Source organism: Heterodontus francisci, unplaced genomic scaffold, assembly GCF_036365525.1.
Source record: "Heterodontus francisci isolate sHetFra1 unplaced genomic scaffold, sHetFra1.hap1 HAP1_SCAFFOLD_782, whole genome shotgun sequence".
NCBI classification, from domain to species: Eukaryota; Metazoa; Chordata; class Chondrichthyes; order Heterodontiformes; family Heterodontidae; genus Heterodontus; species Heterodontus francisci.
In genome coordinates, this window is record NW_027141398.1 from 337,895 (window position 1) to 409,983 (window position 72,089).

The 72,089-nt window shown below is 43.7% G+C and overlaps 2 protein-coding genes and 2 pseudogenes across 2 annotated transcripts; 1 reads left to right on the forward strand and 3 right to left on the reverse strand.

Moving 5' to 3' along the window:
• Positions 1–29,114: 29,114 nt before the first annotated feature.
• LOC137363315 (histone H2AX-like) lies at positions 29,115–29,501 on the forward strand (annotated as a pseudogene).
• Positions 29,502–30,223: 722 nt separating this feature from the next.
• On the reverse strand, positions 30,224–30,634 carry LOC137363316 (histone H3-like). The gene has a single exon (XM_068027191.1). It carries the CDS (start codon positions 30,632–30,634, stop codon positions 30,224–30,226), a length of 411 nt encoding a protein of 136 aa, XP_067883292.1.
• Positions 30,635–31,339: 705 nt separating this feature from the next.
• Positions 31,340–31,651, reverse strand: LOC137363311 (histone H4-like). Its single transcript, XM_068027188.1, has one exon. The coding sequence runs from the start codon at positions 31,649–31,651 to the stop codon at positions 31,340–31,342; it is 312 nt and encodes a 103-aa protein (XP_067883289.1).
• A 789-nt stretch (positions 31,652–32,440) lies between these two features.
• Positions 32,441–33,130, reverse strand: LOC137363308 (histone H1-like; annotated as a pseudogene).
• Positions 33,131–72,089: the final 38,959 nt, after the last annotated feature.

Consider the following 72,089-nt stretch of genomic DNA (forward strand, 5'->3'; position numbering starts at 1 on the left):
ATAACTGTGAGTTGATTGTATTTGAATATTGCTGATTGTCTGTGTGACTGAGAGAGGAAACTCTGGGCTCTTGCTATGTAATTTTGTTTAAAAATGTCCTCGCTTTGTATTTTAATCCAATTTTTTTCTCCTTCTTTCCCCTGAGGAATTTTCATTTTGAAAACTGCACCGTGAAGGTGAAAAGAGGGAAAGCTTGCGACGAGGAATCCTTGGATAGGAACTTCCTCCAGAGGGGACGGACTGAGGCCTTGTCCACAAGCTGCACCCAAAGGGCCCACGTGAGTTGTGTCTGTTTATTAGCCTGTGGTTTAATTTCCTCTCTGGGGCCCTGGGTTAACAATTTCATGTTGGATTGGGGCTCCTGGAGTTTTAAACAGATTGAAAGCCTGGGGTTAAAGGAGCAGCCCCAGGAGTGAGTCCCATTTGCCCCTTGCTCCTTCCAGCCCTGTCTGTGAGGTTTGCTGGTGTTTTGGGCAATGCGATGAAGCTAACAGTTAAATAAGATGCACAGTTCCCATTTTAATTAATTTTACTGTAGTTCTGAGCTTTCTCTCTTTCTCCACATTCTTTCCCTGTGTCTCTATCTCCCTCCATGCTTTCAGTTCTCTGTCTCGGTTTCACACTCTCCTTCTCCAATTAAACCTTAAATAAATAAAAAACATGCCACACACAGCAATGTGATTTGTCGTTATTTGAAATGGTCAGACAAAATCAGCAGCTTGTTCCCAGTTTAAAGAGGGAATTTTGCCCTTTCAGGGGACTGAAATCTAGCGATTATCACATTGCTGCTCCTGGGATGTTGCTGTGCATCTCGTGCCCTTAAGCATTTCCTGCACAGCAATGAGGACACTTTAAAATTCAGCTTCCTGAGGGTCAGATTGTGGATTTCTCTGTTTTCTCTCCATCTTCCTCTGCTTTTCTCTCCCCCGCACTTTCTCTATTTCAACCATTAATCAATAGGTGCCACAATGTGTGCACAGCAAGATCCCACAGGCAGCAATATGATAATATGCAGATAATGTGTTTTCAGTGATGTAAGTATCGTGATCGCAGAGGGTGGGACTTTCCTGCAGTGGCTAAGTGGTTAGTACCGCAGCCTCACAGCTCCAGCAACCCAGGTTGGGTTCTGGGCACTGCCTGTGCAGAGTTAGCAAGTTCTCCGTGTGGGTTTCCTCCGGGTGCTCTGGTTCCCTGCCACATGTCAAAGCCTTGCGGGTTGATAGGTAAATTGGCCATTATAAAAATTGCCCCTCGTGTAGGTAGGTGGTCGGAGAATGGAGGGAAGGTGGGGTTGTGAGAGGGGGAGAAATGGCATGAATGTAGGATTAGCATTAATGGGTGGCTGATGGTCAGCGTTGGGCCGAAGGTACAGTTTTAGTGCTGTATCTCTCTATGAATCGAATGTGATGTGTGGTTATTAAAAAACGGTGACAGAAACATTTCAGCGGACGTTTCAATCTGGATTTAATCCCAGATCGAGAGAAAAAGAAACAGATGTGGATGGGGTGCAGGGGGAAGGGAGCAGGAGAAAGACAGGGAGAGGGGTGTTTGAGATTTTCAAACTGCAGGAATGTCCCTTCCTCTGGGATCTCGAAACTTACGTCACTGAAAACAGATTATCTGCATATTAGCATATTGTTGCCTTTGGGATCTTGCTGTGCACAGATTGCCTACCGGTTTCCTGCATTGCAACAGTGAGGACCACTTTAAAAATTAGTTCATTGATTCTCAACTGCTCCTGAGGGCCAATAATTACAAGAGCTAAACTGAAGCTGTATAAAGGCTTGTGAAAAGTTTAAAGATGGAGTTCAGCATGTTCAGAGGACTGTGATAGGATATCTGGCTATGATCACATTGTGGGATCCTGCTGTGCATACATTCCCTGCATCAATTCTTAGATTTCAACACTGAGGCAGAAACAGATGGAGAGAAAAAGAGGGAGAGAGAGAAACAGTTGGAGGTGGCAGGTAAATCAGAGAGAGAGAGACAGGCGGAGTGTGGATGAGGGAGAGAAGGCAGAGAAAGATGGAGAAAGACAGAGAGAGAGAGAGAAATCCACACTCAAAATCTTGGTAAACTGAATTTTGAAGTGTCACCATTGCTGGGATCTTGCTGTGCACAGCTTGCCTGCAGAATTCCCTGCATTGTGACAGTGACTGCATTTTAGAAGTGAATTCATTGTGTGTAAAGCTCTCCTGAAGACCTGGAATTAAAGTCCTGAGCTTGAAGCTGGTATAATTCACGAATAATGCTGATGTTTTGGGCCTTGCCGTGAAGTTGATGGTGAAATGAAATGTGCAGCAGCCATTTGAAATGAGAGTGGTGTTCTGAGAGTGGATTTCTCTGTCTCTCTCTGAATGAGTGTAACAGGACGGAGAGAGACGCAGGGAATGAGGGAAACATGGAGGGAATGAAAGGGGTTGCCAGTTGTTATCACCCTGCTGCTTGTGGGATCTTGCTCTGCACAAATGGCTCGTTCCCAGTTTAAAGAGGGAGTTTCGCCCATTCTGGGGACTGAGGGGAAATCTGGCTATTGTCACATAGCTGCTTGTGGGATCTTGCTGTGCATCTAGTGCCCTGCAGCATTTCCTACATTCCAACAATGAGGACACCTTAAAATTCAGTTTCCTGAGGGTCTGAGTGTGGATTTCGATGTGTTTTCTCTCCATCTTCCTCTGCTTTTCTCTCTCCCTGCCCTGTCTCTATTTTAACCATTAATCAATAGGAGCCACAATGTGACGTGTGGTTATTTTAAACGGTGACAGAAACACTTCAGAGGACGTTTCAATCCAGATTAAATCCCAGATCGAGAGAAAAAGAAACAAATGTGGATGGGGTGCAGGGGGGAGGGAGCAGGAGAAAGACAGGAAGAGGGGTGTTTGTGATTTTCAAACAGCAGGAATGTTCCTCCCTCTGGGATCTCCAAACTTACATCACTAAAAACAGATTACCTGCATATTGTCATATTGCTGCCTCTGGGATCTTGCTGTGCACAGATTGCCTGCAGATTTCCTGCATTGAAACATTGAGAACCATATTAAAAATTAATTCATTGAGCGTCAACTGGTCCTGAGGGGAACATGAAGCTTTATAAAGGCTTGTTATACATTTAAAGATGGAGTTTAGAATTTTCTGAGGACTGTGATGGGATATCTGGCTATTATCACATTGTGGGATCCTGCTGTGCATACATTCCCTTCATCAATTCCTACATTACAACACCGAGGCAGAAACAGATGGAGAGAAAAAGAGGGAGAGTGAGAAACAGCTGAAGGTGGCAGGTTAAACGCAGAGAGAGAGCGAGAGAGAGAGGGAGAGTAATCCACAAACAAAACATTGGTGGACTGAATGTTGAAGTGTCACCATTGCTGGGATCTTGCTGTGTGCAGCTTGCCTGCAGAATTCCCTGCATTGTAACAGTGACTGCATTTTAGAAGTGAATTCATTGTGTGTAAAGCTCTCCTGAAGGCCTGGAATTAGGAGCCGGTATAATTCCCCAATAATGCGGGTGTTTTGGGCAGTGGTGCGAACTGGAGGGCGAAATGAAATTGTGGGATCTTGCTGTGCACAAATGGCATGCAGTGTTTCCAACATTGCAATAGTGACGAACACTTAAACAGTTCACTGAGTGTCAAATGTTCCCCATTCAAACAATTCATTTTACTGAAGTTCTGAGCTTCGATTTCTCTCTCTATCTCTCTCCAGCTTTCTTTCCCTCTGTCTCTCTACTTAAACCTTGAATAGTTAAAGCAACACACAGCTGGGTGATTTGTTGTTGGTTTAAATGGTGAGACAGAAATATTTCACAGCTATTTTCAGTCAACATTACATTTGAGATAGAGGGACAAAAGCAGATCTGGACAGGGAAAGAGAGAGAGAGAGAGAGAGATTGGGGGCCAAATGAAATAGGGACAGAGAGAGATACAGAGACAGGGAGAAAGATACAGAGAGAGACAGACACACACACATAGAGGTGGAGGTTGCTGTCTCAAACTCTTTATCCTTCGGTTTATAACTGTGATTTGTCTGTAATTGGGTGTTGCTGAGAGAGTGTCTGTGTAACCGAGGGCAATTCCTGGGCTCTTGCTGTGCTATTTTGTTTAACAATGCCTTTTAATCAATTTTCTTTCTTTCCCTCTTGCCTTCAGGAAACATCATTCTGAAAACTGCACGGTGAAGATGAAAAGAGGGAAAGTCTGTGAGGAGGAATCCTTGGACAGGAGCTTCCTCCAGAGGGGACGGACTGAGGCCTTGTCCACAGGCTGCACCCAAAGGGCCCACGTGAGTTGTGTCTGTTTATTAGCCTGAGGTTTAATTTCCTCTTTGGGGCCCTGGGTTAACCATTTCATGATGGATTAGGGCTCCTGGTGTTTTATACAGATTGAAAGCCTGGGGTGAAAGGAGCAGCCTCAGGAAGGGAGACCCATTTGCCACTTGCTCCTTCCAGCCCTGTCTGTGAGGTTTGCTGGTGTTTTGGGCAATGCGATGAAGCTGACAGTGAAATAAGATGCACAGTGCCCATTTTAATTCATTTTACTGTAGGTTTGAGCTTTCTCTCTGTCTCCACATTCTTTCCCTGTGTCTCTATCTCCCCCAATGCTTTCTCTTCTCTGTCTCTGTTTCACACTTGCCTTCTCCATTTAAACCTTTGATAAATAAAAAACATGCCACACACACAGCAATGTGATTTGTCGTTATTTGAAATGGTGAGAAAGAATCAACAGCTTGTTCCCAGTTTCAAGAGGGATTCGCTCTTTCTGGGGACTGAAATCTGGCTATCATCACATTGCTGCTCGTGGGATCTTGCTGTGCATCTAGTGCCCTGCAGCATTTTGTCCAATGACAACAGTTTAAAATTCAGCTTCCTGATGGTCTGAATGTGGATTTCTCTGTGTTTTTACAAGAATTTCATAATAATTACACGAGCTGAACGTGAAGCTGGATAAAGACTTGTTCTAAGTTTAAAGATGGACTTTCGCATTTTCTGAGGACTGTGATGGGATATCTGGCTATGATCACATTGTGGGATCCTGCTGTGCATACATTCTCTGCATCATTTCCTACATCCAACACTGAGGCAGAAACAGATGGAGAGAAAAAGAGGGAGAGTGAGTAACAGCTGGAGGTGGCAGCTTAAACAGAGAGAGAGAGAGGGAGAAACAGGCGGAGTGTGTGTGAGGGAGGGAATGCAGAGAAAGATGGAGAAAGACAGAGAGAGAGAGAGAGAAATCCACACTCAAAAGCTTGGTACATTGAATATTGAAGTGTCACCATTGCTGGGTTATTGCTGTGCACTAAAAACAGATTATCTGCATTTTTGCATTATCTGAAGGCTTGGGATTAAAGTCCTGTGCTTGAAGTTGGTATAATTCCCGAGTAATGATGGTGTTTTGGGCAGTGCTGTGAATTTGAGGGTGAAATGAAATTGTGGGATCTTGCTGTGCACAAATGGCATGCAGTGTTTCCAACATTGCAATAGTGATGAGCACTTTAACAATAAATTCACTGAGTGTCAAATGTTCCCGATTCATTTCAGTTCATTTGACTGAAGTTCTGAGTTTCGATTTCTCTCTCTGTCTCTCTCTTTAAACCTTTAATAGTTAAAAACACACACAGCTTTGTGATTTGTTGTTGTTTTAAATGGTGAGACAGAAATATTTCATAGCTATTTTCAGTCAACATTGCATATGAGATAGAGGGACAAAAACAGATACGGACAAAGAGAAAGAGAGACAGGGGACGAATGTGACAGGAACAGAGCGAGATTCAGAGACAGGGGAGAGAGAGATACAGATACAGACAGACACACACACACACACACACACAGAGGTGGAGGTTGCTGTCACAATCCTTTTATCCTCTGGTTTATTAACTGTGATTTGTTTGTATTTGGGTGTTGCTGAGAGAGTGTCTGTGTAACCGAGGGCAATTCCTGGGCTCTTGCTGTGCTATTTTGTTTAACAATGCATTTTCATCACTTTTCTCTCCCTCCCTCTTGCCTCAGGAAATTTCTTTCTGAAAACTGCATGGTGAAGATGAAAAGGGGGAAAGTCTGGGACGAGGAATCCTTGGACAGGAGCTTCCTCCAGAGGGGCCGGACTGAGGCCTTGTCCACAGTCTGCACCCAAAGGGCCCACGTGAGTTGTGTCTGTTTATTAGCATGACGTTTAATTTCCTCTCTGGGGCCCTGGGTTAACCATTTCATGTAGGATTGGGGCTGATGGTGTTTTATACAGATTGAAAGCCTGTGGTTAAAGGAGCAGCCCCAGGAAGGAGTCCCCTCCTGCGACTTGCTCCTTCCAGCCCTGTCTGTGAGGTTTGCTGGTGTTTTGGGCAATGCTCGGAAGCTGGCAGTGAAATAAGATGCACGGTGCCCATTTTAATTCATTTTACTGTAGTTCTGAGGTTAGCTTTCTCTCTGTCTCCACATTCTTTCCCTGTGTCTCTATCTCCCCCCATGCTTTCTCTTCTCTGTCTCTCTTTCATACTCTCCTTCTCCAATTAAAGCTTTAATAAATAAAAATAAAATGCCACACACGGCAATATGATTTGTCGTTATTTGAAATGGTGAGACAGAATCAGCCACTTGTTCCCAGTTTAAGGAGGGAGTTTCACCCTTTCTGGGGACTGAAATGTGGCGATTATCACATTGCAGCTTGTGGGATCTTTCTGTGCATCTAGTGCCCTGCAGCATTTCGTACATGACAACAATAAGGACACTTTAAAATTCAGCTTCCTGAGGGTCTGAGTGTGGATTTCTCTGTGTTTTGACGAGAATGTTACAACTGTTACAAGAGCTGAACGTGAAGCTGTTTCAAGACTGGTGAGAAGTTGAAAGATGGAGTTCAGCATTTTCAGAGGACTGTGATGGGATATCTGGCTATGATCACATTGTGGGATCCTGCTGTGCATACATTCCCTGCATCAATTCTTACATTCCAACACTGAGGCAGAAATAGATGGAGAGAAAAAGAGGGAGAGTGAGAAACAGCTGGAGGTGGCAGGTTAAACAGAGAGAGAGAGAGAGACAGGCGGAGTGTGGATGAGGGAGGGAAGGCAGAGAAAGATGGAGAAAGACAGAGAGAGAGAGAAATCCACACTCAAAATCTTGGTAAACTGAATTTTGAAGTGTCACCATTGCTGGGATCTTGCTGTGTACAGGTTGCCTGCAGAATTCCCTGCATTGTGACAGTGACTGCATTTTAGAAGTGAATTCATTGTGTGTAAAGCTCTCCTGAAGGCCTGGAATTTAAGTCCGCAGCTTGAAGCCGGTATAATTCCCGAATAATGCTGGTGTTTTGGGCAGTGCCGTGAATTACTCTCTCTCTCTCCATCTGTCTCTCTGAATGAGAGTAACAGGAGGGAGAGAGATGCAGGAGAGAGAGGGAAACATGGAGGGTATCAGAGGGGGAGAGAAGGGGTAGCCCACTGTTATCAGACTGCTGCTTGTGGGATCTTGCTGTGCACCAATGGTCTACAGCATTTCCAACGTTGCAACAGTAACGAGTGTCAAATACTTCTGTGAATCAGCAATGAAATGGGTGAAATGTGAAGGTTTGTAAAGGCTTGTTCTCATTCCCGAATATTGCTGGTGTTTGAGGCTGTGGGCTGAATTTGACAGTGAAATGAAACACCGGGGGACCATTTGAATTCAGATTTTCAGGGATGGGAATGTGGATTTCTCTCTCTATCCTTCTACAGGAGAGGGGATGGGGGTCTCCAGTGTTTGTGTGCTTTTACAATGAGGCAGAAACAGATGTAGAGAGACACACAGAGAAATAGAGAGAGGGAGAGAGACAGCAGGAAATAACAGGGTAAACACATCTGCACTTCCCAGTCTCTGGCTCTGTGTCAGGGGATGTGTTTGTCAGTCACTGAGAGATTGTTTTATGTCAGTGAGTTTGAGAGGGAGTCCTGGGCTCTCGCTGTGTTTTATTTCTGTGCAAAAATGCTTTGCTTTGTTTGAAACAATTTTATTTCTCTTATTCCCAAGGAGAATCTTTTCGGAAGCTGCAGCTGTGATGATGCAGAGGGAGAATATTTTGGCCACGTGGAATTCTCCGACAAGAACTTTAACCGGAGAGGGAAAGTAATAATAAAAATATATTTGTCATTGTCAAATTAATTTCTCGATACAGAAAAGAAGACTGTTTGATTTCGGGTCTGATAGAAAAACAAAGTGCTGGAAATCTGAAATAAAAACCGTGCTGGAAATACTGAGCATTTCCAGCATCTGCAGTATTTTGATTTTGTGTTTTCGGGTGTCTGTGGATTTTTTTTACAACAAGGGAGGGGGCTGGATGGTGCTCCAAAGAGAATAGTTTGGGAATCGCTGCTCCAGAACAGTCAATGTAATCCCATAGATTTCCCTCTCTCCATCTCTTGCTGCAAATTGTTCCCTGCACCTTCCTCCTTGTTCCTAACTCTGTTTCTTCACATCTTTAAATCCCTATCTCTGTATCTCTCAGCATCCTTTCCATATTTGCCTCTCTCTGGAGTCTCACAAGTTTCCATTGTCACTCTATTTCTGCAACTCTCTGCATCTTTATCTGTCCCTCTCTCAGTCCATTTCTTCTCTCACTCACTTCCAAATCCCTGAATCTTTCCATCTCTGCTCCTCCTTTCCTGCAAGATTATCTCTGAATTTCCCTCCCACCTGTCCCGGAACACCCCTCTCCTTTCTGTGAACACATCTTACTTTGTATCTCTGATTCTCCACTATTGCTGTTTCTGCATATTTAGATGTCCCCTTTGGGATTTAGATGGGGGTCTGTCCCCGGGGGGGTATTTAGTTGGGGGTCTGTCCCCGGGGGGGGGGGTATTTAGATGGGGGTCTGTCTGTCCCTGGTGTTAGTATTTAGATGGGGATCTGTTCCCGTCAAGTATTTGTAACAGGGGTATTATAAGGGTATAATTAGATGGGGGTCTGTCCCCGGGTGGGCTATCTAAATAGGGGTCTGTCCCCGGGGATGTATTTCGATGGGGGTCTGTCCCCGGGTGGCGTATCTGGATTGGGGTCTGTCCCTAGGGATGTATTTAGATCGGGGTCTTTCCCCGGGCATGTATTTAGATGGGGGTCTGTCCCCGGGGTTAATATTTAGATGGGGGTCTGTTCCCATCAGGTATTTGTAACAGGGGTATTATCAGGATATAATTAGATGGGGGTCTGTCCCCGGGGGGGTTAGCTAGATGGGGGGTCTGTCCCCGGGGATGTATTTAGATGGCGATCTGTCCCCGGGCATGTATTTAGATGGGGTCTGTCCCCGTGGATGTATTTAGATGGGGGTCTGTCCCCGGGGATGTATTTGTAACAGGGGATATTATCAAGGTATAATTCGATGGGGGTCTGTCCCCGAGGGGGTAGTTAGATGGGAGTCTGTCCCTGTGGGGTATCTAGATGGGAGTCTGTTATTGGCTGGGTATTTCGATGGGAGTCTGTTCCTGGGGGGGTATTTAGATGGGATCGGTCCCTCGGGGAAATCTAGATGTGAGTCTGTTCCTGGGGAGGTATCTAGATGGGCCTCGGTCCGGGGGGTATCTAGATGGGAGTCTGTTCCTGGGGGGGGTATCTAGATTGGACTCGGTCCTGGGGGTGTATCTAGATGGGACTCGGTCCTGGAGGGGTGTCTAGATGGGTTGTCTTGTAACAGGCGGAAGGGGATAATTAGATCGGGGTCTGTTCCTGGGGGGGGGGGTGGAGTCTGTTCCTGGGGGGGATATTTAGATGGGAGTCTGTTCCTGGGGGGATATTTAGATGGGAGTCTGTTCCTGTGTGGGGTTATCGAGATGGGACTCAGTCCTGGGGATGAATCTAGATGGGACTCGGTCCTGGGGAGGGTATCTAGATGGGTTGTCTTGTCACAGGGGGATGGGGATAATTAGATGGGGTTCTGTTCCTGGGTCTGTTGATAGTGAGGGTATTAGATGGGGGTCAGTTAACAGGAGATATCAGATGATAGATGAGGATTATTTAGATTGGGTGGGGGTGTGTACAAAAGGGGAATGTTTTCCGGGGAGGGGAGCATTGCAAGGGATAAAATTTACATTGTGGATATAAATTGCGGTTGGAGGAAATTTTGCAGGCGGGGTTGAAATTGAGGAGGGAGAAAATTGCAGGGGAGGGTTACTATATTTGTGGGGGGGAATAATTGCGGGGGGGAATAATTGCGGGGGGGAAATAATTGCGGGGGCGATAAATTACGGGGGGATAATTGCGGGCGGTGGATAATTGCGGAGGGGGGAATAATTGCTGTGGTAAATAATTGCGGAGGGGAATAATTGTGGGCGGTGGATAATTGCGGAGGGGGGAATAATTGCTGTGGTAAATAATTGCGGAGGGGAATAATTGCGGGGGTGGGGAATAATTGTTTCATGCAGAGATTGACAGATTTCTAAATACCACAGTGCGGCACAGTGGCTCAGTCGTTAGCAGCGCAGCCTCACAGCTCTAGGGACCCGGGTTCGATTCCGGGTACTGCCTGTGTGGAGTTTGCAAGTTCTCCCTGTGTCTGCGTGGGTTTTCTCCGGGTGCTCCGGTTTCCTCCCACAAGCCAAAAGACTTGCAGGTTGATAGGTCAATTGGCCATTATAAATTGTCACTAGTATAGGTAGGTGGTAGGGAAATATATGGACAAGTGGGGATGTTTGGTAGGAATATGGGATTAGTGTAGGATTAGTATAAATGGGTGGTTGATGTTCGGCACAGACTCGGTGGGCCGAAGGGCCTGTTTCAGTGCTGTATCTCTAATCTAATCTAATCTAGTGAAGGAATATGGGGATAGCGTGGGAAAAAGACATTGAAGTGGATGATCAGCCATGCTAGTATTGAATGGCGGAGCAGGCTCGATGGGCTGAATGGCCTACTCCTCTTCCTCTGTTTCAAAACAGCTGAAATAGTTTCTCCCGAGCTACCCCATCAGTTCCCCTTAATCTCTCAACAACTTTGATCAAATCACCTTGATCCTCCTAAATTCCAGGGAATAAATCCCTACTCTGTGTAATATCACCTCGTAATTTAACCCTTGGAGTCCAGTTATCATTCTGGTAAATCGACGCAGCACTCAAATGGATATGGACCCCCAAGTCTCTTTGGACCTCCAGTATTTCTAACTTTTCACCATTTATAAAGTACTCTGTTCTAGTCTTTTTTGCTGACATTAACATCTATCTCCCACAGTTTTGCCCATTCACATCAGATATTAATATCTCTTTGCAATGTTATGCTTCCAGCTCCACTGCTTACAAAGCTGCCTATTTTTGTGTCAGTAGAAAACTTGGGTATGTGGCGTTCTAGAAACTCTTAAATCGTTAATAAATACAGCAAAACTGAGACACACACGGGCTTTGAACTAGTAGACAGGAGTAAATCATTCCATCCTGGAGGTTTTTTAATTCCAGATTTTTGTTTTTTAAGAAAAAACAGAATTCAAATTCACAACAGCCCAGCGTGGGATTTGAACTCCTGCTTTTTCAATCATAACCTCAGGCCTTCAAATTAAAACTCATAATCAGAGATTGATTTTCCTACTACTGTTGTCTGACTCTCAGATTTTGTATATTGTTCCCTTCTCCTCTTCTTCCATGTGTCTGAAGTCTCTGAAGTTTGTCAGATATTGGTAAACTACTTCATGTGGTGTTCTGTAAATACCTTCAATTCTGTGTATCTGCAAGGGACACAATTCAAATTCTCACCTTATTGCAACAACCAAAACCTGCAGGTCCATTCAAACATCCCGACTTCCTGTCTCTGCAAAGATAGCTCACACCTCCACAATGCAGGAATGTCTGAATGGAAACAGCTTTTGACACATCTCACAACATGTTTGCGAACACTATTCAGGATGAGAAGCTGCATTCAATTGAATCCCAAGATCAGTTTCTCTGTCAAGTTTCAAACACTAACCTTTCATCAGTGAGGAGTCAGCCTCTGCAATAAATGTCCCAGTGCTGTGTGAACATAAAATGACCACCAAAAACAAACTGAAAATAGCTGACTGATGTTCTGAGAGAGGAAGGAGAGAGAGAGAGACAGACAGACAAAAAGAGAGACAAGGAGGGAGACACAGAACGAGAGAGTCTCCCAGACACAGAAAGTGATAGCTGGATATTTGTCAGAGGACATTGGAAGTGGAGGAAACTATTTGGCCCCTCAACCATGTTCTGTCATTCAAAGAGAACATGGCTGATCTGTGATCTAACTCCATGTCTCTGCCCCACATCACTTTATACCTTTTGTTTGCAAAAATCTATCAATCTCAGATTTAAAAATTACCAAGTGTCTCAGCGTCAATTGCCATTTGTGGAAGATAGTTCTAAACTGATACCACACCTGGTGTGTTGATGTTTTTCTTCATTTCACTCCTGAATTGTTATAGACTATTTTTAGATTTTTAGACCATGCCCACTTGTTCCTGACTCTGCAACCATTGGGAATTGTTACTCTCTGTCCACCCTATCGGTTTCCCTTATTAGACTGAACGTTTTGATCAAATCACCCCATAACCTTCTAAATTTCAGGGATACAGAGTAAAGCTCCATTTACACTGTCCCATTAAACATCCCAAGGCAAGCACAGTGTGGGGTTTGACACAGAGTAAATTTCCATCTGCACTGTCGCATCAAACACTCCCAGGGCAGGGGCTGCATGAGTGGATACAGAGTAAACCTCGCTCTACGATGTCTGAAACAGACAGGGAGAGAGGTAGAAAGATAGAAATAGAGACACACAGACTGACTGGATGACTGAGAGAGAAAGAAGGATATTTAACATCGGACATATTAAGAGGAGGAGGCAATTTAACCCCTCGACCCTGTTCCAGCATTCAGTGAGATCAGGGCTGATCTGTGATCTAACTAACACCATATATCCCACCTTTGCCTCTTATCTCTTAATACCTTATGTTAACAAGAATCTACCAATCACAGATTTAAAAATTAGCAATTAAGCCAGCATGAATTCCTGTTTGCAGAAGAGAGTTGCAAAATTGCAAAGAAATCCAAAGGAATGATTGGGCAGGCTGGGGCTGTTTTCTTTGGAACAGAGGAGGCTGAAGGGAGATTGAATTGAGGTGTATAAAATTTTGAGGGGCCTCGATAGAGTGGATAGGAAGGACCTATTTCCATGAGCAGAGAGGTCCATAAGCGGGGCATAGATTTCAAAATGTGCACAGCAATATCATAAGGGTGTGATGGCTCCCACAGTGGAATAGATTGATAGATGTTAAAAATTGAGGATATTCCTTCTGGAGCTCTCCTGATGTTTCTCTCTCCATATCTATCTCTTATATGTCTCTGCATACAGCAGTGAAGGATTATATCAAATTAATATATCTCACATTCTCCCTTCCAATCCATCCCATCAATCTCTCTCTATCCAACCTTGTCCCTCTCTACTGCACTCTCTCTGTCTGCATGTCTAACCCTTACTTCCTCTGTCTCTCTCCTAGTGTCAGAGATAGCAGGAGGGAGAGATAGAGAGAGGAAGACAGAGAGAGAATGTTTGAGGAAATGTACTCTGTTCCTAAGCTGTGCTGAACCTGCGCTGGGAGTGTTTGATGGGCTACATTAATCGGCTGTGTACAGTCCTGTATCAGGCTGTGAAGAAGCAGAGCATGTTCAGTACACAACGGGTCAAAGGGACCGAGACACTCCTGTCTGCTACTAGGAAGAGAGACTGACCTTAACATCAAGGCAGCGTTTGACTTAGTGTGGCATCGAGGAGCCCGAGTAAAACTGAAGACAGCAGGAATCCGCTGGTTGGAGTCATACCGAGCACAAAGGAAGATGGTTGTGGTTGTTGGAGGTCAATCATTTCAGTCCCAGGACATCACTGCAGGTGTTCATCAGGGTAGTGTCCGAGGCCCAACCATCTTCAGCTGCTTCCTCAATGACCTGCCCTCCATCGTAAGGTCAGAAGTGGGGATATTCACTGTTGATTGCACAGTCTTCTGTTCCATTCGCACCTGCTCAGATAATGAAATCCCAGCAGGAAATGCAGGAAATACTGAGCAGGTCAGGCAGCATCTGTTGAGAGTGGAACAGAGTTAGTGATTCAGCTCGATGGTTTCCAGATTTCCAGCATCCACAGTATTTTGCCTCAGATAATGAAGCAATCCATAGCCACATGCACCAAGACCCGGACAACATTCAGGTTTGGGTCGACCAGTGAAAAGTAACATTCACGTCACACAAATGCCAGGCAATGACCATCTGCAACAAGAGAGATTCCATTAACCTCCCCTTGGCATTCAAAGCATTATCCCATTGCTGAATCCCCCAGCATCAACATCCTAGGGAAACATTGACATCAAACTTAACTGAACGGAACACATCAATAGTTTCTTCACCCAGTGGCTGGTGGGTGTCTGGAACTCAGACACAGGTAGAGGCAGAAACCTTCATCACATTTAAAACAATCTCTCGGATATGTACTTGAGGAATAACTTATCCATATTTTAACTGAGTCAGGAATACATCTCCTCCTCTGCACCTGCCCACTCGAGCAATCTCAGAGAAGGTACAGCAAGGTTAGATACAGAGGACAGCTCCGTTTAAACTTTCCCTGGAGTGTTGGATTAACCCGAGTCACTCACTGTGCCGGACTCAGCGTCAAGACTCACCTGCCTCAGTCACTGAGAAGCTCCTGTCTCACTTGCCTTAATGTCAGTGGATGCCGGGTTTGGAAGCAGGGCAGGCACACGGGATTAGGCCGACTACTCATGTGGAGGATAAGCATCAGTAATCCCTCAGAGCATCAGAACAGACCAGCGAGACTCAGAAAAGGAAACTTGTGTTGAATTTGAGAGTCTTGCATTGTGGAATGTTTTAGTATTTGGTGAGAATGTTGAGCAAGTGAAATTTTGCCCCAGTGGGATGAATAGATACTTTTTGACTTTATTACAACATTAAGGTACCGTGTGTACTGTAAATATGGACTAAATAACAATGTAACTCATCAATTTTCAGCTGAATACTATGACTACAGTTATACTTGCCATCCTGTGAGAATGTACAGAAGACACGATGGGATGAAGTCAAAGTGGACACTGTTGAATTTGCGAGCATGATCTTTGTGGGAACACAAGGGTTAAATACGTTAAAATATTAAATGGTCAATTCACTTGTACAAGTAAGCTCTCGACAGAAAATGGGTCTGGAATGTCCTATGTGCTGCATTCCAACGACAAGATATGAACAGTAAATGAACAAAGGACTGGAATGACAAGAAAGCAGAAAATGGAGAATAAAATGGAGTCATTTAATGACAAGAAATTAGGTCCGGGTGATGCTTGGAATGTAGAAGCAATTGCAATGTGCTTGTGGGGTGGTCCTGGCAGTATAGGAAATGATATTGATCACACACAGTGATTGATCATGCAGGGAAAGACCCTAACACTGAGCCCAGTGACATGGTGCACGAGGGGAGAGCGAGGGTCAGTCCTGGATATAAGGGGGTCCCTTTCCTTTATCTGACACTGCAGTCCAGATAGCCGGGCCAGCTATTGGAAGAAGATCCCTCCTGAACGACTGAATATCGATGAGTGGGACCTTGAGACAGACTGGAGGGGGGGATGAGCGCGACAGAGTGGGGGAGGAGCGCGGCAGAGAGGGGGCAGGAGCGCGAGAGAAGGGGGGAGAAAAGCGACAGAACGGGGGAGATACGCGACAGAAGGGGGAAGAAACGCGACAGAAGGGGGAAGAGCACGACAGAAGGGGGAGAAACGCAACAGAAGGGGAGAAAGGCGACAGAAGGGGGTGAGGAGCGCGACAGAGGGGGGAGAAACGCGACAGAAGGGGGAGGAGCGCGACAGAAGGTGGGAGGAGCGCGACAGAGGGGGGGAGAAACGCGACAGAGGGGGTAGAAACGCAACAGAACGGGGGAGAAACGCGACAGAAGGTGGGAGGAGCGCGACAGAAGGGGGAGGAGCGCTACAGAAGGGGGGAGAAACGCGACAGATGGGGGAGGAGCGCGACAGAAGGTGGGAGGAGCGCGACAGAAGGGGGAGAAATACGACAGAAGACGGAGAGAAACGTAACAGAAGGGGGAAGGAGCGCGACAGAGGGGGGGAGAAACGCGACAGAAGGGGGGAGAAACGCGACAGAAGGGGGAAGGAGCGCGACAGAGGGGGGTGAAACGCGACAGAAGGGGGGAGAAACGCGACAGAACGGGGAGAAACGATACAGAAGGGGGGAGGAGCGCGACAGAAGGGGGGAGAAAGGCGACAGAAGGGGAGGAGCGCGACAGAGGGGGGAGAAAGGCGACAGAAGGGGGGGGAGAAACGCGACAGAAGGGGGGAGGAGTGCGACAGAGGTGGGGGGAGAAACGCGACAGAAAGGGGGAGAATCGCGACTGAAGGCAAGAGGAGTGCGACATGGGGGTAGGAGCGCGACAGAGGGGGGGGGTGGAGCGCGACAGAGGGGATAAGAGCACGACAGAAGGGGGGAGGAGCGAGACAGAGAGAAGAGGAGCACGACAGAGGGGGGCGGAGCGCGACAGAGGGGGGAGGAGCGCTACAGAGGGGGAGGGGCGCGAAAGAGGGGGAGGAGCACGAAAGAGTGGGGAGGAGTGCGACTGATTGGGTCTGTTGTTGTAGTATTTCCACAGGGAGAGTCACTGAGTTGGTCTGTTATTATAGTATCTCCACAGGGAGAGTCACTGAGTGGGTCTGTTATTATAGTATCTCCACAGGGAGAGTCACTGAGTGGGTCCGTCATTATAGTATCTCCACAGGGAGAGTCACTGAGTGGGTCTGTTATTATAGTATCTCCACAGGGAGAGTCACTGAGTGGGTCTGTTATTATAGTATCTCCACAGGGAGAGTCACTGAGTGGGTCTGTTATGATAGTATCTCCACAGGGAGAGTCACTGAGTGGGTCTGTTATTATAGTATCTCCACAGGGAGAGTCACTGAGTGGGTCTGTTATGATAGTATCTCCACAGGGAGAGTCACTGAGTGGGTCTGTTATTATAGTATCTCCACAGGGAGAGTCACTGAGTTGGTCTGTTATTAAAGTATCTCCACAGGGAGCGTCACTGAGTGGGTCTGTTATTATAGTATCTCCACGGGGAGAGTCACTCAGTGGGTCTGTTATTATAGTATCTCCATAGGGAGCGTAACTGTCGGTCTGTTATTATACCATCTCCACAGGGAGTGTCACTGAGTTGATCTGTTATTATAGTATCTCCACGGGGAGAGTCACTCAGTGGGTCTGTTATTATAGTATCTCCATAGGGAGCGTAACTGTCGGTCTGTTATTATACCATCTCCACAGGGAGTGTCACTGAGTTGATCTGTTATTATAGTATCTCCACGGGGAGAGTCACTCAGTGGGTCTGTTATTAAAGTATCTCCACAGGGAGCGTCACTGAGTTGGTCTGTTATTATAGTATCTCCACGGGGAGAGTCACTGAGTGGGTCTGTTATTATAGTATCTCCACAGGGAGAGTCACTGAGTGGGTCTATTGTTGTAGTGTCTCCACAGGGAGAGTCACTGAGTGGGTCTGTTATTGCAGAAACTCCACAGGGAGCGTCACTGAGTGCGTCTGTTATTATAGTATCTCCACAGGGAGAGTCACTGAGTGGGTCTGTTATTGCAGAAACTCCACAGGGAGAGTCACTGAGTGCGTCTGTTATTATAGTATCTCCACAGGGAGAGTCACTGAGTGCGTCTATTATTCTCGTATCTCCACGGGGAGAGTCACTGAGAGGGTCTGTTATTAATGTATCTCCACCGTGTGATCTCTCTTTCTCTTTCTCCCTATCCCTTTCTCTGCCTCTCGTTGTCTTTCTCTGTCTCTCCTTTTTCTCCCTCTCTCTGTCGCTGTTATTTTGTCTCAATACTTTACTCTGTTCTTCTCTCAGATCATCTCGTCCTCCGACTCTGTCTCCTTCTCTACCTCCCTATCTGTCGTTCTCTCGCTCTCTCGCTCTCTCTCTTTCCCTCTCTGTCTCTCTCTCGCTCCATGTCTCTATCTCTCTGTCTCCCTCTGTCTGTCTGTCTGTCTGTCTCTCTCTCTGCTTTTCCTTCTCTCACTTTGCCGCTGCCTCTCCCTCTCTCTCTTTCACATTTTCTGTCTCACCCACTCTCACATGCTCTCTCTCCCTCTGTCTCTCTCTATATCTCCCTCTTTCTCTTTCTCTGCCTCTGTCTGAGAATTGTTGCAGTGCTTAAGGACGCCATTCGGGCCATCTTGTCCGCACTGGTTTTCCGAGAGTGCAATTCTCTCAGTTCCATTAGCCCACCTTCTCTTCATAATCCTGCACATTCTTCCTTTTCAAATCACTGTCTAATTCCCTTTTGAATGCTTCAATTAAACTTGCCTCCACCATGTTCTCAGGCAGCGCATTCCAGACATTAACCACTCACTGCATGAAAAAGTTTTTCTCCATGTCACTTTTGCTTCTCTTACCAGATATTTTCTGTCTGTGTCATCTCGTTCTCGATCCTTTCACAAGTTGGAACAGCTTCTCCCTATTTACACTGTCCAGATCCCTCATGATTTTGAATACCTCTGTCAAATCACCTCTCAGCCTTCCCTTCTCCAAGGAAAACAGTCCTAACTTCTCCAATCTATCTTCATAACTGAAATTCCTCATCCCTGGAACCATTCTCGTGAATCTCTTCTGTGCTCAGTCCATGACTGTGCCTGTGCCTCACTCATAACATCTCTCCCTTTATCTCTCCTTGGACAGAAATGTTTTAAACCATTTCTTGGTTAATTTTGAACCTACAATTCTTGCCCTTGCTGGGAACGTCGCTGCAGTTTGAAAATATCAAACACTGATCAACACCCGCCCCCGAAACTTTCACACTAAACCCAAAATACAGGACTGGGCAGATAACGGGGATTGTTACTGAAGTTCTGTCAAAGTCCCCTCACACCCTGTCTCCCCTTTCCCCTGATTCTAAAGTTTGTCAATTATTGATAATATATTTTCAACGACAATAAATGTCACTGCAGTTTAAAAATATGAAACACTTTATACGTAGAGAGGGAGCTCCCTCCACTTTAGACGCAGAGAGGGAGCTCTCTCCACTTTATACATGGAGAGGGAGATCCATCCACTTTATACATAGAGAGGGCGCTCCCTCCACTTTATACATAGAGAGGGAACTCAGTCCACTTGATACATGGAGAGGGAGCTCCGTCCTGTTTATACGTTGAGGGCGAGCTCCCTCTAAGTTATACACCTGCCATGGTGGGATTGGAGCCTCTGTCCCATTTGGTTGGGCCTCTGCATTACTTGACCAGTGTTATTAGGGTATCCAGCCATGTATGATATAAAACGCATTTACTATCCTCAACTTGCAGCAATTGGAGTTCCTGGGAGGCAGCATCTCAGCTGTTAATGGTGTAAATCGATGTTAACTGTGCGGCTACACTCGGTATTATTTCTCACTGTGTGTGTTGCACATCCACCAGCTCTTTTCCAGCAATTTACTGATGGAATCTCCTCATTGTCTGCACTTTCATTCTTGCAGGAGCTGCATTATGTCTTGATTGGTATTGTTTTAAGTAACCCTGGCATTGTTACTGGATTATTCTGTGTATGGAATGCATTTGAAGGAGCCGTCTTGGTTAGGATCAGGAATCAGACCATCAGGAGCTTTTAACAGTTTCATGATGTGGATTTAACCAGTCCTGGAATATTTTTATGATTTTATTTTCAGTCATTGATAATGAGATAGCTCACGGTCTTATTGTTACAAGGGGACAGAACAATATCCTCCCTCGCCAATAACATGGCTCAGTCTAACTGGGATTTCAATGTATTTATTGGTTATCACTGTTATCAAATATTATTTCACTCTGTGTGTGTGTCTGACGCTGCTTCAGAAGTCTGGCTACTGAACTGAGTTTGCTGCTGACACTTTCACTTCTCCTTCTCTGCTTCACTGTGGACCTTCACTGTCACTGGACTACATTGTAAAATAGAAAGTATTGATGTGATGTTTTATTGGTTTTCACTCTATCAGTTGGTCTTTCCATTTATCTGTAGATTATCAGCTGCAGCGCTGATATTGGTTTTTCATTAATTAAACAATCCCACATTCTAACAGATTACTTTATAATTCCAGGAGAAGGAATTTCAATGATTGTGAGGTTTGTCTGGAAGAAGCTTTCGATCCTGTTTATTCCATGTATTGTAGATGAAGTGAAGAGTGTTGGTGAACAGGTGGAGACTTGGGTGTTCTGTAGATACATTAAATTATTCACAGAGGTTTCACCATTGAACAAACTGACTCTGAGAATAGAATCATTGAACCTGGGGCTGGTGAACAGAACACAGGTGCAGAACGTTCCGAATAAATCATATGCAAAAAGTAACATTTCGTACAAGTTTTCAGAGTGTGATTGCTCCAGAGAAAGAGGAAAGAAGAAAGGGAACAGAGAGAACGAAACCGACGGAAAGAGGTAAGCAGAAGTAAAGAGAATCAGAAAGAAGCAGCAGTGTGAATAATTCACTCTCATAAAGTGCTGGAATGTCCAGAACAATTAGTGAGAGAAACTTTGAGGTGAAGTTGTCTGTTGTCAGATTGTGTTCATTTTCCTGTTGGACTTGATCCTCTGTGTTGATTTCTCAACTGTTCTCCAACACCAATAACCTGAGGGATTATTGATTGAATGTATTAATTGAGTTGTATTCCTGGGATCTATAGATTAGATTTCCTCTAACACTCTGCTGCAGTTTCTCCCTGTGAATCTCAGCCTCTCCTCTCACTGCATTGAATCCTCAGTCTCCTCATCCATTGCTTCAGTTTATCCACTTTCCCAAACCATCTGCTCCAGTCTCCCCTCCTGCTCCAACATGTCCTTTCCCTGGAATTTAGAAGGTTATGGTTCGATTTGATGAATGTTTTGAAGATAATAAGGGAAACTGAACGGGTGGACAGAGAGTAACTATTCCCATTGGCTGAGGAGTCCGGAACATGGGGGCATATTCTAAACGTCTAACCGCAGTCTAAAAACCTTTCACGAGTGAAATGAAGAAATACTTCAACACACCAGGTGTGGTCTCAGTTTGGAACTTAGTATTTAAATCTGAGTTTGATAGATTTTTTTTAACCAAAGGTATTAAGGGGCAAAGATAGGGACATGGAGCTAGATCACACATCAGCCATGAGCTTATTGAATGGGAGAAGAGTGTTGTGGGGCCAAATGGCCTCCTCCTCCTCCTCTGTCAAATGACAAATATCCTGCTATCACTCTCTGTGTCTTGGTCTGTGTCTCTCTCTTTCTCTCTGTTTCTGTCTGTCTGTCTGTCCCTCTCTCTATTCTCTCAAACATCTGTGGAAGTCCACAAACATGAGTCAGCCATTTCAGGCTGGTTCTCGGTGGCCATTTTATGTCACCAGAACACTAGGACATTTATTCCAGAGACCGACTACTCACCAATGTAAGAGTAGTGCTCAAATTGTGACAGAGACAAATACATGGAGACACTTAGACACACTTTACTAGAAATCAAATAATCATTCCCTTGTGCCCAATAATTCTCCCTCCACTGTGATTAGGCTGGGTGGCCTGTAAATACTCAGTCTATTACTTTCTCCCTTGTTAATCAAGAGTACAACATATGCAGTCCTCCAGTCCTCTGGCAGCACGACTATAACCAGAGAGGATTGTAAAATGATGGTCAGAGCCTCTGACATTTCCTCTCTTGCACCTCTTAACAGTCTGAGCCTGGTGAATTATCAGCTTTCAAAGATGCTAAACCCCTGAATATTTCCTCTCTCCCTATTATCCAATTCAATGCTTCAAACCCCCCCCCCCTCAATGACTACAATGTCTGTGTCGTCCCCACTTTTGTGAAGACAATCATGATGTATTCATTAAGAACCATGCCCGCATCTTCCACCTCCATGATTAGGAAAAAGGAGGAGAGACGATATAAAGTAAAGGATAGAATTCTAAAGGAGGTGCAGGAACAGACACATCTGTGCACCAATCACTGAAGGTGGCAGGGCAGGTTCAGAAAGTGGTTAAACGGCATAAGGGGTCCTGAGATTATAAATAGAGGCATTGAATACAAAAACAAGGAAAATATGACCTTTGTAAAACGCTGGTTTGCCTTCAACTGGAGCATTGTCCAATTCCGGACACCGTACTTTAAGAAGAATGTGGGGTCATTAGAGAGGGTGCAGAAAAGATTCACAAGAATGGTTCCAGAGATGAGGGACTTCAGTTACGTGGAGACACTGGAGAATTTGGGGTTGTTCTCCGTGTTGCTCTCTGTCTTCCCCTCTCTATCTCTCCCTCCTGCTATCTCTGTCGCTAAGAGGGAGACAAAGGGAGAAAGGCTTAGATATGCAGGCAGAGAGAGGGCTGGCGAGGGGGACAAATTTGGAGAAAGAGAGAGATTGTTGGGGTGGATTGAAAGGGAGAATGTAAGATATATTCATTTGCTGTAATCCTTCACTGCTGTGTACGCAAACAGAGAAAGATAGGTATGTCGAGTGAAATATTGGTAGAGTGGGAGCAATGTGGATGACGTTGGGGCCCAGGCGGCCAGTTTTGATGTTCAGGAAGGAAACTCTCAATTGTAAACATCCAGCAAGGTATTCCACCATGGAAGCCATCTCACCCTCATGATATTGGTGGGGAAATCATGTAATCGATGCCCATGGTTATTGACCCCCTCTGTTAAGGGAAATGGGTCCTTCCTAGCCACTCGATCGAGGCCCGTCATTATTTTATGCACTTCAATTAAATCTTCCCTTTAACCTTCCATGTTACAAAGAAAATAATTCCAGCCTATCCAATCTTTACTCATAGTTGAAATTCTCCATTCCTGACAACATCCTCTGTAAATCTCCTCTGTTCGCTCTCTCGTGTGATCACATCCTTCCTGTAATGTGGTGGCCAGAACTGTACACAGTACTCTTGCTGTGGTCTATACAGTTTTAACATAACCTCCCTGCGCTTATATTCTCTACATCGGCCAATAAAGGAAAGTATTCTGTAAGCCTTCTTAACCACCTTATCGACCAGACGTTTACCCTCAGGAATCAGTGAACAGACACTATAAGGCCCCTCTGTTCACAGTCTGAGATATTGTTCAGTTAGAATGAAATAGCAAATTAAAAGATAATAATTTGATGTAATCCTTCACCGCAGTATGCACAGACATTCGAGCAAGAGGCATGGAGCGTGAAACATCGGGGTAGGGTGAAAAAACTAGATGGAGATCGTAACAAATTGGAAAGGAGCTTTCGGGACATAAAGAGAGGTAATCTCTGGTGAACTCTCTGGCTGGTAATCTCTCTCCATCTCAATCTCTCTCTTCCCATCTCTTCTGCTCTCTGGAACCCGATTTCTTCTCTCTGTTACTCACATTCCTAATCTATCTCTCCCTTTTCTATCTCTATCTCCCTCTGCACACGATCTCAATCTCTCCCTCTTGCTCTCAGGATGGGAAGAGTGAGAAAGAGAGGCAGTGAAAGGGTGTTGCAGGCACTGAGAGATGAGGAGAAAGAGACCGAGGAACAGTGACTCTGGCATTGGGAGATGGATCTTTACTCTGTATCTAACCACGTGCGTACCTGCCCTGTGAGTATTCAATGGGGACAGTCTCGGATGGGGGGAACTGTCTAAAAATCAAAAATTAGTCGAAATCCCTTTCAAAGATGAAATTTAGAAACACTTCGACATACAGAGGGTGGTAGAAGTTTCGAACTTTCTTCCACAAATGACCCCTCCCTATCTCTGCAATCTCCTCCAGCTCCGCAATGCACCAATATCTGTGATCCTCGAATTCTGGTCTCTTGACCATCCCCAATATGAATCGTCCCACCTTTGGTGGCCGTGCCTTCAAGCTGCCAAGAACTGAACTCAGGAATTCCTTTCCTAAACCTCTCTGTCTCACTAACTCTCTTTTTTCTTTGAAGACGCTCCCTCAAACCAACCTCTTTGACCAAGTTTTTGTTAGTCTAGTGTAATATCTCCTTAAGTGACTCGGTGTCAACTTTTTATTTGCCTTATTTATTTGTTGGATGTCTGCGTTACTGGCCAGGCCAGCATTTATTACGCATCCCTAATTGCCCTTGAGAAGGTGGTGTTGAGCCTCCTTCTTGAATAGCTGCAGTCCACGTGGGGTAGGTACACCCACAGTGCTGTTAGGAAGGGAGATCCAGGATTTTGACCCAGTAACAGTGAAGGAATGGCGATATAGTTTCAAGTTAGGATGGTGTGTGACTTTAGATGTTGTGTGCGTACAGTATTTTCAGTGGGCAGTCCATTTACATTTTTAATTATTTATTTTTATCACATGGCTAGATGTAAAGTTACTCCTGCAATCTGCCTGCCTCCCCGTATCTCCTCACTCTTTCTGCCCGTCTCTCCCTCCTTCTCTAAATCCACTGCTTTACTCTGTACCTCCCTGCTCTTATATACTTTAACAGCATTGTTGGGAATGTCACTGCAGTTTGAAAATATGAAACAGTGATCCAACATTCACCCCTAAAACAATCATACCAACCTCCAAAAATAGGACTGGGCAGATCATGAGGATTGTTAATCATTGTTACAACTTGTCTCTCCCTCTCATGTCTGTTGCTTCCCATCTTTCTCTCTCTCTCTCTCTCCCTCGCCCTCTCCCTCTCTCTCTGCCTCTTGCCATGACTCTGTCTCGAACACCATCTCTCTCTCCTTGGCCAGAAATGTTTTTTATCCATTTCTTGTTTAATTGTGAACCTGTAAATCTTGCCCTTGCTGGGAACGTCACTGCAGTTTGAAAATATCAAACACTGATCAGCACTCGCCCCCTAAACTCTCACACTAAACCCCCAATACAGGACTGTGCAGATAATGGGGATTGTTACTGAGGTTTTGTCAAGATCCCCTCACACACTGTATCCCCTTTCCCCTGCTTCTAGTGTTTGTCATTGTTTAATAATATTTTTTGCAATTATATTAAATGTCATTTCAGTTTGAAAATATCAATCACTCATCAAACACTTGCCCCCAAAACACATACACTAAACCCCTGATCATTCCTTTCAAAATTAGTTCCTGCACACTGCCAGTTTAACTTATTCATTCTATCTTTTTTCAACGTTATTAGATGTAAAGTTTTTCCAATAATCTCGCCCTCCCTCTCTCTATCTGTCTGTCTGTATCTCTCTCTCTGTCTCTGTTTCTCCCTCTGTTTGTCTCTCTCCCTCTCTCCCTCTCTCTCTCTCGCTTTCTCCCTCTGCATCTGTCTCTCTCCCTCTGTATCTGTCTCCCTCGCTTTCTCCCTGTCTCCCTCCCTCTGCATCTGACTGCCTCCCTTTCTGTCTCTCTCCCTCTGTCTCTGTTTATCCTTTTTTCTCCATCATTTAATACAGACACAGTACTCATAACTTACATATACTGAATGGGTCCAACATGCATACACAGTACGGATGCTGGCTGAGACAGAATTAATCTCACACTTGCACAATCCCCCAGAGGCAGATACATAAGGAATTAATTGCAAACACACATTCTGTGCTAGAGACTATCAAATTCAGAATGAACCTACATTGACACACAGGACCAGGGATTTAAAGATACAGAATGTGGCCCACAATCATGTCAAGTAAGAGAAGAGCTTAAGAACATAACAGATATGACCAAGTGTAGGCCATTTGGCCTCTCCACCCTACCCTGCCATTTAATATGATCATGGCAGATCTGATTGTGCTTAACTTCACTTTCCTGGCTGTCCCAATAACCCTTTACTGCTTTGTAGATCAAATGTCTATCTGTCTGTCTATCTATCTATCTATCTATCTATCTATCTATCTATCTATCTATCTATCTATCTATCTATCTATCTGTCTATCTGTCTGTCTGTCTGTCAGTCTGTTTGTCTGTCTATCCATCTATCTATCTGTCTGTCTGTCTGTCTATCTATCTATCTATCTATCTATCTATCTATCTATCTAACTATCTATCTGTCACAGCCAGATACGGGCAACTATATAATGCATCCCACATTCACTTACATGACGTGAAACAGATGGACACAGTACAAATCTGATTCACATAGAGTAGGAGTGCCTAAAAAACACTGAGTCCACAATGCCATTCAATAATATTTCTTAACAGGTACAGAATGAATGCCACACTCACAAACTCTACCAGTCACAGAAAAACACAGAATAAGCAACACATTCACAAACAATACCAGAGACACAGAGATATTGAATGAATCACATTCTCACTGTCAGTTGCGGAGACGGATGAAAAATGAATTAATCCACACTCACATTCAGTTTGAGAGACTGATGGATACAGAAGTATATTCACACTCAGAGGCAGTACCAGAAACTGACATACACCACATTAATCCCACCTCATACAGAGTACCAGAGGCTGACATGATGAACTGGAACCAGACATAGTCACATAACAGAAAATAAATGTTACAGAATAATGTACTCATTTACATACGTTAAACTCACATAGTGATGTTGGTATAGTGCTGAGAATATCTGCTTTCCAAGCAGTTGACATGAGTTCCGTACTGCAGGTCAGACCTCAATTCTGGTATCATGCAGCTTCATTTTATAACTTAAAAATGATCAATGTGATTTCCAAATTAAAACTTACAAAAGACTCTCATCATCCATGTGCATCTCCCACAATGCTGAACTTCAATTTTCTTTCAATGAAATTTATGTTAAAGAAGACATGTCCTTTAAACTAATAAATGAGTTCACAGTCAGAAACAAGAGTGTGCAGATCTTTGTTAAATAATAATAAAAAGGGAGATAGGTAAAGTTCAGTTCACAAACGGTGCTCTGGGTAAAGATTGAACCCACACTCAGATAACAGAGAATGAAATAATATAAGGTAAACTCACATTCACAGACCAGGAACTGACGGGGACAGAGTGCAAGCTAAACACAGACAAAATACAAAAAAAAAACAGTTTTAAAACTGAACAAGTCAATGCAATTTATAAAATGATTCTCATCATCCATGGACGTCTCCCGGAAATTTATCTTCTTTTTTTTGAATAACTATAGATTTGAAATAGCCTTTAAACTGATCAGTTTTCAGTCTGAAACTAATAGTAAACATAAAGTTATTTACAGCACAGAACGAGGCTATTTGGCCCATCGAGTCCATGACAGCTCTCCACAGTGCAATCCAGTCACACTCACTCTACCGCTCGATCCCTGTAGCTCTGCAAGTTTAATTCCTTCAAATGCTGTGTCAATAATCTCTTGAAGTAATTGATTGTCTCCAGTACAGCACCCTTGTGGGAAGTGAGTTCCAGATCATCACCACTCACTCAGTGTTCGCCCGAAATCTCCTGCCCAAAATCCTCAATTTCTGTCACTATGTCCTTGTACAATGAGCTAATGGGAACTGTTTATCCGTGTCTCACTTGTCATGATGTTTCACACTTGTTGCAAATCTCCCTTCGGTCAGCTCGTCCACTGATCTTGCCTGTCACCGATCCACTAATATCCCTGACTTTCTGACTCCCTCTGCTACTGTCTCTTCAACTGTTTCAATGTTGTTGATTCAATGGAGAACAAACCCGTCTCTACTGACTTCACACATTCTGATAAATCTCCTCTGTTCCTTCCAATGAGCAGAACTGGACGCAATACTCCACTACAACACCGTCACTGTGTTTATTTTACACATCCGTATGTCTTGTTTAGAAAGAACCAGCGCACTCGAATGGAACACGAAGACGATGCTCTTATTTTAAACATTCAGAAACAAGGAGTATGGAATTCAAACCCAAGCATGCAGAGTGCAACAGATTAGCAGTTCATCGTTTTAATCACTCGGCCACCTTGTCTTCTGTGAGTAAGCTGAAGTGCGGAGGAATGATCCGTGCAGAATGAAAAAGGTGACGGGCTGGTGCCAACAGAACTGAAACAGTTGAAGAGACAGCAACAGAGGGAGTGAGAAAGTCAGGGATATCGGTGGATAGGTGACAGGCAAGAGCAATGGATGAGCTGACTGCGGCGAAATATTGTGGCTTCGCCGAGCACTAAATTTGATTGCGTATCTAAAGTAAGCAATCAGATAAATACAGAATCTCTAGAATTGACTTCATTGTAAACCAGCCAATTACGAACATGGTTTTCACCCATCCTTCATTAACATAGATCTCTGGGGATGTGTATCAAATGCGAGTTCCGACCTTTAAGAGCCACCGACAACGTCTCTCAAAAAGCTACAACACTATCTCTATAATATCAATTTGTTTTGATATTTTTAGCAAGTATTTTCTAACTGCCTTTGTGATCTCTGTTTTAATCCCACAGATTCTGGTTAATACAGTTTCACTGCCCGTGCGATCTTCCTGTCTCTACTTAATAATGTCCCGATCATTAATTACTGACCATTTGTGAGCTTTGTTCACGGACGCGTTCATATTCGGCCCCTTTGCTGTATTTCGATAATAAAATCTGATTTAACGCACAGGCATCATTTCTCAGTCGCTCATCTCCCGAGATCAAGTTTGTCCTCAATAAGTAATCAGCACATTATCTAGAAACCCCGGTGGTGTGGGAACCCTCAGTCTCACTCTTTGACACCTGACACTAAGATTATACACTCCGCTGTTGTCTCTCACCAATAGGGATCAATCTATAATCAGTGATGTGGTATCATTAGGAACATTGAGCTGAAATGTTTACAGAATGCTGTGAAAGAGGCTTTCTGTCCGCTGGTTATAGAATGTTTCAAAAGGAATAGAGAGTAAACCCGAATAGATGGCAGACTGTGAAAGCGAATCTGGAAATTGTTACCACATGTGGAATAATACAATATAAAAAAGATTTTAAAATATTTGCGGTAAAACCAATTTACCTATAAATGTGATGATCTATATTGAAGCCGCTCTGTGTTTTACAAATATATTGGCGGGCTTTTCAAATTTGAGAAATCGTATGCAGTCTGACAATTTCGCGCCATTATTTTCCGCCCTCATCTCCTTGGCGTCTCCGGATTGGTGAATTCAGCAGCTCTCTGATTGGTCACATGAAGAGTACAATGACACCCAGTGCAGAGTGACCAATCACCGGTGCCCCCGACTCCATTCCTCCCGAAGGTATAAATGGGAATATTGTGGGCGGTTCTCAGCATTCTTCCTGAAAGTGTTTGTCAGATTGTGGTAATGTCTGGAAGAGGGAAGACCGGTGGTAAAGCTCGGTCCAAGGCCAAGTCTCGCTCCTCCCGAGCTGGACTGCAGTTCCCGGTTGGCCGTGTTCACAGGTTCCTTAAAAAGGGGAACTATGCTGAGCGTGTGGGTGCCGGAGCCCCGGTCCAGCTGGCCGCTGTGCTCGAGTATCTGACAGCTGAAATCCTCGAGCTGGCCGGCAACGCGGCCCGGGACAACTAGAAGACCCGCATCATCGCCAGACACCTCCAGCTGGCAGTGTGCAACGACGAGCTCAACAGGCTGCTAGGAGGGGTGACCATCGCTCAGGGCGGGGTGCTGCCTAATATCCAGGCTGTGCTGCTGCCCAATAAAACCAGCGCTCCGAGCACCAAGAACAAGTGAAGCGGCTTGACTTAAATCTGCGAACCCAAAGGCTCTTTTCAGAGCCACCCACTTTATCTGTGAAAGGGTTGCTTGCTGTCTGAGAGGCGGCAATTTTATAATGCTAGCGCTGCTTTGTATTGGCACAGAGAGAGGCCACTTGGCCCATCGTGTCGGCGGAAATGCGACCCACCTATACTAATCCCACCTTCCAGCATTCAGTCCGTCGCCCTGCAGATTACAGCACTTGAGATGCATATCCAGATTCCTTTTGTATGAGTTGAGGATCTCTGCCTCAACTACCCTTTCAGACAGTGAGTTCCAGACTCCCACCACCCTCTAGGTGAAAATAGAATCCTCGTTTTCCCTCTAATTTTTCTACCAATCACTTTAAGCATATGTCGCACAGTCACTGACCTCTCTGCGAAGACTCTTCACCTCCACTCTCTCCAGACCCGCCAAAATGTTGACATTTCAATCAGATCTCCCCTCAGCCTTCTCAGTACTGGATTCGGTAATTTAACTGCTCGCCTCTTGTGATAGTTGTCAGAGATTTTAGCAATTCTACCGTTGATACAAACGAAAGCTTTGACACAATGATCGGCCCTCTAATAACATGATCTGCTCTAGACCACATTTCTCTGACAACAGGTGATCGCAGCTCTTTGTTTTGCCGATTTGGTGGCTCTTTAAAGAGCCGTTCTGTTATTTGATGCCAAACTCAGTTTCGCGGCAGGATGAGTTTAGGCGCGCTCTCCGCCGATACGGCGGGCCAGCAGGATGTCTTTGGGCCTGATGGTGACTCGCTTGGCGTGGATGGCGCACAGGTTGGTGTCCTCAAAGAGCCCCACCAGGTAAGCCTCGCTGGCCTCCTGCAGGGCCATGATGGCCGAGCTCTGGAAGCGCAGGTCTGCCTTGAAGTCCTGCGCGATCTCCCGCACCAGGCGCTGGAAGGGCAGTTTGCGGATGAGCAGCTCAGTGGATTTCTGGTAGCGGCGGATCTCCCGCAGAGCCACAGTGCCGGGTCTGTAACGGTGAGGCTTCTTCACTCCGCCCGTGGCTGGAGCGCTCTTGCGGGCCGCTTTGGTAGCCAGCTTCTTGCGGAGAGCTTTCCTTCCGGTCGATTTGCGCGCTGTCTGCTTGATTCTGGCCATTCTGGTAGAAGATCTGGAACAAAGACCCTGTAAATGTTGAGGCTGCTCAGGGACAGTCTATTTAAGATAGTAGAGGGACTGCCCTAGTGTTGTGATTGGATGCAGCCGCATCCATCAGTCAAGTTTGAAACCAGCTCCGGGAAGTAAAATGGCGGCGGGAAATGCTGTGCACTGATTGGTTGATCTGTAACTGAAACTGAAATTTTATCAATTTCAAAAAGCCCGCCAATTTCCGATGAGCAAACAAGGCAAAGATTAAAAAACACATAATCTGGCGGGAACAATTATAAAATCTCACTCCTTGTAGCTTTATTTCTTTCGTACAAAGATTCCCCCTCTGTGTCTTGCAACACAGTTTGAACAGTGGTCTCTGGCAGGAATAAAGCGCCAGTCATTACTTACTATAACGGCAGTAAATTCCGCTTCGTGCAGGCAGTTCAGACCTTCACGTATAAATTAACAAATGCAACCGTTTAATTCATGACGTGTTCGATAAATAATGAAGAGAAAAAGACAGTGAAAGTTCTGTGATATGTAAATTTACTGAGAGAATGAAATGATGTACAAAAGCAGTTGTTAATAAAGATAAACAATATTCAGATAACTTGATCTTATTAATTCAAGTTGCCATGTCACTGCTCTCTCTGTGAGTCTTTGGGTGGCTCTTAGAAGAGCCTTTGTGTTTGGTAGAAAGGGTGGATTTGTTCAGCCGCCGAATCCACAGAGAGTGCGGCCCTGGCGTTTCAGAACGTATACCACATCCATGGCGGTGACCGTCTTGCGCTTGGCGTGTTCAGTGTAGGTGACCGCATCTCTGATCACATTCTCCAGGAAAACCTTCAGCACCCCGCGGGTCTCCTCATAGATCAAACCCGAGATGCGCTTCACTCCACCACGGCGAGCCAAGCGGCGGATTGCTGGCTTGGTGATGCCCTGGATGTTATCACGAAGCACTTTGCGGTGCCGCTTTGCTCCGCCTTTGCCCAGTCCTTTGCCTCCTTTACCTCTTCCAGACATGATGCTTCTTCACTCAAAGCACTGCTGAATGAGAAACGAGCTGTTTCTGCTGCCTTTTTTATACAGCCCGCCCAGACCTGACTGAGAAAGGGACAGAGAGTGAGATGCGGGGCGGAGAGGAAACTGAGTAACAGACAGAGCAGAGAAATGATTTTCATCCTCCAGCTCCGCCTCCCACTTGCTGGAACCGCCAATTCAAAAAAAAAATCTCAACAACAGAGCTTTGCACAAAACTTCCAGACTCGGCCTTTCTAGTCAAAGATAACAGAAATCCGGAGTTTTTAAATAAGGATTTATAACAATTAAAAGTTGATCATATATCCGCCTAAGTACAGTGCTTCCGATCACAAGTCAACCCGTTTCCACACACCTCCCCTCCCAGACGGATTGAGACGTTTACTAACAACTTATCCCAGCTGAATTAGAGAAACTCATGTATTGGGGTTTGAGTTGTGATTCGGGTTTCTCGCCAGTATTCATGTGTTAGACCCTCTCACTCTGAATTACTGAAACGAGCATGAACTGAGACTGTACCGAACAGATCCCCAGTTACAGTGAGGCCGGGACATCCCTCTGTTTTGTTACAGAGAGTGGGGGAAGGGCTGAGTGTCGTGTATGTCAACGAGTCACCAGGGATCCTGCATTTACTTCCCATCATTTCTATGTGAAATGTGCACACGGCGGCGGGACAGGGATCATGTGATAGGGGGATCAGCTCTTTCCTGAGAGATGTGGGTGGCTCTGAAAAGAGCCTTTGGGTTCAGATGTCTACAAGTTTCCCGTGCAGTTTCACTTCTTTCCAGGGGCTGCTTTCTGAGCCTTTGCTGCTTTCGGCTTGGTCTTGCCCCTTGATGATTGAACTTTCTTGAGCGCCTTTCCGCCCGTGGCACTCTTGGGTTTTTTGGCCTTCTTCGCAGGAGACTTTTTCGGAAGTGCTGCTTTCTTCCCTGGGGATTTCTTTGGCGTTGCCGCCTTCTTGCTGGTCACTTTCTTGCCTGCATCTTTCTTCGCTGCCGATTTCTTGGCTGCTCGTTTCTAGACTGGTAATTTCTTGCCTGCTGATTTCTTTGCTGTCACTTTCTTGCCAGCTGTTTGCTTTTCGAAAGGTTTTTTGGCTGCTCGTGACTTCACTTTCTTTCCCACATTTCCCTTGGTTCCCTGCTTAGGGATTTTGAAGGAGCCGGATGCGCCCGTACCGCTGCTGTGCACCAGGGAGCCTTTGTTCACATTCCTCCTGATACTTTGCTTGATTTGGGTTCTGAATTTCCCCACATCCACACCGCTCCTACACAGAGCCTTCCTTATGGCGGGCAGTGAGGTCCCCCTGCGATCGGTGCAATCCGCCACAATCTTGAGGATCTGCTCGCTCAACGTGGGACCAGCTGACTTGTTCCGGGGAGCCGCTTTCTTCTTCTTCGGAGTCTTGACTTGAGCGGCGGCGGCTGGAAGAGCCGTTTCGGCGGCTGCTGTATCGGTCATGTCCGGGACTCTGCACAAATTCTCTCTGTCAGTCAGAACTGGGTCAGAAATGAAGCCGGTGTTGGCGGCACTGAGCAACTTAAAGGCAGTGAGCGGACGGGGATGGAGACAACCTGCTGTCAACTCCCGGCTCCTGCTGCCTCTCTGTTTTTCTCTCTGGTCCTAAACTCTCCAATACCACTGAAATTCGGGTACTGCAGAGTCCCAGACTAGATCCTTCCTGTCTCTGACATGACAATGCTTGCTGTCCAACAGTTTGCACTTGAAGTAAAGACTCCATTTTTGACTGAAATTCGTTTTATTGCTGCACTGATGGCGCTCTCTCCCCCGAAAACTGACATGTTCTCCACTTTTTGACTGAAATCTTGAAATGAACAAAGAAACTACACTGAATTCCCACTTTGGGGATGAGAAGGGGAGCAATGTGCTTCTTTGACTGCAAAATCTTGTTACTTGACACAAGAGGGACTCGGAAATCCGGCGATGAGACCGGTCCCACAAATACAGTGACATTAGACTAACCCGCCAGCACCTTTAATACACTCTCTCTTACACAATATTCACATCTACACATTCTCATGTCGAACTGTTCGCTAAATGTAGAGTTCCCAGGACAGGTTTTGAGCTCTCTGCTGAGGTAAATAGACCCCTCAGCTCCACTCTATCCAGGCCCTTCAACATTTTATACATTTCAATCAGATCTCCCGTCAGCCTTCTCTGTTCCAAGGAGAACAACCACAGTCTATCCAATCTTTCCTCAGAGCTGCATTTTTAAGTCCCGGCAACATCCTGTTAAATGTCCTCTGTATCCTCTCTTTGCAGTTACTGTAATGAGGTGACCAGAACGGCACACAGAACTCAAGTTCTGGCGTAACCAATGATGAGAAAGTTCCAGCATACCCTTCCTCCTCTTATATTCTGTACCTCGGCTAATAAAGGAATGGATTCCATATGTCTTCTTAACCATATTTTCACCCTGCCCTGTTACCTTCAGGGATCCGTGGACATTTACTCCAAGGTCCCTCACCTCCTCTGCACCTCTCAGTATTTTCTCATTAATCGTGTATTCCTTTGCATTGTTTGACCTCCCCAAGTGCATCACGTCACACTTCTTCGGGTTGAATTCTATGCACCACTTTTCTGCCCTTCTGACCAGACCATAAACATCTTCCTCCAGTCCACAGCACTCCTCCTCTCTATCTACCACACGGCCAATATTGGTGTCGTCTGTAAACATCCTGATCGTGTCCCTCAACATTTATGTCCAACTTGTTCATATCGATCATCAAAAAAACAGGGGACCCATTACTGAGCCCTGGGGGAAACAACTGGAAACAGCCCTCCAGTCTCAAAAGCAACCGTCAACAATTACTCTTTGTTCCTGCCACTGAGGCAATTTTCCATCCACCTTGCTGCATTTCCCTGGATCACATGAAATTTAATTTTATAAAGAGTCTGTATTTTGGGACCCTGTCAAGAGCCTTGCTAAAATTCATGTGGAATCCATCAACAGTACCACCCTCAGCTAACATCCTTTTTAAAATTCAATTCAGTTGGTATGTGCCTTTCTAAGTGACAGTTTATCTTGTCTCTCAGAATAGATTTCAATAATTTACCCACTACTGAGGTTAGACTGAGTGGCCTGTAATTATTGAGCTGTCGACTGAAATGTAAGATTCGTTTTATCTCGAAAGATCCGCCTGGGGAAACAGACGTTACAATCTCATCTCTCACTGATATGGTGCCAGAGGAAGACACATTATTAATCTCAAAGTCCGGGAATATGTCAGAGAGTGAGGCATACAATGTCCCAAATGTAACTTTCTCTGCCCTGTTGAACTCTCTGTAATCTTTCAGCTCAAACCCTTCGCTATGACTCTCAGTGACAGACAGTTACAATCTGCTTAAATTGATCTCTGACTGTAACTGTCAGATATTAACTCCTGCCCTTTTCCTGCAAACACATCGACTCCCTCGGAGGATCAGTTTGAGAAATCGAGCTAATGAACAGCAAACATAGTGCAGAGAATGATCTCAAGTTGAGCTTGGTAAAGGTTTCATCTCCCAGCTGGAAACTTTATCTAATCTTGCCCACAGTCCCGGTTCCATTGCTCAAAATCAGATAAAACTGAACTGGAGAAAGTTCCGATTGATTTTTGTTTTTCAAACTATTGCCGAATGCAGCGCATGCGCGGTACAGCACCTCCCCCACCAGTGATTGTGAATGAGCGAATGTACGCATGCGTGCTCCCCTCCGCCAGCAAATCTGTTGAACGCCATTTACTCAGTGAGCGGAAAGAGTTTGTTTTTAACAGAGGGAATGGAGATATTACGGCCTCGGGGTAAGGCAGCAAACTGCAATCTGCTTCCAGCAGCACATTGCTTTAGGACCCTGTCCGCAGTCTGGATCAGAGATCGCCATTGACTCCGGGGCAAGTTCAGGGGGCGTCGCGGGCTGTTTGTGAGAGGCAATGTGGAGGATGAACTGATCCCGCAACATGGAGTGAGCGGAGGAATGCAGAGGCCTTTCTCGGCCTGTGTGTGAACTAGATAAGTGAGACAGAACGTGAATAAGCTGCTGTTGAAAATCTTTGCTGTTTCTCGCCTCAGTTCTGTAATACATGTTCGTGGTTTAACTCCTGTTTCACGCTGTTTACTGAGAGTGTTGCGACAGGTTTGCGGCTGCCTGCAATGAATTTGGCCTAACCATCAGCCTGAAGAAAACAAACATCATTGGCAGGATGTCAGAAATGCTCCATCCATCAATATTGGCGACCACGCTCTGGAAGTGGTTCAAGAGTTCACCGACCTAGGCTCAACTATCACCAGTAACCTGTCTCTAGATGCAGAAATCAACAAGCGCATGGGAAAGGCTTCCATTGCTATGTCCAGACTGGCCAAGAGAGTGTGGGAAAATGGCGCACTGACACGGAACACAAAAGTCCGAGTGTATCAGGCCTGTGTCCTCAGTACCTTGCTCTATGGCAGCGAGGCCTGGACAACGTATGTCAGTCAAGAGCGACGTCTCAATTCATTCCATCTTCGCTGCCTCCAGAGAATACTTGGCATCAGGTGGCAGGACCATATCTGCAACACAGAAGTCCTCGAGGCAGCCAACATCCCCAGCTTGTACACACTAATGAGTCAGCGGCGCATGAGATGGCTTGGCCATGTGAGCCACATGGAAGATGGCAGGATCCCCAAAGATACATTGTGCAGCGAGCTCACCACTGGTATCAGACCCACCGGCCGTCCATGTCTCCGCTATAAAGACGTCTGCAAACGCGACATGAAATCGTGTGACATTGATCACAAGTCGTGGGAGTCAGTTGCCAGCATTCGCCAGAGCTGGCGGGCAGCCATGAAGACGGGGCTAAAATGTGGTGAGTCGAAGAGACATAGTAGTTGGCAGGAAAAAAAGACCGAGGCGCAAGGGGCGAGCCAACTGTGCAACAGCCCCGAGAAACATATTTCTCTGCAGCACCTGTGGAAAAGCCTGTCACTCTAGAATTGGCCTTTATCGCCACTCCAGGCGCTGCTTCACAAACCACTGACCACCTCCAGGCGCGTATCCATTGTCTCTCGAGATAAGGAGGCCCAAAAGATACAGTGAATAGTGGAATCAAGATCTCGGGCGCACAGTTTCAGAATAAGGCATCTCCCATTTTAGACGGAGTGAAGGAGGAATTTCTTCTCTCAAAGCGTCATTATTCTTTGGAATTCTCTACCTCAGAGAGCAGCAGAGGCTGAGTTGTTAAATATATTCAAGGATGAGTTAAACTTTTGATCTCCATGGGAGTAATGTGTTCTGGGAGCAGGCAGGATAATGGAGCTGAATCCACGATCAGATCAGCCATAATCTTATTGAACGGTGGATCAGATTCGAGAGACTGAATGGCCTACTCCTGCTCCTACTTCTTAGGTTCTCATGTTATAATGTCAGATGGAAATAGAAACCTGATCTGCACAAACATCCCTCAGGTAGTCCCAATCTTGGAGAAGTGCAGATGTTGGCTTGTTTCTGGATGTCACTAAATTGTTGTAAATCGGTCAAAACACCTGGTCAGCAGATGCTGAGATCTGCAGTGAAATCAGACACTGACATTCTTTGTATTTCTGGTGAGTATTTGTGGTTAGTCATAATGATTATTAATTGAAATGTTACATTAATCTCTTTAATAAAAGCAAAATACAGCCGGTGCTGGAAATCTGAAATAAAAACAAGAAATGCTGGAACCACTCAGCGGTCTGGCAGCATCTGTGGAAAGGAAGCAGAGTTAACGTTCCGGGTCAGTAATAATGATTATTAATTGAAATGTTACATTAATCTCTTTTCTAGCTTCCACCTCAACTGATCTTCAGTTCCAAGAGATATTGTTCTTCCTTTCTGCAGGCAAATACTTCAAGGGAACAGAATGAATGTGATGATTCCCAGGCACAAGGAAATGTACATTCAGCTCCATACAACACAGAGTAGATATGTTATCACTCCCAGAGGCCATCAGTTAATTCCAGAGACACATGGAGCAGAAGTAGTCAAACTCTCACTGATCCCAAGTTCAGAGACACATTTTCAATCCAGCAATCAAACAAAGCAGAAGAGACAGACATTGTTTGCAATCCATTCCAATTCTGTACTTCTGAAAGTCAGGTACATCAATCGCAATTCAAAAGCACACCCACTATCAGATTGAAAGACACTATATCAATCTCACAAGAGAGACACACCCTGGAGACAGTAAAATAGAGACTGAATCTCACCCTCACATACCTGAAACTGTGTCCAGTTTTGGTCACCTCATGACAGTAAGGACATAATTGCACTAGAGAGGGTACTGAGGAGATTTCCGAGGATGCTGCCAGGACTGAAAAAATGCAGCTGTGAGGAAAGATTGGAAAGGCTGGGATTATTCTCTTTGGAACAGTGAAGGCTGAGGGAAGAGCTGATTGAAATGTACAGAATTTTGAGGGACCTGGACAGAGTGGAGGTGAAGGGTCTGAACAGAGAGGTCATTGACGAGGGCCATAGATTTAAAGTGATTGATAGAAAAATTAGTGGGGCGATGAGGGAAAGAAAATCACCCAGAGGTTGTTGGGGGTCTGGAACTCACTGCCTGAAAGGATAGTTGAGGCAGGAACCCTCAACTGGTTCAAAAGTACTCTGAGTATGCACCTCAAGTGCCATAAGCTACAGGGTTCAGGACCAAATGAAGGTTGGATTAAGTGACCTCTTTCTGTGCCTTAAACTTTCTATGATTCTATGAAACTGATGATTTAAAAAAACATACCCATATACAGTAAACAGACAGACAGAGTAAAATTCACATTTACAAATTATTAACGACTTAAAGTAAAGATTAAAACCTCCAGCCACAGAAGGGAGACTGACAGCTCCAGAGAAGAAAATAAAACCACTCACATGCAAGAGACTGTCAGATGTAGAATAACACCAGAGTCACCTAACTGAAACTGCAGTTACCACGCAAGACACATGGACACATGCCAGGGACTGAGTGGGATAAAGAAAAATCAATTCTCCAATAAGAGAAATTGAATGAGAGGAATAACACACATACTTGTGCAGTAGACATTGATAGCTGCAGAAAAAAAGAAAATGTGCACACACACCTATCAGGAACTGTAAGCTGCAGATTAAAACACAGAGACCAAAAATCGAAAGGTTCAGAGAAAAGCCCCATATCACACACTAGAGTTTGAAAGATACAGAATAAACCCACAGTGTTATATCTTAACTGAACAGGTACAGCTTAAAAGTGACACATACCAGAACCCAACTGGTGCAAAGTAAAACTCACTCAAGTAACAGAAACTGAAAGGTAAAGATCAAAAAACAGAATCACATACAGAAAATGGCAGGTATAGAATAAAACAACAGTCACATATTGGAAGTTGGTAGGTGGGGGGGGGCGGTGGCGGAGGATCGGGGGGGGGGAACACCTTCATGTTCCATAAACTGACAGTTACAGAGTAAAATAAACATTCATATACTATCAATGGACAGGTGCAGAATTAGCATCTCATTCACTTAACAGAAGCTAAAAGGTGCTGCAGAAAGCACATAATCAAATTCCAAAGATTGAAAGATACAGAATAAACCCACATTCACACACCAGAAACTGACAGGAACAGAACCCACATTCCATTCACAGAAACAGATAGGGACAGAACAAAGGCAACAATCACATCCCAGAAACTGACAGGAGCAGAACCCACATTCCATTCACAGAAACAGATAGGGACAGAACAAAGGCAACAATCACATCCCAGAAACTGACAGGAGCAGAACCCACATTCCATTCACAGAAACAGATAGGGACAGAACAAAGGCAACAATCACATACCAGAAACTGACAGGAGCAGAACCCATATTCCATTCACAGAAACGGATAGGGACACAACAAAGGCCACAATCACATACCAGAAACTGACAGGAACAGAACCCACATTCCTTTCACAGAACGGGTCAGAACAAAGGGCACAATCACATACCAGAAACTGACAGGGAAAGATAAAAACCTTCACACATTTCAGAAAGTAACAGGTGCAGAATAACTGCCTCCCTCACATATGAGAAACTGACAGTGACAGATTGATACCCATACTCGCATACTGGAAAATAACAGCTAAAGATTAAAATCTACATTTACATATCAGAAAATAGCAAATGCAGTATAAAAGCCACACTCAACTACCAGAGAATGACAGACACAGAGTGAAATCCACATTGAATGCCAAGAAATTTTCTGGTAGAGAGTGAAAATCTCTCATCCATAACTGACAGGTACAAAGAAAACCCAACACTTGCACTTCACACACTGACAGATACAGAATAAAACACACATAATTAAGATAACAGATATACCAAATACTGACAGATACAGACTAAAACTCAAAGTCACTTTCCATAAACTGACAGATACAGAATAAATTCAGCAGTCACAGACCAGAGAATGAAATGTACAAAGTAAACCTCACAGACACATGTCAGAAACTGACATGTACAGATTAAAAATCACACTCACATTCTCGAGAATGTAGAGATGTGGTGTACAATCCACACTCAAAAGCCAGACTGAAACACGTACTTGTATACCAGAACATGACATAGACAGGTTAAAAACCAGACCTGCACATTAGAAATTTAAATGCACAGGTTAAAACTTAAATTTACAAACCAGACAATCAAAGATAAAGAGTAAACAGCACTCATATACAAGTGAGTGTTAGATTAACAGTCAAACCCACATTCACATGCAATAAACTGAGGGGCACAAGTTCAAGACACACAAACAAACATCAGAAACTGAAAGATACAGAATAAAACGTTTCTCACATAAAACAAAGTGACAGGTACAGATAAACCCACACTCAAAATCAGAAACTGACAGAGATAAACTATAGACCAGGGATTAAGAGATATCGAGTGAAACTTACACCCGTATCCAAGGAACTGAATAATACAGCAAAAGAAGTGAAAAAAAAAACACTCACCCACTAGAAAATATAACTGCACTAACATATAGAAACTGACAGGCATGAAGCAAACCCACTCACCCACAATACGGAAAAACACAACAGAGACTGAGAGACATGAAAGAAAAGCGACACACAAATACCAGAAAGTGACAATTACAGTTCCATACTGCAAAGTACAAAGGAAACAAGGTAAAAAAACAACACTCACGATTCTGAGTTAGACTGATGTGGAGTAAAATCTAGATGCAAATACCAGAGTTTGACTGGTACAGATATAAATCTGAATCACATAAGAAAGTGAGAGGTGCAGAGTAAGCCCCACAAACAGGGATCAGTATGTAACTGGCACAAAGTAAAATTCAAACCAACTTTTCAGAAACAGACAGGTAATGAGAAGAAAAAGACACAAACACAAATACCAGAGTATGAGGGTTACAGAGTAAAACCCAAACTTGTTTTTCAGGAATTGCCATGTACAGATTAAAAAACCTCTCATTCACATTAAAAACTTACAGACACAAAGGACATCCCACACTCACACGTCAGAGACTGACAAATACTCAGAAAAAAACCTTAAAAACAGAGACTGACAGGAACAGGATTGAGCATACCATCAAGATAAACAAATGGCAGTTTCAGCATAAATCACAAATTCCCACTGCAGAGACTGACATGAACAGAGTTAAATGAACACCTATTGAGCAGAAATTAACAATCATCCTTTAAATGTACAGTCACAGAATAGAAACTGTCAGTTCAAAGCCGAAGTAGATTCACGGAACAAATTGAAATATAGAATGTGAGCCTCATACTCAAATACCAGAAGCTAATAGGTACACAGTAAAACTGATAATGACATACCAGACACACATAGACAGAGAAAAACAATATCACATCACAGAATCTGACAAGTACAGAATAAAATGTATAGTAGCATATCAGAGATTGATAGGAAAAGCACTACCATAAAGCAACAGGTGCAGAATAATGGCCACACTGACAAGTGTGATATTGATAGGTACAGGGAATACGTAACACTCACCAGAGACATGCAGAGACAGAATAAAACCCACATAGACATAAAGAAACTCAGAGGTACATAGCAAAATCCACATTCAGATGCCAGAAACAGACAGGGAAAGTAAAACATATACTCACAAATCATGCACAGACAAATACAGAGTAATAGCAGCATTCACATTACAGAGACTGACAGATGCAGGTTAAAATCCACAATCAATTACCACAAAGAAAAAGGTACAGAATAAAACAGATATTTGCATTGCAGTAAATGACAACACGCTGGGTAAAATCCACACTCACACATCAGAAATGAAAGGGTGAAGAGTGATCCCACATTCACTCGCCAGAATAAAGAAGGTACAGTGTAAATGAAAACAGAAAATGCTGGAAATACTCTGCAAGTCTGGCAGCACCTGTGGAGAGAGGGAGACTGTTCACATTTCAGATCAATGATGAAAGGCCATTGACGTGAAAGGTGAACTCTGTTTCTGTCTCCACAGATGTTGGCAGGCCTGCTGAGTGTTTACAGCATTTTCTGTTTTTAAATTCCAGCATTCACAGTATTTTCCTTTGTATTATGTGCAATGTAAAGAGCTTTCTGCTATTCCAGAAATTGACAAGGACAAAACAATACTCATTCTCATATAACAGATCGTGAGAGATTCAAACCAAAACCACTGTTCACTTCAGCAGAAACTGACAGGTACATGACAAAACCAACACATACATACCAGAAGCTGATAGATACATAATAAAACCCACACTCACATCAGAAGTTGGCAGGTAGATTGAAGCACGTGCTCATACATCGGATACTGACAGAAAAGAGTTAAAATCACACTCACATCAGAAGTAGACAGGTGCAGTGGAAAACCCACATCTGTTTATCAGTAATTGACAGATACAGAGAAAAACCCACAGTCACATTCCACATTCTGAGATAAAGAATAAATCCTTCACTCTCATACCATACAAAGAGGGACAGATAGTTGGACAGATCTAGATGTGTAAGAGTTCCTTCATTGTTCCATAAATATAAACAAACAGATCCTGTCTTTCAGAGAGACAGATGGAGAATGACTTCCACACTCATACTGTACCAGTGATGAACAGATACAGAACAAATGTTATTCATATACACACCTTTATGATTATTTGAAGTGTATGTTTATGGGATGTGAGCATCTGTAGAAAGGAGAGTAATTGTTGTCCATCTCTCATTGCCCTTTAGAAGATGGTGTCGAGTGGCCTTCTTGCTCCCTCCAGTCTTTGTAGTGTAGGTACACCCAAAGTGGTGTTAGGTAGGGAGTTGCAGAATTTGAACTGAATGATGATGCAGGAATGGTGTTATATTTTCAAGCCAGGATGACATATGAACTGGTGATGAACTTGCAGGTGGTAATGTTCTCATACATTTGCTGCCCATGTTCCACTTGGTAGCAGATGTCGGGGGTTTGGAAGGTGCTGTTTCATGGTGCTTCCTCAGGTTGATGCAGTATATCTTGTAGATGGTACACACTGTGCACTGGTGGTGGAGGGAGTAAATGATTAATCTGGTGAATGGTAAACCAATCAAGCCTGCTGCTTTGTCCTGGATGGTATCGAGTTTCTAGCGTGTTGTTTGGGGTGCACACATCCAGGCAACTGGGGAGTAATCCATCAGACTTATGACTTGTGGCTTGTAGGTGATGGAAAGTCTTTAAGGAGTTAGGACATGAGTTACTAACTACAGAATATCCGGCTTCTGACCAGCTTTTGAAGCCATAGTGGTAATATGGCAGGAAAAGAATAAATCCTGCAGTCATTTTCCGTAAAGTAACATGCACAGAATAATGGACATATGAAACAAGATAGTGACAGACCTAGGACACAAGTCACAATCACTGATCATAGGCTTGTGGATACAGAATAAAACCCACAATCACATACCAGTAACTGAGAGATACATAGTAAAATCCACATTCATATGTCAGGAACAGAAAGGGAAAGTTAAATACTTGCTGACAAATCTGACACAGACAGACACAGAGTAATAGCAACATTCACATTCCAGAGACTGACAGATATAGGGTAAAATCTCCGATCAATTCCAAGACACAAACAGGTACAGAATAAAATACATACTTGCTTTGTAGTAACTGACAGATACAGAATAAAATCCACATTCACATATCATAAACTGACAGGTGAAGAGTAAAAGACACAGTAACATGTCACAAACTGACAGATACAGGGTGATCTCACATTCACTTGCCAGAATATAAAAGGTAAAGAATAAAAATCTTTCTTCCAGACCAGAAACTGACTGCACAGAATAAAGGAGCGACTTACATTGCAGTAACTGACCAGAACAGAGGAAAATCCATATTCACATGTCAGAAACTGACAGGAACAGAAAGAACACACACACACACATCCCAGAAATTGGCACACAGAATAAAGTTCACATGCCCATCTCAGATAATAACTTTACAGATGAAAATCCAGAATCATACAGCAGAGAGTGAGATGTTCAACTAAACCCAGCTTCTGACACGTGAGGCTAACACACACAGAGCAAAAACAATGCTCATGTCACATACCAGAAACGGGCAGATGCAGATCACAACCCACACTCACATATCAGATACTGGCAGTTACAGTGCAAAATAACTCTTAATGATCAATGACTCGGATGCGATTCCGTCCACATTCATTCATCAGAAACTTACAGATACAGATAATAAACAGTACTGACATAAAACATATTGACAGGAACAGGTTAAAACCCACCCTCATATATAGATGTTTGATAGGTACAGAATATAGTCGAGGCCTCCAAACCAGAGACTGACATGTCGAGTGAAAACCAGACTCACCTGTCATCAATTAACATGTGCAGTGTAAAGCTACACAAACATATTACTGACTAACAAGTACAGAGGGAAAATCAAACAACCTTCCAGAGCAGAAACTGACAGGCACAGATTAAACTCCAAATTCACAGATCGGACACGAACAAAGAGAAAGGCCCAGACACCCATCAGCACAGCTTCAATAATTAATAAGTACATTATTTAGAAACCCCGTTGGTGCAGGAACCCTCAGTCTCAATCTTTAACACCACACACTGAAAATCTACACTCCGCTTTTGTCTCCCACGAATCGGGACCAATTTATAATGTGTGATGTGTTTTTTTTAACATTGATCTGAAATGTATCCGGTTACAGAATGCTGTGAATGAGGCTTTTTGCCTGCCGGTTACAGACTGTTTCAAAACAGGACAGAAAATGAATCTGAATAGATGCCGGATTGGAAAAGCGAATCTGGAACTTGTGAGAAAATGTTAAATAATACAATATGGGGGATATTTTTACATCCCTGTCGTAAGGCTATATGATCTAATAACTTGATATGCAGTGAAGCCGCTCCTTGTTTTAGAATTCTGTTGGCGGGCTTTTCAAATTTGAAAAAGAAACGGTTTGGAGTCTGCCAATCCGGCGCGGTTATTTTCCGCCTTATTAACGTGATGTCTCTGGATTGGTGAACTAAGCAACTATCTGATTGGTAACATGAACAACACAATGAGAAGCTGCACAGAGTGACCAATCACCAGTGTCCTCACTATCATTCATCCAGAAGGGATAAGTGGGCAGATTTGATCATTCTTCCTCAACTGTTTTGTAATGTAGTTTTTATAGATTTTTGTGAATAAAGTATATTTTTTGGGGGGGAAAATAATGTCTGGAAGAGGGAAGACCGGTGGCAAAGCTCGGGGCATGGCCAAGTCTCATTCCTCCTGGGTTGGATTGCAGTTCGCGGTGGGCCATGTTCACTGGCTCCTGAGAAATAGGGAACTCTGCTGAGCGTGTGGGTGTCGGAACCCCTGTCTATCTGGCTGCTCTGCTCGAGTCTCTGACAGCTGAAATCCTCGAGCTGGCCGGTAACGCGGCCCGGGACAACAACAAGAAGTCCCGCATCATCCCCAGACAACTCCAGCTGGCCCAAAGGCTCTTTTCAGAGACACCCACTTTATCTGTGAAAGGGCTGGTACCTATCTGAGAGACGGCAATTTTATAATGCAAGCGCTGCTTTGTGTTGGTATGATTCGGGATTTAGCCGCTTGCCACTGGAGATATTTGTCAGGCATTTTAACAATTCCAGCGTTTCTGCACAAATAAAGCTTTTGTTGAGTCCTAAAATGATCGCCCCTCTAATAAAATGATCTGTGCACATTGGTATCGCTGCTCCAGACCACATTTCTCTGATAACAGGTGATCGCAGCTCTTTGTTTTGCCGATTTGGTGGCTCTTAAAAGAGCCGTTGTGTTATTTGATGCCAAACTCAGTTCGGGGCAGGGTGAGTTTAGGCGCGCTCCCCGTGGATACGGCGGGCCAGCTGGATGTCTTTGGGCATGATGGTGACTCGCTTGGCGTGGATGGCGCACAGGTTGGTGTCCTCAAAGAGCCCCACCAGGTAAGCCTCGCTGGCCTCCTGCAGGGCCATGACGGCCGAGCTCTGGAAGCGCAGGTCTGTCTTGAAGTCCTGCGCGATCTCCCGCACCAGGCGCTGGAAGGGCAGTTTGCGGATGAGCAGCTCAGTGGATTTCTGGTAGCGGCGGATCTCCCGCAGAGCCACAGTGCCGGGTCTGTAACGGTGAGGCTTCTTCACTCCGCCCGTGGCTGGAGCGCTCTTGCGGGCCGCTTTGGTAGCCAGCTGATTGCGGGGAGCTTTCCCTCCGGTCGATTTGCGCGCTGTCTGCTTGGTTCTGGGCATTATGGGAGAAGATCTGGAACAAAGACACTGGAAATGTTGAGGCTGCTCAGGGACTGTCCATTTAAGACAGTAGAGGGACCGCCCTAGTGTTGTGATTGGATGCAGCCCCGTCCATCAGTCAAGTTTGAAACAAGCTCTGGGAAGGAAAAGGGAGGAGGGAAATGCCCCTCTCTGATTGGTTGAAATGTAACTGAAATGAAATCGAACTCAAAAAGCCCGCCAATTTCAGATAGCAAAACAAGGCAAAAATTTTTAAAAAACCATAATTTGGCGGGAAGAATTATGAAATCTGACTCCTTGCAGCTTCATTTATTTCGTCCGAGATCCCCCACTGTCTTACAGCTCGGTTTGACTCGGCCCTCACGAATACATTATCACTTGCAGCCGTTTCATTCATAACGCGCTGAATCAACATGGAACTGAAACAGACAGTAAAACAACGCGACAGAGTTGGGTATCTGTTGCAAGAATCACAAAAAGTTAGTATGCACGGACAACATGAGTTTAGGAAGACAAATGGAATGATGTCAGTTATTGCAAGGGGAATGGACTCTTAAAGTAAGGAAGATTTGCTACAGTTGTCCAGGGTATTGGTGAGACTGCATCTGTAATGCTGTGTAGTTTTGGTCTCCTTACTGATGAAAGCACAGAAATTGCATTAGAAGCAGTTCAGAGAACGTTCACTCGACTGATCGCTGGGATGAAGGGGTTATCTTTTGGGAAATGGTTGGACAGGTTGGCCTGTATCCATTGGAGTTAAGGAGAATGAGAAGTGATCTTGTTGAAATCCATAAGATCTTGAGAGCACTTGGCAGGGTGGATACTGAGAGGAAGTTTCCCCTTATGAGAGAGACGAGAACCAGGAACACAAGGATCCTTGCTAAATGTGAAAGACACAGGAAGCATCTGAAAAGTGTATAGATTGAACCAATTAGGATACTCGGAACAATTCAGAACTTAATATGGTAAAAGAAAGGGTGATATGGGATGTCATCGATACACTTAGCAAAGGGTGAACAGAACATTGTTGGCACACTTAGAAGGAGAAGATAGACTATAGTCAACACAGCAAGAGAAGAAGAAGGAGAGAAGTCCATGTCCCAGCAAGCTCAGAAGCAAGAACCAGTACTGAGTGTTACTGTATACTTATTGCTGTTGTTAAGGATTAACTTTGTAGATCTTAGTTAAGCCCAATAAACTCTCTGACTTGAACACAGAACTTGACTCTGTACCTCGTAGGTCCATCTTGGTCAAGAATCTCAAGGTGAGACAGGTTGGGTATTCTCTGTCTCACCTCTGTTCAGGTAACATCTACCTGAAACTTACAGCTCTTTACTATTTACATACATTGCTATGTATTTTGTCCTCCTCAAACTTCCAAATTATGGTCCCTTGAAAGCAATGTTGTTAATAAAGGTTTCTGTGTCAGCCGACTGCATACTTCTTCACATTAAAAAGACATCAGTTCACTGCTACACTCTGTCACCTATCCTTTAGCCAACTACCATCTCAGCATACCAGTATCAATTTTTAACATGAACTTCTATTTTCTGTGTAACTCTGTTATGTACTACTTGATCGAATGCCTTTCAAAAAGCAGATATCCAATATCTACAGTACTACCTTCAGCAAAGTCAACCCCAAGAATTCAATCAGGTTAGTCGCACATGATTTGTCTTTGGCAAATCGGTACTGCTTGTCCCTTATTAACTCATCATTCTACAAGTTGAAGTTCATTTGATCCTTGACACTTGTTTGCAATTGTTTTCGACCACTGATGATAAAATTAATTGGTCTGTAGTCACCAGCATTTTCCTTCCCGTTTCTAGAACAGGTCTGTAACATTTGCACTGTTTCAGGCAACTGGATCTACTTCAATATCCAAACATTATCGTCAGGAATTCTGTTATCTGCATCAGTAATCTGAGATGCTTTCTATCTGGACTCATTAACGTGAAGTGATCCCAATCTATTGAGAACCTCCTTTCTGTCTATTTTCATTCTATCCAATATCTCTGTATCCCTTCTCTACCGGGCCATTAACTTCATCCTTGCTTTTGTGAACAGACATATAACGCTCTCATTACCTTTTCCAACACAAGGAGATTTCCTTTCTTTATCCTTAAATGGTCCGCAATTTCTTGCACCATCATTTTGTATTTTTGTATATTTATCAATGATTTTTGTTTCTCTCTGTTGTTACTCATTAATATTTTCTTATAATCTCTAGCAAACATTTTTCTTTTTTTACCTGCACTTTCACTATTCTGCTTGGAAGGAATTATGGTGATGTCGAGGATATGGGATATTTGTACTGCCATTATTATTGAAGTGATTGGCGCTGCAAACAATCTTTGAGTCATATTCATCAAAAGCAAATTATTGGTAACGTGTGTGACGCTGAGACTGGAAGGTTGTCTGAAAAAGGCAGGGGAGCGGGTGCAGGGGCGGCTCCTCATTTGGCCAAAACATTCTGGTCGAAATGTAAGAGTGAGTCCGAGTATTTCCAGGATGAAGAATAAATATCTGTTTAATATCATGCGGAATGAAACTCTTGGTCACGGAAATGACACCTGAAAGGCCTTGTGCTGTCAATCTGCCGTGTGTATGGGAGGGAAGGATGGAGTGGAAGAGCCTCTGTATTTCTCCAGTACTGAATTGCAGTGGGTTGGATGTTTTATCAGTCTCTAACTCTGCCTGTTGGGTGAGTAGGCGACAGAAACGATACCAGTTCCCATCCCTGTGTGACTGTCACTCCTTCTGTTGTGTGTGTGCAGGAGTAAACCCTGAGTCCCTCGATCCAGCTCTGGCTGCTATATCTGGAAAGATGCTGAATCTTTCAGTAGTTGATCTGCTCAAACCGAGTTCAAGGCCTGAGTAATGAACAGAATTTCACATTAATTGTGTGAATAATACTATGATTGAACAGCAGGTTATGATCGACTGGACCAAAGGCTGGAAAAATTCCTGTCCATAAATCTTTCAACAGGGAGTTCCAGGATCTCCTGACTCCGAGCGTTTCAGGGATACAGGAGTAGAAATCGGCAGCTGAGCCCTGAAAATTCACAGCAAAGACTGTGTACATGAGGATATTTAACAACCGGGAGCTGAAACTCTGGGACGGGCTCTATTTTCACTGTGTTTGTGTGTCCGGTATAATCGCGGCAGCTCCGTGACTCACTTGTTTCGAATGAAACGATGAAGATCCGCCATTCGGTATTACACACATTGATCGCGGGTTTTACTCCGGTTAGACAAACCTTTGCTGACTGAAATGAATTCTACAAGGTCCCAGCAAACACACCGACTTCCTCCTTCCTCCCATGTTTCTGTCGGATTGTTTTGAGAGGAGGGCCTCAATAATAACAAACAGCCTGCAGGGGGAGACGGCAATTTGAACATCTAAATGGGATCAGCTCCCGGCTTTCTAGGGTATAGATTCCCTCCACCCCTCCCCACCCTCCCTCCACCCTAACCCCATGTTCAGTTTCACTGTTCACACATTAATGAGGGTGAAATGGGGTAAGTTCCCATTTATTTTCGTTGCAGAGAGCTGCGCACGCGCTGTATAGCCCCGCCCACTGGGGGCGTCATCATGAGGAGAAGAGCGCATGCGCTCCCCTTCCCCCAACACTGTCTCTGAGCGTCATTCAGTGAGTGAGCGGAAGATTGTTTCAATCAGCTGCGAATGGAGACATCCAGGTCCCGGGGTAAGTGAACAAACAACATCTGCTTCCAGCAGCAACACCAGGTTTGGGAGCGAGTCTGCAGATGTGTTCAGAGATTAACATTGAATAGCGGGGAAGTTCAACGGGAGTCGGGGACTGTGTTGAATGAACACGAGAGGCCTGGATACCCGAGTCCAACCCGAGCGGGACACGAGCACATGTGTCCGCCTCGGCTCGGGCCCAGCTTGCGGCTCCGGCTTTCGGGCTCGGGTCCAGTTCGGGTTCGGGTCGGACACACTCGGTCAGTCTCTGCTGGTCTGTCTTGAAATAAAAAAAAACTGACCGGAGCTGGGAGTCCGGGTCGGAATTGAGTCTGCGCAGTGAGCCAGTGCCGTTACTGTCATCACGCATGCGCTGCAGATTTTTGCCGGTTGGGGGTCAAGAAGTGTTGGGTCGGGTCCGCTGTTGTTCGGTCGGGTTGTTGGTGTGTGTGTGGACTCAAGTCCGAGCAGTGAACAGTTTAATTTTTTTATATAAATACTGTATATTTTATAATCAATTTATGATAATTATTCATTCAGGACCTTCCTGTTCTCTGCATTTCAGCTGCTCACTGGATAAACTTGCAGCAAGTATTTCAACCCGTAAAGCAGGAGTTTACATAATGTATAATGATATTTACTGAGCCTTCGGGCAATCGCTGTGTTTAGTTTAAGCAATACAAATACTGGTAAAGTGTGGAAACAACTCCATGGGTTTCTGTTCAACTCATGACCAAACAATCACTGACATTGTGCTTCAATCATCATCTTTTAAACAATCTTTCAACCAGCTGAAACAGATTGTTTATCTGACAGTGCCACAAAAACTTACAAAGATGTCAAAAGATAGATGGACACTCTGAAAGCTTTGGAGGTTTGAGATTCATCCATGACATCAAATAATCTAGGCTAAGAATATTTTTCTTTAAAAAAAGTGATAGGTAACTTCATGCAAAATTGTATTAAATGTCAATGCTGGAAATTGTTCAACATGCTTTGTCAATGTTAACATATATGTTTTGTTTTGCTTTGTCGGCTATTCGAGGTGCTGGCTATTATGTGTTTGCTGATCAACCAGAAGTCTTCAATCAAACAGTAATGTAGATCTGCAGTACTGTAGACTAATGATCAGACAGCACTGGGAATATGCAGTACTGTAGACTAATGATCAGACAGCACCGGGAATCTGCAGTACTGTAGACTAATGATCAGACAGCACCGGGAATCTGCAGTACTGTCGACTAATGATCTGACAGCACTTGGAATCTGCAGTACTGTAGACTAATGATCAGACAGCACCGGGAATCTGCAGTACTGTAGACTAATGATCAGACAGCAACGGGAATCTGCAGTACTGTCGACTAATGATCAGACAGCACCGGGAATCTGCAGTACTGTAGACTAATGATCAGACAGCACCGGGAATCTGCAGTACTGTAGCCTAATGATCAGACAGCACCGGGAATCAGCAGTACTGTAGACTAATGATCAGACAGCACCGGGAATGTGCAATGCTGTAGACTAATGATCAGACAGCAACGGGAATCTGCAGTACTGTGGACTAATGATCAGACAGCACCGGGAATCTGCAGTACTGTAGACTAATGATCAGACAGCACCGGGAATCTGCAGTCCTGTCGAATAATGATCAGACAGCACCGGGAATCTGCAGTACTGTAGACGAATGATCAGACAGCACAGGGAATCTGCAGGATTGTAGACTAATGATCAGACAGCACCGGGAATCTGCAGTACTGTAGACCAATGATCAGACAGCACCGGGAATCTGCAGTACTGTAGACTAATGATCAGACAGCACCGGGATTCTGCAGTGCTGTAGACTAATGATCAGACAATACCGGGATTATGCAGTACTGTACATTAACAATCAAACAGCACAGGGAAAGCCTGCTATCTGATCTGTCATTTTTCCAACCAATCAATCTTTCCTTTCATTGAACGTAACTTGCAGGTACAGCATGCAATTAACAAGGTAAATGTTATGTTGGCCTTCATTGCAAGAGGATGAGTATAGGAGTAAAGATGTCTTGCTGCAATGAAATAGAGCCTTGTTGAGACTGTACCTGGAGTATTGTGTGCAGTTTTGGGCTCTTGCCTAGAAAAAGATATACTTGTCATAGAGGGAGATAATGAAGGTTCACCAAACTAATTCCTGGGATGAAGGGATTGCCTTATGAGGAAAAATTAAACAGACTGGGCCTTTATTCTCTGGAGTTTAGAAGAATGAGAGGTGATCTCATTCAAACATACAAAATTCTTACAGGGCTCAACAGTGCAGATGCAGGAAGGATGTTTCCCCGGACTGGGGATCTCGAACCAGGGGACACAGTCTCAGAATAAGGAGCAGGCCATTTAGGACTGAGATGAGGAGGAATTTATTCACTCAGAGGCTGGTGAATCTTTGGAATTCTCTACCCCAGAGGGCTGTGGATGCTCAGTCATTGAGTATGTTCAGGATGGAGAGCGATACATTTCTATATACTAAAAACATCAAAGGGTTACAGGGATAGTGCAGGAAAATGGTGTTGAAGTAGACCAACCATGATCTCATTGAATGGTGGAGAGGCCTCAAAGTGCTGAATGAGCTACTCCTGCTCCTAGTTCTTCTGTTAATGTGTTGTAGTCAGGTTAAGGGGGAACAAAACTGTGCTGCTGTACTGCAGTGCTGTCCAACACTGATACTTTGTATCACCGGGTTCCCACTGTGGAAATGACAATGATGAAACTGTAAAGTTCGAACCCTCACCTGTTCTTGTCTTACAAGGAATACTTCTCCTTTGTGCAGGAACCGGAATAGATGTGATGTTTCCCAGGACCAAGGAACATTGCAGCCCAGATCCTTCTAACACACAGTAGGTACGTGATCATTTCCATAGTGTAAAGGTACAGACAGCTCACCAGTTCCACTGTCAGGGACACCAGAAGGAGTCAGTCTCAAACTGATCCCAAGATCCAGACACACATTTTCAATCCCAACAAGGTAAATAGAGCAGGAGAGACAGACATTGTATCCAGTTCAAACCAATTCAGTAATTCTGACAGGTAGAGACATGAATCCCAGGTCAACTCTCAGATATAAATAGAGTCATATACAGCAGAGGAGGCTATTCGGCTAATTGACTCCATGTTTACTCTCCACAAAGCAATACAGTCGGTCCCACTCCCTGTCTCGATCCCCGTGGCCCTGCAAGTCTATTTCTCTCGGGTGACCATCCACCATCCTACTGAAGTCAGTGATTGTCTCCACTTCCACCTCCCTTGTGGGCAGTGAGTTCCAGGTCATTACCACCCTCTGTGTAAAACAGTGTTTCCTCATATTCTCCCTGAATCTCTGGTCAAAAACATTCAATCTGTGTCAACTAGTCCTTGTACCAATTGTTAATGGGAACAGTTTTTCCCTTTCCAGCGTGCCTGTTAAAATCCTGTACACTTCAGTTAAATCTCCCCTCAATCTCCTTTGTTCTGAGGAGAAGAAGCCCAGCTTTTCCAACCTAACCTTGTAACTAAAATCCACCATCCGTGAAACCATTCTGGTAAATCTCCTCTGCACCCTCTCAAGGACCCTCCCATCCATGCTGAGGTATGGTGACCAGAACTGGACCAGAGCTTTGTAAAGGTTCAGCATAACTTCGCTGCCTTTGTCCTCAATGCTTCTGTTTATAAAGCCCAAGATCCCATATGCTTTACTAACCACTCTCTCAATACCTCCTGCCACCTGCAATGATCTATGCACTTGCACCCTCAGGCCACTCTATTCCTGCAAAATCTTTAGAACTGTGCCAATAGTTACATATTGCCTCTCCCTATTCCTTCTGCCAAAATGCATCATCTCACACTTGTCAGTATTAAATTCCATCTGCCACCTCTCTGCCCATTCTCCTAGCCTGTCTATGTGCTGTTGCAGGCGGTTCATATCATCCTCACTGTTTGCCTCACCTCCATGTTTGGTGTTGCCATCAAATTTTGAAATAGACTCTGTGCACGCTGAGTTATAAATTAAATATTAGACAGATCTGACACACTGGACTCGATTGAAAGGTGTTGAATTCATACCAGTTAGATGCTCCAGGAAACAAATTAAAATGTCTCCCACTTAACCTACGTTATGAGTTTAAACAATATTCATCCCAATAGTGTAACCTTACACCCAGCTTAGATGCAAGTCCAAAATTCTGTGCAGTATCAGATTGAGTGATGCTGTAAAATAGTGAAATCCCGAGGGACAACTTTGATCACAGTTCAGCATTCATCCACATTATGCAGCTGCAAGATGCAGTATGAATTGTTTTCGGCCCAGAGCTACACATTACATCCCATTTCAAACTGAAAGATACAGTGTCAATTCCATCACTGCAGATTGAGCTCCAGGATGCAAGCCAGTCTGAAAACCTCATGCACTATCATTAGTGCTGTAAAGGTTGGGGTAAAATTATGTATCACTGATGTGTTTACAGTGAGACTGAGTCAATGGTAGTTATAACACTCTCATATTCGTTAAATAACATCTACAGAATCAAACCCAGTGTTGTCATCATTTAAATTAAATGTGACGTAAATACCTACTGAGGTATTAATGTTAAATATATTATTTGAGAGACCAGAGGTGAGATGCAAATGAAATACATCTGACAAATGACCAGCAGATGCACAAACATACAAGAGACTGACAGATACAGACTAAATCTCACACTCTCCTCCAGTACCACAAACAGAGTGAATCACATGCTTACACACTGTAGCAGGGAATGTCAGACCCCTCAAACAGTACCACAGACCGATAGGTACAGACAGAATGCCACACACACACACTACTGACATAGACAAACTGAACCACACATTCACATACAGTGCCAGAGACTGAAAAATACAGAATTAATCCCACTTATACACATTACCAGAGTCTGACAGAGAATGAATTTCTCTCTCTCTCTCACAGAAAACACACACACATTCAGATGCAGTAACGGAGACTTACAGACAAAAAATATAGTGCACACTGACAATAAACTATATAGACTGACAAATACTGAATGAATCCCATATTCACAAACAATACCAGACACTGAGAAATACAGAATTAAACTCGAACTGATAGACTGCAACAGAGAATGACACAAACAGCATTAATCACTCACTCGTACTTTAGCACAAACTGACATAGACAGAAAGAATCTAACACACACAAACAGTACCAGTGACTGAGAGATACAGAATGAACCCCACATTCACAGACAGTAGCAGAGACAGATAGGGAAAGTATCCAACACTCTCATAGAGTAATGGACACGGAGAATGAATCCAAAACACACACACACTTTCCCATGGACAGACAGATACAGGTAGAATTCGACACGCACAGTAGCAGAGACTGATATAAATATAAAATCCATCCCATGCTCACATACTGCAACAGAGACTGACAGTAACAATATTAATCCCAAACATGAAAAAATAGCAGAGACTGACAGATGCAGGTAAAATACAAAAACACTCACAGTACCAGACAGTGTGTGATACAGAATTAATCTCTCATTCATATTGAATCAGAGTGTCAGAGGCAGAATGAATCTCACACGAACAAACTGCACCAGGGACTGAGAGATCCAGAATCAATTTCTCTCACACAAAGATACAATAGCAGAAAAAGTCAGAGACAGAATGAATCCGGATTCCCATAGAGTGGCATATACAGACTGAAACGCTCACTAACATACTATAGCAGAGCAGAGTGAATACAGAATAAATTCCACACACACGGACAACAGAGAGGGAGACAGAAAGATCCAGAACTAATTTAACACTTACACAGTAACAGATTATGACAGCTAGAGACTTCGACCCAAACAACATACTGTACGAGAGAGTGACAGCGAGAGAATTAATCCCACACTCACCCAAAGTAACAGACACTGACAGATACAGAATTATTCCCACAATCACACACAGTAACAGACGCTGACCGATACAGAATTAATCCCACACTCACACACAGTAACAGACACTGACAGATACTGAACTAATCCCACACTCACACACAGTAACAGACACTGACAGATACAGAATTAATCACATCATCACACACAGTAACAGATACTGACCGATACAGAATTAATCCCACACTCAAACACAGTAACAGATACTGACAGATACAGAATTAATCACATCATCACACACAGTAACAGATACTGACCGATACAGAATTAATCCCACACTCAAACACAGTAACAGATACTGACAGATACAGAATTAATCACATCATCGCACACAGTAACAGACACTGACAGATACTGAACTAATCCCACACTCACACACAGCAACAGACACTGACAGATACTGAATTAATGCCACACTCACACACAGTAACAGATACTGGCAGATACAGAATTTATCCCACACTCATACACAGGAACAGGCACTGACAGATACTGAACTAATCCCACACTCACACACAGTAACAGACACTGACAGATACTGAATTAATCCCACACTCACACACAATAACAGACACTGACAGATACTGAATTAATCCCACACTCACACACAGTAACAGATACTGGCAGATACAGAATTTATCCCACACTCATACACAGGAACAGGCACTGACAGATACTGAACTAATCCCACACTCACACACAGTAACAGACACTGACAGATACTGAATTAATCCCACACTCACACACAGTAACAGACAATGACAGATACTGAATTAATCCCACACTCACACACAGTAACAGACACTGACAGATACAGAATTAATCCCACACTCACACACAGTAACAGATACTGACCAATAAAGAATTAATCCCACATTCAAACACAGTAACAGACACTGATTGAAACAGAATTAATCCCAAACTCACACACAGTAAGACACTGACAAATACTGAATTAATACCACACTCACACACAGTAACAGACACTGACAGATAAAGAATTAATCCCACACTCACACACAGTAACATACACTGACAGATACAGAATTAATCCCACACTCACACACAGTAACAGACACTGACAGATACTGAACTAATCCCACACTCACACACAGTAACAGACACTGACAGATACAGAATTAATCACATCATCACACACAGTAACAGATACTGACCGATACAGAATTAATCCCACACTCAAACACAGTAACAGATACTGACAGATACAGAATTAATCACATCATCGCACACAGTAACAGACACTGACAGATACTGAACTAATCCCACACTCACACACAGCAACAGACACTGACAGATACTGAATTAATGCCACACTCACACACAGTAACAGATACTGGCAGATACAGAATTTATCCCACACTCATACACAGGAACAGGCACTGACAGATACTGAACTAATCCCACACTCACACACAGTAACAGACACTGACAGATACTGAATTAATCCCACACTCACACACAGTAACAGACAATGACAGATACTGAATTAATCCCACACTCACACACGGTAACAGACACTGACAGATACAGAATTAATCCCACACTCACACACAGTAACAGATACTGACCAATAAAGAATTAATCCCACATTCAAACACAGTAACAGACACTGATTGAAACAGAATTAATCCCAAACTCACACACAGTAAGACACTGACAAATACTGAATTAATACCACACTCACACACAGTAACAGACACTGACAGATAAAGAATTAATCCCACACTCACACACAGTAACATACACTGACAGATACAGAATTAATCCCACACTCACACACAGTAACAGACACTGACAGATACCGAATTAATCCCACACTCTCACACAGTAACAGACACTGAAAGTAACAGAATTAATCCCGCACAATATATTTGCTTGACATTTAATTTAAATGATGGCAACACAGTGTTTGATGCTGTTGGTTTTATTTAACTATTATGAGAGTCTTTTTAACTACTTTTGTCTCAGTCTCCCTATAATCACAAGAGAGAGACATACTATTAGTCCAAGCTTTACAGCACTAATGATAGTGCATGAGGTTTTTTGACTGGCTTGTATTCTGGAACTCAATGTACAGTGATGGAATTGACACAGTATCTTTCAGTTTGAAATGGGATGTAATGTGTAGCTCTGGGCTGAAAACAATTGATACTGCATCTTGCAGCTGTATAATGTGGATGAATGCTGAACTGTGATCAAAGTTGTCCCTCGGGGTTTCTTTATTTTACAGCATCACTCAATCTGATACTGCACAGAATTTTGAATTTGCATCGAAGCTTGGTGTGAGGTTACACTATTGGGATGAATATTGTTTAAACTCATACTGTAGGTTAAGTGGGTGACATTTTAATTTGTGTCCTGGAGCATCTACCTGGTATGAATCCAACACCTTTCAATCGAGTACAGTGTGTCAGATCTTTCTAATATTTAATTTGTAGCTCAGCCTGCACAGAGTCTATTTCAAAATTTGATGGCAACACCAAACATGAAGGTGAGGCAAACAGTGAGGATGATATTTACCGCCTGCAACAGGACATAGATAGGCTAGTAGAATGGGCAGAGAGGTGGCAGATGGAATTTAATACTGACAAGTGTGAGGTGATGTTTTTGGCAGAAGGAATAGGGAGAGGCAATATATAATTATTGGCACAGTTCTAAAGAATTTGCAGCAACAGAGGGTCCTGAGGGTGCAAGTGCAGAGATCATTGTCGCTGGCAGGACATATTGAGAGAGAGGTTAGTAAAGCATATGGGATCTTGGGCTTTATAAACAGAGACATTGAGTACAGAAACAGTGAGGTTATGCTGAACCTTTATAAAGTTCTGGTTAGACCCCCAACTGGATTACGGTGTCCAGTTCTGGTCACAATCCCTCAGCATGGATGGGAGGGTCCTTGAGAGTGTGCAGAGGAGATTTACCAGAATGGTTTCAGGGATGGAGGATTTTAGTTACAAGGTAAGGTTGGAAAAGCTGGGCTTGTTCTCCTCAGAACAAAGGAGATTGAGGGGAGATTTAACTCAAGTGTACAAGATATTAACAGGCAAGCTGGGAAGGGAAAAACTGTTCCCATTAACAAATGGTACAAGGACTAGGTTACACAGATTGACTGTTTTTGACCAGAGATTCAGGGGGAATATGAGGAAACACAGTTTTACACAGGGGGTGGTAATGACCTGGAACTCACTGTCCACAAGGGATGTGGAAGTGGAGACAATCACTGACTTCAGTAGGATGTTGAATGGTCACCCGAGAGAAATAGAATTGCAGGGCTATGGGGATCCAGCCATGGAGTGGGACTGACTGTATTCCTTCGTGGAGGGTAAACATGGAGTCAATTGGCCGAATAGCCTCCTCTGGGCTGTAAATGACTGTCTGATTCTGTTTAAATCTGATAGTTGACCTGGGATTCATGTCTCTACCTCTTAGCAGCACTGAATTGGGTTGAACTGGATACAATGTCTGTCTCACCTGCCCTGTTTACCTTGTTGGGATTGAAAATGTGTGTCTGGATCTTGGGATCAGTGTGAGACTGATTCCTTCTGGTGTCCCTGGCAGTGGAACTGGTGAGCTGTCTGTGCCTTTACACTATGGGAATGATCACATACCTACTGTACGTTAGAAGGAGCTGGGCTGCACTGTTCCTTGGTCCTGGGAAACATCACATCGATTCCGGTTCCTGCACAAAGGAGAAGTATTCCTTGTAAGACAAGAACAGGTGAGGGTTAGAACTTTACAGTTTCATCATTGTCATTTACACAGTGGGAACCCGGTGACACAAAGTGTCAGTGTTGGACAGCACTGTAGTACAGCAGCACAGTTTTGTTCCCCCTTACCCTGACCACAGCACAATAACATAAGAACTCGGAACAGGAATAAGCCATTCAGCCCTTTGAGCCCTCTCCACCATTCAATGAGATCATGATTGGTCTGCTTCAACACCTGTAACCCTTGACATTTTTTAATATATAGAAATGTACCGATCCCCATCTTCAACATACTCAATGTCTGAGCATCCACAACCCTCTGAGGTAGAGAATTCCAAAGATTCACCAGCCTCTGAGTGAAGGAATTCCTCCTCATCTCAGTCCTAAATGGCCTGCTCCTTATTCTGAGACTGTGTCCCCTGGTTCTAGATCCCCAGTCAGGGGAAACATCCTTCCTGCATCTACCCTGTCGAGTCCTGTAAGAATTTTGTATGTTTGAATGAGATCACCTCTCATTCTTCTAAACTCCAGAGAATAACGGCCCAGTCTGCTATATCTTTCCTGATAAGGTAATCCCTTCATCCCAGGAATTAGTTTGGTGAACCTTCCTTGCACTACCTCTATGACAAGTATATCTTTTTATAAGTAAGAGACCAAAACTGCACACAATACTCCAGGTACAGTCTCAACAAGTCTCTATTTCATTGCAGCAAGACATATTTACTCCTATACTCATCCTCTTGCAATGAAGGCCAACATCCCATTTACCTTGTTAATTGCTTGCTGTACCTGCAAGTTATCTTCAGTGAAAGGAAAGATTGATTGGTTGGAAAAATGACAGATCAGATAGCAGGCTTTCTCAGTGCTGTCTGATCATTAGTCTGCAGTACTGCAGATTCCCGGTGCTGTCTGATCATTTGTCTACAGTACTGCAGATTCCCGGTGCTGTCTGATCATTAGTCTACAGCACTGCAGATGCCCAGTGCTGTCTGATCATTAGTCTACAGTACTGCAGATTCCCAGTGCTGTCTGATAATTAGTCTACAGTACTGCAGATTCCCTGTGCGGTCTGATCATTAGTCTACAGTACTGCAGATTCCCGGTGCTGTATGATCATTAGTTTACAGTACTGCAGATCTACAGTACTGATTGATTGAAGACATCTGGTTGATCAGCATACACATAATGGCCTGCACATTGAATAGCCTGCAAAGGAAAACAAAACATATATGTTAATGTTGACAAAGTATGTTGAACAATTTCTAGCATTGACATTTAAAACATTTTTACATAAAGTTTCCTGTCACTTTTTTAAAGAAAATTTTCTTAACACAGATTATTTGATGTCACAGGTGAATCTCAACCCTCCAAAGCTTTCAGATTGTCCATCTATGCTTTAGATCTTTGTAAGTTTTTGTAGCACTGCCAGATAAACAATCCGCAAGTGATGCTTGTTAATTGTTTTCCACACTGGACTGTCTTGTTCCTCTATAAGATTACAGTTCAGTCTCAGAAGAGATAAAACATCCCAGAAACCCTGATTTGAAGTATTAAAATGCAAAACAAATAATCTAAAAGTTATCAAATACAGTTATGTATTTATTGAAAATCTGACTTCAAACTCCTTGAGTACATAAAATTAAAGATCTCGACTCTCAGAGTGGAAGTAAGTTTTTGTAGATAACTTTCAAATACAGACATAGTTTCTCTTTTCTGTCAGAAATATCAGCCTGTCTCTTCTGAGACTTTAAAACAATGTCTTGACTCCCTCATGATTTTTAAGCAGTCTTCTCATGAGATTTTCCATTTTCTCTCCACAAAGAAAGACTTGCTCTTCTGGAGCACCTTTCACAATCACAGGACGTCCCAAACCACTTTCCACCCAATGAACGTCTTTGTGAATTGTAGTCACTGTTGGAAAGTAGGAAACACAACATCCATTGCCCACAGCAAGTTCCCACAAACAGCACTGTGATAATAACCAAATAAAACAGAAACAAATCGTGTCAAACCGCAGATTACAAAGAAAACAAACAGCCTACTCCAACGAGGCACCCAATCAGCAGTGAGGTGAACATTGGATTTAGTAGTCTCAGTTACAGACATAACAGGTCAGTCGTCCCATTCACAGACATAGCAAGTAAGTAGTCTCAGTTACAGGCAGGGCAATTAAGTAGTCTCAGTTACAGACAGAGCAAGTAAGTAGTCTCAGTTACAGACATAACAGGTCAGTCGTCCCATTCACAGACATAGCAAGTAAGTTGTCTCTGTTACAGGCAGGGCAAGTAAGTAGTCTCAGTTACAGGCAGGGCAAGTAAGTAGTCTCAGTTACAGGCAGACCAAGTAACTAGTCTCAGTTACAGACATAGCAAGTAAGTAGTCTCAGTTACAGACATAGCACGTAAGTAGTCTCAGTTACAGGCAGAGCAAGTAAGTAGTCTCAGTTACAGAAATAACAGGTCTGTCGTCCCATTCACAGACACAGCAAGTAAGTAGTCTCAGTTACAGGCAGGGCAAGTAAGTAGTCTCAGTTACAGGCAGGGCAAGTAAGTAGTCTCAGTTACAGACATAGCAAGTAAGTAGTCTCAGTTACAGGCAGAGCAAGTAAGTAGTCTCAGTTACAGAGATAACAGGTTAGTCGTCCCATTCACAGACAGAGCAAGTAAGTAGTCTCAGTTACAGAGATAGCAAGTAAGTAGTCTCAGTCACAGACAGGGCAAGTAAGTGGTCCCAGTCCCAGACATAGCAAGTAAGTAGTCTCAGTTACAGGCAGAGCAAGTATGTAGTCTCAGTCACAGCCACAGCAAGTCAGTAGTCTTTGTTATAGACATAGCAAAGAAAAGAACAAAAGGTCTTATAAATTGTCATGTAAAAAAAGAATAGAGTCAACAGTGGAAGGCTGAAGGACAGTCCTCCACTGGTTGATTGTCCTTCCAGCTACACTGAAGTTCCTCTCCCTGATGCGACAGCTCGCCAGAATGCAAAGTATACTTCTAGCCAGCTTGGTCAATTTAGGGTATGTAACACTGTGTTCCTTCCACCAGCCCAACAGATCACGTTCGTTTTCCATCGCCGACACAGCAGGTCTCTGTGCTGTGTACTGCTGCACTTCATCATTTGTGTCTATTTCTTCATGAACATTCTCCCATTCAGCAAATGCAGTCACTGCTTTTTTGGCAGCTGTAGGTTCATTATCAACCAGTGTCGTTTCCTTCACCGGGTCTTCTGTTTTATTGTTCTTGATAAGTCTGCGCACTTCAGGATAAACTTCTTCCCTTTCATGGCTGGATAACATTCGCAGCTGATTAAATTTCGGCCAGAGAAATGTCGGTATTTTGTGCTCGTCATTTATTTTAACTTTCTTGAGAAGCCACTGTCTGTTCCGTTCCCTGACAACTGCTTGTGTTGGAGTATCTGAAGACAGTGGCATACAGAGTCGTTTAATTTTCTCAAACCACGGAATTACCAGGTTCAATGTAGGATATTGGTCTCCCTCGAGTTCCCTCTGAGCTTCATAAAATGGTCGGAGGAAATCCACCAAAAACTGCAAGACATCAGGGGTGATATTTTCCAGCCTGGAGCTTTCCTCACGCTGTTCCAGTTTCTCGTGCAGCTCATGATAAATATCCTGAATTGAATTCAGTGTCAGATACACAGTACTGTACCTCGTTTCTTCCATTGGATTTAAAGTTTTAAACAACTGTGCAGCAAGACCAGACTGTTTAATATATCTCAGCAAGTTTTTGGCATGATGTATAGTTTCTACAACATCCGGAGCTTCAGAAGCTAATTCCTTTGGATCAAGTGAATGTTGAAGGACCGTGTTATATACATGGTCCTGACAATCCAGACGTCGATCTGGTCTAAGAGAAAACACTATGTTAGTGCCTTGATCTATCACCCAGACTAGTTTATGTAAATTTGCTGGGTCGAATCCAAATGTATTCACGAGCAGATTTAAAATCTCCTGCCTGATGTTTCTGCCAGTTTTGACGTCCTCCAGTGGAAACATTGCTGTTGTTAAAACTTTGACATGAAGTTTAAAATCTACTGTGATGTAATGACAAGTTATCGACATCTAATGGATTTTATTGTAGTCGTCCGTCCACATGTCAGTTGTCATTCCCACATTCACATCCTTCAGTATGTCAGTAATCTGAGAAATTAGTTCTTTTCTCTTTTCTTTGGCCACATCACGACACCTTCTTGAAACTGTACTTGGATTTGGTAACACACTTGATGCTGATACTTGACCGTATGTCGCACCCATATTGATAAGCTCTTGTGCGAGCTCAACAAACCCTTCACCAGAGACAGTGTGGAAAGATCGAATATCCTTGCAACAGAAACTCACGCATTTGTCTATAATTTCTGATTTCTTGTGAGTGGGTATGTTATTTTTTGTCCGTACAAAGGAAGTTAAGTCTGACCGCCTTGGCCCTGCTGCGGGTCGAGTACATCCTTTTACAGTATGCCGCTGCAACGGTGAATTTCCTGTCTTTTTGCTGTGATATTTTAGTAGAAGTTTGCAAGATTTACATTGCACAAATCCACTTGAACTTTTACTATTGCGGAAAACAACAACATTGAAATGTTCCCACACAGAAGATCTACGTTTTCTGGCTACAGGACTTTCCACTGCTAAACATTCTCCAGTCGACAGCATTTGTTTTACATCCATAGTGCACTGAAGTGTAAAATCACCTTTGGACACATGTAGTCGGGTTTAATCGTGTTTCGGTCAGGCAGCCAGGCTTGAAGTCAGATTTCTACTTCCAAGTCCTGTTGTTGAAGGGAAAACAAGCAGACACTGTTTAAAATGTGTCCTTAAACTTCTCACCCAGTCTTTAAAAAACCGCCGCATCGTTGTAGTGCAGCCATTTTTTACTGCTGTTCACTGTCCAATAACAATGAACAGTGAGACTCTGGATCTGAACCGGGAACATTCATGACAGTTTGGAGACAGAAAGCAGCAATGATTTTCAATGGTGAGTTCTTCTCATTCTGTCTCTCTCACCCTGTCCAGACACTGTCTGAGAAATACCTCTCTCTTCTCCTGGCTCACTCCATGTCCCAGGACCAGTACCTGCTAAAGGCCTGCTACTGGACCCGAACCCAACAGGACCTGACGACGTGTGTCGGGTTTGGGTCGATCACTCTTCCGGGTCGAGCTCTTGGGCTCGGTTCGGACAAACACAGTATTAATCGGACTTGAAAGGTTGTTTAAAAAGATGAAGATTGGAGCCACGACGTCAGTGATTGTTTGGTCATGAGTTAAACAGAAACCCATGGAGTTGTGCCACACTGTACCAGTATCTGTATTGCTTAAAATAAACACAGTGATTGCCCAAAGGCTCAGTAAATATCATTATACATTATGTAGACTGCTGCTTTCCAGGTTGAAATACTTGCTGCAAGTTTATCCAGTGAGCAGCTGAGATGCAAAGTGCAGTAATGTTCTGAGTGATTAATTATTACAAAATGATGATAAAATATACAGTATTTGTATTAAAAATATAACCTATTCACTGTCAGGACTCTAGTCTACACACACACACACAGTACCTGACCGAACCACAGCGGACCCGAACCCGACCCTACCCGACCATTCCTTTTCTTCCCTTCCTGACACTCAGCCTGCAAGAAGCTGCAGCGCATGCATGATGAGGGCAAAGTGATGGCACCGGCTCACCGCGCAGACTCAATTCCGACCCGGACTCCCAGCTCCGGTCGGTTTTTTAAAATTTCAATACTGACCAGCAGAGACTGACCGAGTGTGTCCGACCCGAACCCGAGTCCGAAAGCCGGAGCCGCAAGCTGGGCCCGAGCCGAGGCGGACACATGTGCTCGGGTCCCGCTCGGGTTGGACACGGGTATCCAGGCCTCTAGTGTACATTCCACACAGTCCCCGACTCCCGCTGAACTTCCCGCTATTCAATGTTAATCTCTGAACACATCTGCAGACTCGCTCCCAAACCTGGTGTTGCTGCTGGACGCAGATGTTGTTTGTTCACTTACCCCGGGACCCGGATGTCTCCATTCGCAGATGATTTGAACAATCTTCCGCTCACTCACTGAATGACACTCAGAAACAGTGTTGGGTGAGGGGTGCGCATGCGCTCTTCACTTCATTATGACGTCCCAGTGGGCGGAGCTATACTGCGCTTGCGCAGATCTCTGCAACAATTCAGCGTTCAAAACTCAATGGGAACTTTCCCCATTTCACCCTCGTCAATGTGTGAACAATGAAACTGAACATGGGGTTAGGGTGGAGGGAGGGTGGGGAGGGGTGGAGGGAATCTATAACCTAGAAAGCCGGGAGTTTATCCCATTTAGATGTTCAAATTGCCGTCTCTCCCTGCAGGGTGTTTGTTATTATTGAGACCCTCCTCTCAAAACAATCCGACAGAAACATGGGAGGAAGGAGGGAGTCGGTGTGTTTGCTGGGACCTTGTAGAATTAATTTCAGTCAGCAATGGTTTGTCTAAACGGAGTGAAACCCGCGGTCAATGTGAGTAAGACAGAATTGCGATCTTCATCGTTTCATTCTAAACAAGAGACACGGAGCTGCCGCGATTATTCCGGACACACAAACACAGTGACAATAGAGCTCATCCGAGAGTTTCAGCTCCCGGTTGTTAAATGTCCTCATGTACACAGTCTTTGCTGTGAATTTTCAGGGCTCAGTTGCCGATGTCTAGTCCTGTATCCCCTAAACACTCGGAGCCAGGAGATCCTCACACTCCATTTTGAAAGATTTATGGACAGGAATTTTTATAAAATTTGGCTGAGTCGATCATAACCTGCTGATCAGGCATAGTATTATTGAAAGAATTAATGAGACATTCTGTTCACTACTTGGGTCTTGAACTCGATTTGAGCAGATCAACAAGTGAAAGGTTCAGCATTTTTCCAGATATAGCAGACAGAGCTGGAGAGAAGGACTCTGGGTTAATCGTGCACACACAGGACAGTTTGAGTGACAGTCACACAGGGACGGGAAATAGTCTCAATTCCGTTGCCTACTCACCCAACAAGGACAGTTCGGGACTGACTGAACATCCAACTCACTATAATTCAGTACTGGAGAAAGACAGGACTTGTCCACTCCATCTTTCCTTATTGTATCTGGGACATTATGTATTGGAAAGTGTTCCAGTGCCTCTCACTCTCAGACAACAACTGACATGTGTTCAGACAGTCAGTGCTAGTCTTTCACTTTCCATGAATAGGCGCCTCTCCAAGAACCTGTAAATCCAATATCCCGAAGCAGCTGTTCTACTCAGAACTTGGTCAAGGTAGGAGAACCCCAGGAGGACAGTGGAAAAACGTCAGAGATGTCCTCAAATCATCCCTGATTTGGGAAGACATTATACATTTCAGGGATATTTGTCAGGAACATGCAAAGGCGAAGTCGAGGCAGCGAAGGGAGCACCCACACCTCCAATGCAGTCATTTACCTGACCCTTCCAGCACCACCTGTCCCTGATATGACAGAGTCTGCATATCATGCATTGGACTTATCAGCCATTTCAGAACTCATCAAACTGGCGTGGAGAAAAGTCATCCTTGATCGCGAGGGACTGTCTGAGATGGCAGAGAATAAATATGCCAATATAATGATCAGCAATAATAATGAACTGGATAGGGAGGAGATCGAGAGCAGGGCGATAGAATAGGGAGGGGAAGTGGCCTGTGACGTTTATATAATGTAACACATTGACAGAGATCCTGTTCTATTTGGGTAAAGACATATTCAAGATAGAAAAATGTAAACTACTCTCTCGCTGACATATTGTACCAGAGACAACCTCTCTATTATTTCCAAACTCAAAACAGGGCCAGATTATGAACAAATACTGTATTTCTCACTGAACCACTTTTACCTGTTGGACTCTCTGCAGATTCGCAGGACAATGCCATTCAGATATATTTTCAGTCACTGAGAGATTCATTCTGATGACATTAAGCAGAGACTATCAGATGTTTAACTTTCATCCCTCAAAAACTCGGATTCACTTTTGCACTTCGACGAGATCCGTTTGGACAGTTTAGGAGCCGCCCCCTCACCCCTTCCTCCGCTTTATTCCGACCATGTTCCAGTCTCAGTGTCACACACGTAACCATTAATTTGCTTTTGATCTATATAATTCAAAGGTTGTTTGCAGCGACAATCATTGAAAGAATGATGATAATGATTTGTACAAAATATCCCATATCCACCCTATTACCATGATTCCAACCAGGCAGAATCAGGGGAAGGAAAAATCTGGTAACAAAGACTATTGTTTTTGACATCACTGGTGAGTTAATAAAGGACAACCAGTACGGATTTGCTCAGGGCAAATCATGTGCGACTAACATGATTGAATTCTTGTGGTTGAAGTGACTGAAGGTAGTAATTATTGGATATATGCTCTTCCAAAGGCATTCAATCAAGCAGTGAATAACAGACTTACATGTAGAATAGAAATGCATGTTAAAATTGACACTGGTATGAGATGGTAGTTGGTTAAAGGATAGGAAGCTACTCTGTGACCTTGTCTTAATTACACCTTCTCCTTTGTTATCTCTTGCCCCACCCCCGCTTTACTTGCTTATAACCTTTGACAATTCGAATATTTGCTCGTTCTGAAGTCAGGTCACAGACCGGTAACGTTAACGTTGCTTCTCTCTCCAGAGATGCTGCCAGACCTGTTGAGTATTTACAGTATTTCTTGTTTTTATTTCAGATCTCCAGCATCCGCAGTATTTTGCTTTTATTTTAGAGTTTAGTAGTGAACTGATCCTTTCTGCTGACTGGGCAGAACTATGCAGTGGGGTGACGCAGAAAACTGGACGAAGAACATTACTTCGATAGGGCCCACAATGTTGAAGTTTGAGGAGGACAAAATACACAGCAATGCATGCAAATAGAAAAGAGCTGTAAGTTTCAGGTAGATGTTACCTGAACAGAGGTGAGACAGAGAATACCCAATCCATCTCACCTTTAGATTCCTGACCAAGATAGACCTACAAGGTACAAACTCAGGTTCCGTGATCAAGTCAGAGAGTTTATTAGGTTTAACTAAGATGCACAAAGTTAATACTTAACAAGGCAATAGATATTCAGTAAAACACAACACCCGTTCTTGTTTCTGTGCTTGCTGCGGCACGGACTTCTCTCCTTCTTCATCCCTTGCTGTGTTTTCTTGACTGTATTCTATCTTCTCCTTTTAAGTACCAACGATCATCTGTTGACCCCTGTCTAAGTGTGCTGACGATGTCCTGTAAAACACTTTCTTTTAGCCTTCTTGTGGTGCAAGGATGTTACCATATTAGTTTTGAATTGTTCTAAGTGTCTTAATTGGTCCAGGTTGACATCATTGTTTGACACTAGTTAGTTCATGGTTGAATCTACACACATTACAGATGTTTCCCGATTCTTTCTATTTTAGCAAAGATCCTAAAGGTTACATTCTTACTGATCCCAGACATTTTTTTCTTTAATTCTGCCTTTATCCCATCTCTCTCCCTGCATGGAGTGCTGGTTTCTTTCCCATTGTCCTCACACAAATGTCTAAACAAAGTATAGCCTTGAAAACACATTTCAAAATAAAGCAAGCAACAGATCAAACAGACTTCAATATATTGATGTACAAAGCATATCATTAATCCTATTATTTTAGCTGTCCTTATTTGTCACAAACGCAAAATATGTCACGGTCCATCGCCCCCACATTGTGGATCCCCCTCCAGCTGCATGGGTTGTCTTTTTTTTCCTATGGCTCCGTGCATCTTCCACACTGATACATCTCTCAAGATGAGATTTTAACATAGTTCAGTGAAGATCACCGTCATGCTTTACAATCCAACCTTGACATTGCAGTTCTTGCATAAATGTAAGCTATGAAAATACTCTAAACTTTACACAGCGGTGAGCAGTGTTCAGGTGATACAGAAAATCTGGTGCGTTGGGCAGAGACAATCAGATTTATCAAAGGCTCTTGATGTTATGCTCCCATCTATTTTACTTACAACACAACTATTATTTTGTTATTGAAAAGCTTGGACAGATGGCTCTGGATTGTGTTATCTCAGTAAGTGGTTGTTCTCATTCCAGTAATGTGGATTGAGTGGAGATCTGATGCAGGTATAGGTAAGTTAGACAAGGAGAACCTGTTCCCATTAGTTGATGGTACAAGGACTAGGAGACACAGATTGATGGTTTTGGGAAAGAGATGCAGGGAAATGTGAGGAAGCACGTTTTGTTATACCTGCTGCAACTGTCTGTCCACAAGTGTGGTGGAAGCGGAGACAATCAATGATTTCAATCGGAAATTGGAGAAACACTTGAAGGAAAAAAACTTGCTCCAGGGCGACGCTGATCAAGCAGGAGAATGAATCTGATTGGATGATGAGAATATTTTATCAATTTCAATTCTGTCAAGACTTTGACATTTTTTTCCTTTGTAAAATACTGCAACATGAAGTAAACCTGCAATTTAAGTGTGCGACGGCCGGGAATCGAACACAAGTCAAACGCTTGGAAGGCAGCTGTGCTCACCGCTTTACCACCATCGCTTACGATACGGTCTGCTTCGGGCGTCGGTGTGATTAACAGAACGCTTTGCAATCATTTTAACTTGTACCTGAGCAATAAGTTTACGTTAATAAAAAGAAAATACTGTGAATGCTGGAAATCTGAAATAAAAACAGAAAGTGCTGCAAATATTCTTATCAAAGGTCACTCACCTGAAACGTTAACTCTGCTTCTCTCTCCACAGATGCTGCCAGAACTGCTGAGTATTTCCAGCATTTCTTGTTTTTATTTCAGATTTCCAGCATCCGCAGTATTTTGCTTTTACTTTAGAATTTCGTCGTGAACTGATCCTTTTTGCTTACTAGGCAGACCTATGCAGTGGGGTGACGCAGAAAACTGTACAAAGAATAATGTTTTTATCGGGCCCACATTTTCGAAGTTTGAGGAGGACAAAATACATAGCAATGTATGCATATAGTAAAGAGCTGTAAGTTTTAGGTAGATGTTACCTGAACAGAGGTGAGACAGAGAATACCCAACACATCTCACCTTTAGATTCCTGACCAAGACAGACCGACAAGGTACAAACTCAAATTATGTGACCAAGTCAGAGAGTTTATTAGGCTTAACTAAGATGCACAAAGTTAATACTTAACAATGGTAATAGATATTCAGTAACACACAACATCCGTTCTTGTTTCTGTGCTTGCTGCGGCACGGACTTCTCTCCTTCTTCTTCCTTTGCTGTGTTTTCTTGACTGTGTTCGACCTTCTCCTTCGAAGAGCTAACGATCTTCTGTTGACCCCTCTCATTGCTGAAACTGACAGATGCAGGATAAAATCAACATTCACATACCAGGAACTGACAGATACAGAGTAAAATCAACATTCACATACCAGGAACTGACAGTTACAGAGTAAAATCAACATTCACATCCCAGGAACTGACAGATACAGAGTAAAATCAACATTCACATACCAAAAACTGACAGGTCCAGAGTACAATATAAATTCACATACCAGGAAATGACAGGTACAGAGTAAAATCAACATTCACATACCCGGAACTGATAGGTACAGAGTAAAATCAACATTCACATACCAAAAACTGACAGGTACAGAGTATAATCAACATTCACATACCAGGAACTGACAGGTACAGAGTAAAATCAACATTCACATACCAGGAACTGACAGGTACAGAGTAAAATCAACATTCACATACCAGGAACTGACAGATACAGAGTAAAATCAACATTCACATACCAGAAACTGACAGGTACGGAGTAAAATCTACATTCACATACCAGGAAATGACAGGTACAGAGTCAAATCAACATTCACATACCAGGAACTAACAGGTAGAGGGTAAAATCAACATTCACAAACCAGGAACTGACAGGTACAGAGTAAAATCAACATTCACATACCAGGAACTAACAGGTAGAGGGTAAAATCAACATTCACAAACCAGGAACTGACAGGTACAGAGTAAAATCAACATTCACATACAAGAAGCTGACAGGTACAGAAGAAAATCAACATTCACATACTAGGAACTGAAATGTACTGAGTAAAATCAACATTCACATACCGGGAACTGACAGGTACAGAGTAAAATCAACATTCACATCCCAGGAACTGACAGGTACAATACAGATCGTTGGTCGGTATTTATTTTAAGGCAGGGAATTAAAAAGTGACGCAATGATCGAACTGATCCATTAACGGTCTTGTCGGAGATCTCTAAGTTACCTTCAGCTGAAATGTGAG

Bases quoted from the DNA above. Each gene is read 5' to 3' on its own strand.
- LOC137363316 (XM_068027191.1), bottom strand. From the start codon at position 30,634: ATGGCCAGAATCAAGCAGACAGCGCGCAAATCGACCGGAAGGAAAGCT.
- LOC137363311 (XM_068027188.1), bottom strand. From the start codon at position 31,651: ATGTCTGGAAGAGGTAAAGGAGGCAAAGGACTGGGCAAAGGCGGAGCA.